The sequence below is a fragment of the Podarcis pityusensis genome, assembly GCF_964106645.2.
Source record: "Podarcis pityusensis genome assembly, chromosome: 2".
Taxonomy (NCBI): domain Eukaryota; kingdom Metazoa; phylum Chordata; class Lepidosauria; order Squamata; family Lacertidae; genus Podarcis; species Podarcis pityusensis.
The window spans coordinates 26668576-26740664 of NC_138029.1; the positions used below are offsets into that span (position 1 = coordinate 26668576).

A 72089-nucleotide genomic window follows, 5' to 3' on the forward strand; every position below is an offset into this window, starting at 1 on the left:
TTATGGAGTACCCATCACATAATTTGTAACCTGGAATCAGATGTTTGCCTAGAGGTGCATTGTGTGTCTACTTTTTCTTAAATGTGCATGCATTTGTTTTCTCAAAATAGTTTCCAAACAATCTTTAAGGGGGGGTGGAAACACCCCACAATGCTTCTCTCCATGCCCCAGTTAAAAACCACGCAATTAGAAGGATCAGCAATGGGAGGATTTGCGTTTCAAAACCAATCCCTACTCTCTTCCTGCTTCCAAATGAAAATTAGACATAGCAGCACATGTTTGACTTTAAGGAAGATGAAGGGGGGTAATGACTCCCTCCCCCTTCCCTCCGCAGGTAGGTATCTTGGTTGAGAAGCCGCAGGAAAGCCCGATAGGCTTAAAATTGAAATCAAACCAAGATTTGAAACTAACAAGCAGTTTAAAGTAAGGATTTTGGTGTCGGCCACATGTTGCAAATCAGGGGGATCATGTGAGGCTAATTATTCCAGCCCAAGGGTTTGAATGAATGCTGAAGCATTTCCACATGATAGTCAAAGAGGTGGCTAACCCTGGAAGCGACTGGGGAATGTGTCTGTACTGGGGGCGAGGGGAGAGATCATGTGCCACTACGCATAGGAATACAGGATGCAGATCAGCAAGCAGCGTGCATGCATGGACGCAGAAGGAAAAGCAGTAGCAAACGACAAGGCAGTGAGAATTAAACGATGGGCTAATCAAGGGCAGGTTTGTCACCAGGAAGCCTGAGGTAATAGTCTGGGGTGGGGGGTTTTTTCCTGCTGCAGCAGCGAATAAAAAGGACTTTCCCTATAAAAGTATGGGCCTTGGTTCACATGCCAAAGGGGTAACTCCACAGTGCATGTAAATCAAATGTAAACAAATACTGCACTCCAACTCTAGATATTATCAGAACGTGGATGAGGGTGAGTGCACCACTCCAGATTTGTGTATAGTTTACTCCTTAGCCTTTTCTTCTTCTTGGGTCATAGTAGTGGTCCATCTTTCAAGTCCAATGAGGTCTACTCATAACGCCTAGAGCTTCAAAAGTGGAAGGTATTCCTGCTCTCTGCATTCTCCTGAACAGTAGACAGACAATTTAATGTCATACAATACATCAAGGCTGTTCTGAAAGAACCTGGAAAGAATCGTAAAGGATCTTTGTACCCAGCCCATCCCCAGGGGTAGCTCAAGACATTTTTCTGCCTGAGGCAAAAGACAAGATGGCTTATCTCCCACGTTTCCCCAAACAAAAGCCAATGAGACTGACAACTGAATGCTACAACTCCACCATACCTGAATGCAGCAGAATGTAGCACACACAACTTATCAGCCCCAAGCCCCTCAGAATCTGACACATGAGGCAGCTGCCTCACTCTACCTAATGATAGGACCGGAGTCACCCCATCCATTCCCCATTGCCCAACCCAATCATTTTCCTCTACCCTGATTTTTGACAGGGTTGTTATTCTCAAGAGCAATAGCCCTGGAAGAAGAAAAGGAACAGGTTCTCTCTCCCTCTGCTTTCTCTGTGAGCAGAAACTGTGAATCAGATTTACATAGCATTCATGTTTATCTTAAGGGCTACAGGCCTCGTTGTTTAAATACATGATTTTAAAACTGATGTTTACATCCACTTACAAGCCATAGCACATATTTGCATTGACCGTTTCTGTACCCTTGGGGCTAAGCTATTGTTTTAATCAACTGCCGTATGAAGCCAACTTTCTTAAGAGTTATTCCCTATTTACCTTGATGTTTAACTGGCTAGGTACATTCTTGAGAAATTCATATAGAGAATGCCAACACTGAGCTAAACCCAGGGTTTTTTTCCCCCCATATTGGGATTGTTTTTGCATTTGCAAATAAAAATCTAAGATTTCCAAATTCTTATCTGTTCCCCCAAAATGAGATTGTAGTTGAAACAGTGAACTCATCAAGAATGGTGTTCACATTTTTGTTCATAAATTACCTAGATATAGGGAGCCATGTAAACACATATAAACACAGGAAGCTGGCTAAAAATATGAGTTCACCTAATCCAATACTAAAGGCCAAAAGTCTTCTAAGATCTTAGGCATGAGCCCAGTTCTGGTACCAGGCTACTTTGCATCCTAGGCAAGACTAACTACTTGCAGCCCCCATCCTAAATGCTAGCTTCATTTAAAAAACAAAAGTCTCATAGAAATTATAAGATTCTTCAAAATATAAAATAAAAGTAAATTATTATCATAAATTTATGATATATAACAAAAACTAATCTGTATAAAACTGTACCCCTCTGAAGTCTGCTCCCTGGATGGCTGCTTAGTTAGCCTAATAATAGCATTGCCCCTGTATGAATCTTTCCAGTACTTGCTACCTGAGATCCTTCTGGAGGTGTCAGGATTTCACTGGATCAGGATGAATGTCTACTATTTTATTCCTGCTCATTATATCTTGGCTATGAAGAGAATTCTGGACGCTCGCTGAATAAATAGCAAACCTGCCAGTCCAACCTAGCCGAATGTGTTGCTGGACTCTTAACTCTCATCAACCCCACCCATTTGACTAGGCCAATGACTAGGGAAGATGGGAGCTGCAGTCCTCTGGTGGGCCAGAGATTTTCCCATCCACTGATATCCCTTGTGGCGCTCATCTCCACTTTCAGGCCGAGGGACCCGGCGTTTGTCCGCAGACACCTTTCAGGGTCATGTGGCCAGCATGACGAAGCCACTTCTGGCACAACCAAACACCGTGACGAGTACCAGAGCACCAAAAACACCATTTACCTTCCTGCTGCAGTAGTACCTATTTAACTACTTGCGCTGATATGCTTTTGTGCTACTAGGTTGGCAGGAACTGGGACAAAACGACAGGACAGCATTTTTGAAATACTGACCTTACAATCAGCAAGCTCAAGAGGTTTGGTGGTTTAGAACACTGCTCCACCTGCACCCCACTGGGTGAGAAGTGTCATATGATGGAGAAAAGGGGATGTTTTTAAATACAGTGGTACCTCGGGATAAGTACTTATTTCGTTCCGGAGGTCCGTTCTTAACCTGAAACTATTCTTAACCTGAAGCACCACTTTAGCTAATGGGGCCTCCCGCCGCCAGAGCCCGATTTCTGTTTTTAACCTGAAGCACTATTTCTGGGTTAGCGGAGTCTGTAACCTGAAGCGTATGTAACCTGAGATACCACTGTAAAAACTTTTGACTGAATGAGTCAATAGAGAATACACTGTTGAGAAGAATCAAACAATAACTGAAGACTCGTCCACACTTCTGCATGTCCCATGCCTAGCTAGCATGGGTCTAAGCTGTTTCCAGCTTGTTCCACCAGTTTCTCAGGGAAATCTCAACCTTAGCACTAAATTGGAGCAAATGTTAATCTTCAGAATACCCAACAAACATTTGCTCTGAGTCAGTGCTAAAGAGTGGCTCTTCCTGCGGGGGGAAGCAGCACTCCAAGTGGAAATCTGAATGAGCCCTCAGCTGATTTCAATCAAATGTTCTTGTGAGTATTTGTAGAGCTTGTGGACATACCAAGAGGGAGAGGCAAAACTGTAACAAAGAATAGATTGGATAGTGGTGAAAATGAAGCAAAGTGTGATCAGGCGAATGCAGGATGTTGTTTGTTTGTTTGTTTGTTTAACCCTTAACATAATTTATGAATCAGTGTCTTAGGAGTAAGACTGTATACCAAGCTTTCCCAAAGGGAGTGTTAGCGACAAAATCATTCCACCAGCATTGCTCTGGCACTCAAAATGCCTGGCAAGGGAGAGACTGTGAGCCACATCCTTCCAACAAGGCTACAGATCGGATTATGCTGGCATAATTTCCCCTCCTTGGCATAACTCCTGAAACCTCTTCAGGGATCTCCTGTTGCGGTGACAAACACATGCACACGCCCTGGTACAGTCTGGGACTGCAAAGCTCCATCTGCTTGTTAGATCAATTTTGGTTAGCTTCAATTTGCATGTGCAACACTCTGCAGTGCCTGCCCCCGACTGCCGATGTCACAGGGTGTCTGGCACGGTGTGGGGCAACCACATGTTTATGGCATGGGTTATGATGATTAGCTGCAACAAGTGAGGGAGTCCCAACGTTTTCCATCCACAGTACTGAAGCCTGCTCAGTGGCAGCTATTTATAGTCGCCACAAGTAATTCCTATTTCAGCTGAATGACGGACCAGCTCCTCAGCAGTGTAAGTATATTTAAATAGCAAAGAAGACACTGGTGTTACGATGGCCAATTCCAGACATTAAAAGCAGCAGCAACAAAATAAGTCCCCCTTATAAATGTTGCTTAAATGTGACGGGATTTGAAGAACTTAATTTTAAGGCAACTGCATTCTTCTGGTTTCTTATGTCTGCTGTTTTCTGCAGTGGCGTAGCATAGGTTGACAGCACCCGGGGCAAGGCAAGTAATTTGCGCCCCCTAACCCCCAGATGTTGCGCCCGGTGCGGCCGGCCCCCCCTGCACCCCCCACGCTACGCCACTGGTTTTCTGAGCCTTTTTTGGATTCTCCGAAGTCACACTTTGGAAAACTTCTTTACCAATGCAGAGAGAGAGGGCTTTAGACTTTTGTACTCTTGCAAAAGATAAAGCTGGAACGTTCATTGGTCACAGCAAATTTCTCCATCTGAGGCTTTAGAAAATTCCAATGTTTGAAGTCAGATGATGAGTCAAGTCAAATGGCAAAGAGCTCATGATTAAAACCTGCTGGTGTGAACTGCTAGGATTTTTAACTTCAAGCCCCGTTGAAATGGATGGGATTTGCAGTTGTGCTGATCTGAACACAGACCACACATCTTAACAAGGCACATACAAGAAACTTTTCCTTGTGGGTTGTGCCATTATAATAATAAAGTCAGTGTTTGCGGGGAGTGTATGGTTCCATTCTGCTGCCCGATTTGGGTCTTGGCTGCTTGTCTCACAAAACGGAGTCCATATTCATTTGGGAATATTGTGCTGTAACATAACTGTCAACCATCCCTTATTTGGCGGGAAAGTCCCTTATCCCAGCGCCGTGTCCCACTGCTGTCCCTGATTGATGATGTCCCTTAAATTCCCCGGGTTTCAAAGGAAGCAGCTACTCTCCCTCCCTCCCTGCCGGCCAGGGAGCAGGGAGGCTCCAACCGTGTTGCTTGGCTGCATTGCTCACCCAATAAGGAGTCTAAAAACGACTGGGGGGTGGAGCTTGCATGCCTTGTGCCAATCAAATAGGCTGCATTGCCTGGGGATTCGCCTTTGCTCAGCGCTTCCCAGCGGAGAGGTGACGGTGGTTTTCCTTGCTGCATCCCCTTTGCCAGGTTGCTGCACTGTGGGAACCACCACTTGAGGCTTCGTTTGGCTGCTGGCTGGGCTTTCTGCCTTTGACTCGGAGGAGCTCACAAGTTGAACATACCTGTGCTCTGAAAATCCCTTATTTTGGCTGCTGATCCCTTATTTTCAAGGCTGCTGGTCCCTTATTTTCAAATCTGTAAGTTGACAACTATGTGCTGTAATGCTCTATGATCCATGCCCAGTTTTGTGCAAAGCGGGCAGGGGTTGGCAGGGAGAAGAAACAAGAGTAAAGGCCCAACTAGAACTGGTGGGGTAGGTTTGGCAATGACCAAATAGGATTGCATCACAATGCTCATCATACTGAAGGTGGTCTTCTTTAAAGGGGCAGACACACTTGTTCTTTTTATAACATTTTATTAATTTTCCAAAAATAACAGAAATAAAACAACAATACAAAATCAAAACAAAACAAAATAAATTGACTTCCCTCTAGTCCCTTCCTTGGTTCAATTATTTGTCAAGATACCACATGTCCATTGTTAAATTTAAAAACCCTTTTGAATTACCTATTATCCATTCATAATAAAATTACAAGTACTTTTTAAACCCTGCTAATGTATTAACCTGTGTCCAATTGTTCTGTATATATGCAATAAACATCTTCCATTCTTCCTTTAATTCGTTGTCGTCTCTTCATCTTAATTTCAAGGGGCAGACACATTTCTAAGCAGTGGAAATGTTTCGCTCTGCTTGAGATCCACCACAGCCCCCATCTCCTGAAAAATTACCAAAATGAGGAACCCATTCCACAGGGGCAAAATGATATTTTAATGGTGGCAGTGTTTCTGGACTGTACCACCTCAGACCACAGGTAACACAGGGGCAGGGTTTGTATGTTTGGGTATTTCCCATATAAATGTAACAATAATTCACATTAGTATGAACATTATTGGGATTATGGTCACTGGCTTGGTAAATGCAACTTGAAGCCCCCATTAAAGTTCTTAAATGAAGCTAAATATTTATGGTGGCCTTTCCTCTCTGCTAGTACAAATGAGTTTTTATTGGAGGTAGGAAGGAATCCTTAGCAACAATATAATGAATAATGGCAATCTGGTGGAGAGGTAGCACAAAAGCGCTTAATACTGTGAATTATTTTAAATAGCATTTTTATTAGATTTTTCTCTGTGCTATTGCCTCCAATTTAAATCATCCTCGGAGAAACGCGGGGAGGGGAAAGGTGATGAAAGGACCCGGGGAGCATTCTCCGCTCGGCTACAAACAGTGCACTTGTGCCCTGTGGTCAATTTTTGCATTTTGGCTAGACACCTCGTGCCCGGGCCTGTTGCAGCTTAGCCTGTTCAGAGAAGTTGGAATCCCCAGTTGTTCCACAGAAAGAATCTTTTCCACAAGAGAAGCATATCTGGGATGAAAACAGGTTTACCCACCTGTGTGAGTAGGACACAAAGCGTTTCCATCCGGGCAAATGATTAGACACAAAATATGGAACCTCCTCCACTGACATAGCTTTCGTTTTTATTTCGTTTGCTATTCTCTGGAATTAAAAGGCTTATCTAGTCCTCCCGAGGGGGGAACCCATGTAAGTAACATGTAGGGCATATATTCTGTCAACCGTGCAGTTTATTCAATTAACAGATTATGACACATCCTGGCCATTAACACATACAGTGGTACCTCGGGTTACAGACGCTTCAGGTTACAGACTCCGCTGACTCAGAAATAGAACCTCGGGTTAAGAACTTTACCTCAGGATGAGAACAGAAATCGCGCGGTGGCAGCGGGAAGCCCTATTAGCTAAAGTGGTACCTCAGGTTAAGAACAGTTTCAGGTTAAGAACGGACCTCCAGAACGAATTAAGTTCTTAACCCGAGGTACCACTGTATCTGAATCATTCTGAAGACCACTGGCTTTATAGAAACACAAACCATTTGAAAAATACGTTTTACTGAGTTCCACACTTACTAAGTTTTGGGAGAAATAGGCTTGCCATATGTCTGGAAAATTCCTGACTTGTCCTGGTTTTCGGGTGTAAAAATGGGGGGGGGGTATTTGCAAATTGGCAAAATGTCAGGGAAAGCCCAGACGTATGACATCGGAAACAGCTCAAAAAGTTTAAAATCACTATATCTGGATTAGGTTTCCCCAAAAAAAACTCAACAATCTGGGTAGGAGAACTTTGCGGGTGTCAGGAATTGTACTTTTTGAAATATGACAACCCTTGGGAAAAAGTGCTGGAATATAAAAACAAGCCCAGACCCTCCAAGTGCCCCTATTTTCCAGGGGTGTCCCTGATTTAGAGACACCATCCCAGCTTCATCAGAGAAATGTTGGAGGGTATGGAGTTATCCAGTCTCCAAGCCATCTGAAGGCAATCCCTGTATAGGGAATTTTTTTCTTAATGGTTAATGTTTTTATATATGTTGGAAGCTGCCCAGAGTGGCTGGGGCTGGGATATATATAGTAAAATTATCATTATGGAATAGGACATCTATATTTTCATCGGGGAAAATGTTGGAGGGTATGCAAGGCACTATGGCAAAAAATAAGATTTTCAGTGGTGATTATGCCCTTTGTATGGGAAATGGCAGCAGGACAGCGAAAATGGATTCTACGTGACCTAATGGTGGCCAGGATACAGTACTGATGAACTGGATGAATAGAGATACGATTTCCCTTAATCAATGGCTTAGCAACATGACAACATTGGCAACATATGAACAGACATCTTATAGACACAGACTTTCTTTGGATAAATACAATGATATTTGGAATGAGTTTACACGGAATATATTAGGTTATTGACAATTAAGTTTAGGTTTAGTCAGGGCTAGAGAACTTTTTCTAAGTCATTCTTTAACCTCAGAGCTTGGAAGTGTATGGGATGAAGATGGCTTTTCCTTATCCCTTACTCATATTGACTTTCATTCCACCTTGGTCTGCTAACACAGTACAAAACATGGCTGCATCAAGGAAGAAGGTGGAAGAAACGGGGGGGGGGGGACTGTTTGTAAAAACAGCAGCTGCCAAGTCCCTCTGGTGCTGGATTCAACTTTTCTTTAAAATGTCATTTTCTGCACCCCATTCATGAAGGGAGTGCTGAATTTCCATGGAACTCCTGCAGCACTACTGAAAAACATCTGCAGCCACGAAGGAGGCAAACACCCTCCTTTTCCTGCATTTCTCCTAAACTTCATCTCCTGCTGCCATTGTGTCAGCATCAATAATGAAAGACAAAACTGGACGGCCCCATTTCTCGCAGTGTTTCCTTGACCTAATGATGAAATGTCTTTTTACCTTGTAGATAAGCATATGAAAGACATCCTCTCCTGATGGTGAACTTTAACATTTGTTCTCCTGTTTGGGAGGGTGAGTGTTTGTGATTGTATTGAAAGACATGTTTTAACAATTGTGTTATTTCTTCTTTTTTCAGTTCCACACACACACACGCACCGCCCATCGCTTATTCAGTGAGTTACTAATATCCTGATTGGAACCAGACTTGCTAGAATTATGAGTCAAAATTGGAACGGCAACTGCTGTGCAGAGGATGTAAAGGGAATAAAATGAATGGTGCATTAACCTCCAACCACTGAATATTAATCAGCATTTCACAAAAAAGAAAATACAGAAGCTGCCACACTAAATATTTTTAGCGCTTATTGACAGTCTTGATTTCCTCCATCGCACTCTCACTCTCGCTCTCTGTCTCCCTCTCAGTTGTTTTGGCTTCCAATCTAAATTCTAAAGAAAGTACATGTGAAAACTTACTTTTTTATTGGGGAGGCAATTTATCCATTTCTTAAAAATACTGCACAGTCTTAGGGAGTTGTGTCGTGCAAATGCTTTGTACCAATCAAAACTCCATATCCCTCAACCAGAGACGTTCCAAGCCCCAAGGTAAACAGAAATCCAAACTGGAATATGGAAAAGCCCTCGGAAATAAATGAATGCACATAGTGACTTGTTCAAAAATAAACTTCCCAAGTACTTAAAAGTTTTTTTTAAAAAATGTGCTCCACATTTTGCAAATATTAATTAAATGTAGTTATGACACACTTAGTTTTTTAATGCGGATCTCTTGAAAACATCTGGAAGAAGCATAGATGGCTAAAAAACACACGTGATCAGCAACATATTCTCGATTTATTGCATTTTCACCCAATGAATGACTCCCACCACCAAATTATGGCTGTTTCACCAAAACTAGAAGACTGATATTCTTTCTTCCGCCATACATACTCTTCTGGAACAACACTTAGAACAACATATGCTGGAACAACATGCTTTCCATCTCTGGTCTAAGCAACTATGCAAAAGCCACTGGCCACTCATAAGCAGAATATGAAAGGGATTTCTTTCCCCTGCTGCATGTTCACACTGTCCAGTATTCAGAGCTATCAAGAAATGGAGGTTTTATTTAACTCAGGCACAGGCAAACTCGGCCCTCCAGATGTTTTGGGACTGCAACTCCCATCATCCCTGACCACTGGTCCTGTTAGCTAGGGATGATGGGAGTTGTACTCCCAAAACATCTGGCGGGCAGAGTTTTCCTATGCCTGATTTAGCTAGATGCATAATAGCTTTCGAAGCTTTTTTTAAAAAGCAATCTAGAAGAACATATGGCTGATTTCAGATTTCCAGGAACAAAGGAAAGGCAAGTAGGGCACATTATCTTGTGTATAATGCAATAGGCAATAAACTTTTTTTTCTAGAAATGGGTGTTTTATGGCATTTCCACTAAATGCGGATTAAATCTTACTCTGGGTACTATGCACCTCCAATCTCTATCAATAGCATATGCACTGCCTTGTGAAAGTCCTGTTCCACCTTGGGTGATGAACCGCTGAGTCAGCTCTCAAAGTTCCTCTGATTCATAGAAAGCTCTGCCTTCATTTTACCCACTTCCACAAACAGGAAAATTGCTTTTTTTTCTGATCACAGAAGAGGAGTCACAGTCTTATGCTGCCGGCTGCCACGTTGCATTGCTTGTGTGAGTAGACCACTTGCATCTCTCATTACTGGTCAAGATACTAAAGATAAAAAGGTAAAGGACCCCTGGATGGTTAAGTGCAGTCAAAGGCAACTATGGGGTTGCGGCATTCATCTCGCTTTCAGGCCAAGGGAGCTGGTATTTGTCCCCAGACAGCTTTCCGGGTCATAAGGCCAGCAAGACTAAACTGCTTCTGGCACAATGGAACACCATGACGGAAACCAGAGAACACGGAAACGCAGTTTACCTTCCCACTGCAGTGGTACCCATTTATCTACTTGCACTGGTGTGCTTTCAAACTGCTAGGTTGGCAGGAGCTGGGACAGAGCAACAGGAGCTCACCCTGTTGTGGGGATTCGGACCGCTGACCTTCTAATCGGCAAGCCCAAGAGGATCAGTGCTTTAGACCACAGCACCACCCGCGTCCCTGGTCAAGATACTAGTGAACTGCTTGAGAACGGCATGTGAGAACAAATGTAAAGCAAACAGCAAGGAAGGTAGGTTTAAACTCTTATTTAACTTTTATTGAACCATACCAATGGTGACCAATTGTTAAATTGCTATATTAAGAGGGGGTCAAATTCTTAATTTAGCAGTACTTCAAGACTGCTGCTCTTTGGGGGTGGGATTCCATCACATAACAGCAAATTCAAGGTGCACAATTATATTTGATTGGGAGCTGTTATGCAACATACCTGCTTTCCTAAAAGATCGGGCTTTTGCAATAAGGAAAGTGATAGGAAAATGCACTGCAATGTGCGCAACACTTCCCTGTTGCAACACCGTCTCACCTCCCTGCAAACAAATCAGGATGGATGTGCAATTCACAGACTGTCTTGAAGCAATGAAAGAATACAAAAGGGACTGTGGGATGTATGTTCTTGCAGCAGTATTTGATAATTTCAGAGATCTTTTTCTGCCATATGTTATTCCTTTTGTATTCTTACTATCAATTAGTGCCTTTGAATACTCAACAAAAAATGTATATTTTTGATACTTTGAGATTACATCAAAACCTGAAGTCTCTGAAACTTAAACCCCACTGGAGACCCCCACCAATGTAGTATAGTAAAGAGCATGTTCTCCTGACAGTGCAGTCCTGTGCATGTCTACTCGGGAGCAACTCCCATTGAGGTAGTGTGCAGAGGACTGCAGCTTGAGGCCCTCCTTCCTAAATTTCCATTACTGAATTTTGTAAGTGAGAATAACAGCCTAAAGAAAGAGGTCTGAAGTCGACCAGGTCTCAATATTCTACTTGAATGAAAGAAAAACAATACAATACAAAATCCTGCAGTGAAACTGTTGCTCAAAGAATTTCAGAAACATCCTTCATTTCGAAAACACACTTTGAAAATAGTCATATTTACAAAATTGGCAATATCCAGTTAGCTTTTTTTTCTACCATAACATTTTGGCACTGAGAGAGACCAGTGTTCTAAACCATAAAATTAGACATCTGGACATCTAAGGGTTTTTGTTGTCACAGCAACAAACCCCTCCCTTGCCAGCACAACTGTCATTCTCCCCAGTGTGCCGGAATTCATTTGTTTTCATTCATTCCTTATCAAGTTACTTGAATTTGAGTCAATGCTCAAAACATATTTAGAGAAGAAAAAAGTGGTAGGTTTTCAGGAAATAGCAAGTTCTTTTTAACCAAGATAGAAATCATTTGGCAAGAGATGACAAAATACTTTTAGTTTTCTTTCGGTAGTTAAAAAAACAAGAAAGAAAGAAAGAAAGAAAGAAAGAAAGAAAGAAAGAAAGGAAACTGGAGAAGGTAGGAACAGAGGAGCGGAACTTTTCAAAGAAGAAAGGGAAGAAGTCCTTTGCAAATATGGCATTATTTGCAACTGATATTTAATAAAGACAGATCTGAGAGTCTGTTTTATATATTGTGGCTGTTATTTTGTACAATGAAGTCAAAGCCAGCTACTACGCATATAGAGAGCTAGTGTGTCAGAAAGAAGCTGCCCTTCTTCTTGACATGCTAGCTTGCTATGTACATGTTGTTTTCCATGGAGGGCATCCACACAAACAATTCTTCACCTGTAGTCATGTGGCAGAGTGTTGCAAAAGCTGCACCACATGGTTTTATTATGTCAATGAGTTTGCAAAACACACACTTGCCAAACAACACTTATTTATTGCAGATCAGCCATATGATGCAGTCAATTACCATTTCAGGTCAATTATCGGATAGAAACAGCCATAGTGTCTTTATCTGAAAAACCTGGGTGTGTAACCTGGTAACTGTGGCACCTTGGAAGGTGCATTTTGGAAGCGAGTCTACAAGCTGATCTCAGGGCCCTACAACATCTAGCCTAACTTTTGTTTGGATTTTGCCTTTTTGAGCAAGTCTCCTTTGTGATTTCCTTACACCACTTACTGTCTATTTTTACTGTGCGTGCATTTTGTCATAGCTTGGACATTTTGTATTCAAAATGATAAACATGAACATGCATATTGGTTGCCAACCTGTCTCAGTGGCAAGAAGGTTATACTACCTGGAGAGAGCCAGTGTGATATAAAAGTTAGAGTGTAAGACTATGACCTGAGAGACCAGGGTTTGAATCATGAATGACCTTGGGCCAACACCATCTCTCAGCCTAACCTAACTCACAGGGTGCTTTGAGGATAAAATGGAGGGAGAACCATGTACACCCCCTTGAGCTGCTTGGAGGAAAAGGTGGAATATAATTGTAACAAATAATCATAATAAGATAAATAACTGATACAGTAACTATGCAATGAATTCAAATAACTCTGCTAACTTAGGGCAGATTCGTACAACTATGGGATAGAGATGTGCAGGAACTCCCAAGTTTCCTGGGTATTTTCCAGCTGTGTTTTCCCATGGGACCTTAATTTGTTCCAGGGCTCACCAGAGGATAACCACTGCTCCTGTTTTCAGTCCGCCTCTGAACAAGTTTAGTCTTTTACTATTGACAAAGTGTATTCCCACATCTTTGGGATTAAACGACCATTTTACACCTCAGAGGATGTTGCTTCCAGAGAGGTATTCACCTCACCTAACACCTTTTCCCTGTTAAGTCCTACTTTTCAACCACAATACCAGAACTTTGCCCCAGCTAAATACAAATATATATATAGAAGCCAGAGTGTATGTCAGACACTGCAACCCCAAATACAACCACCCTTTCAAAGGTTTTATTAAGCTATCTATCTGCAGATCACTTTGCATTCATCAAATAATGTGCAGCCTAACAAAATTAACTCCCCAAAGGCTTAAATTTAACTCTCAAAAAGCTGTACTTGCAGATCTTCAGATTTCATCCCTCCATCTCCTGCCATGGTAACTGAAAAGTGACAGCTTGCATTCTTAATTTCTTTTTTAATTGATGTGTTTGTGTATTTGTTTTTAACAGAAAGCAATGTTTTTTCATCCATTATTCCCTGGATGCTGTCCAGCATTTAACAGAAACAAACTGCGCCCTCATATACACAATAATCCTTAGGTGTGAGGCGATTGAAGTTTTCGTTCTGACCATTTTTGAATAAGAAACATATGTTTAAAATAAAAATTTGCCTGTGTGGGGAGCTGCTGTTTGTATAAACCTAGTAGGCTGCTTCACTTAAGCATCCATGGTTAATGGGAGAGGCACACTCGTGCAGAGTTCCAGACAGTGGTACCTCGCTTTACAAACTTAGTCCGTTCTGCAAGTCCATTCTTAAACCAAAGCCATTCTTATACCGAGGTGCACTTTCCCTAAGAAAGCCTCCCGCCGCTGGTGCCCTTCCACCATTCGGATTCCATTCTTAGACTGAGGTAAAGTTCACTAACTGGAACACTACTTCCGTTTTTGTGGAATTTGTATACCAAATAGTTCGTAAACAGGGCTGTTCTTAAACCGAGGTACCACTGTAGTGCTTTATATCACTTAGCTATGGGCCTGGCTAGAATTATAAACATAACTTGTTCACGTCTCTCTCTGTGTGTGAATACTGAATAAATTACATGGTAAGAACTCTTCTTGTTTACCTGCTTTTTGGCCACCACCGGGGGAGGGATCAGATTCCCTGAAGCCTGAACGGGGGGGTGTTTACCCTGCATAATCGATGATAAGACTCAGGGTGCACACACCATCTGAATGGCAATGCCCATCAACTTTGTTAGGGGTCCAGACCCCTCATATATTTTAGGGGGGGATGAAGATACCTTGACGCCTAGGAGTTGGCTCCTATGAATGTGATATACATGCCATCCCTGTGTACGCACATCAGAGCGCACAAGGAGTTCTGAACTTCAGGCAATGTTGTTTCTTTTAGGTTAAAAATGAAAAACAAGCAACATTGCTTTCGAATAAAACAAAATAAAAAAGTCCGACAAATTAAAGATTCTCATGATTCACCACTCAAGGAAAGTCTAAGAAGCGTCTGATTGGCTGTTCACTTGGAAATAGGAGGTTGTATAATATATTTGTGGCATAATAGAACGTATTAAGAGAGAAGGCTGCTTGTTGGGTGACTGGAAGTTAGAGACAGCCTCAGTAATAATTGCAATGTCGAGTGGGCTACACCAGGCAGTTAACTAGTCTGTGACTTCAGCACTGGATATTTGTTAAGTGCATTAAAAAAAAATAGGAGGGGGGAGGATGGAAAACTCGGTAATATGGTTTTAGGGTTCTAGTACACAGCTAATGAACTAATTATATGGCATGGATGAATAGACCCTGCTTTACAAAGAACAATATCCTACGTCCTGCACCATTTACAGTATTCTTAACTCTTCCCTATTTTTATAGCTGGTATTGGGAGACTGGATAGAGGGGTGTGGGGTTGGAATCTATTTTTTATTAGGGGAAAAAAGATCTGAGTGTATTAGGCACAGTGCCAGTAGCCTTAGAAACTTAAGATTTTTCCATCTCCATTACAAGTTGAAGTAAAACCTTCATATAAAATTGAAATGAAAGGGCACATTATTATCCCATTTTGTAACGTTTGCCTGGAAGTCAAACTTGGGAATACATCCTTTAATTATTTTTTTTTTCCCTCTTCGCAAAACATTCTGATACACTGAGCACTATAGACATTTTTTTTTTCTCTTGCCTTTAGCTGCTCCTGTAACTGATATTACCAAACCACAGTTAATTATTTTCTATGGCCTACGTGAAGATTTCTCCCTAAAAGTGCATGATCTAGGATATACAGCAGAGCTTTCAGTGTGTCAACACCTCAAGAATGGAGGCCTAGAACAACACCAACACTGACATTTCTCTCTACAAGCCTGACATCCATTTGTTTTTCTTACCTAACTCATGACACTGCTTACCTAGCTCAGTGCTCCTCCCATCAGCTCTCCATGTCGCCTTCAGTCATGTGCCCTCCCTGGCTATTCCCAAAATATTTCCAAGTTCAAGATCAGATTTAAGGACCAGAATGGGACAGCAAGCAGTCTGGTATATTATGCATGCAACTAAAAATTTTATTGGGAACTTCTTCCTAAAATGCCCCCACTCCAGGAAAAAAACACCTTTAAAACTCCTTACACTTAGGCAAGAAAACTCAATTTTTAGTGGCAAGGACATGTCTTTGCATAAGAGAGGAGAGAGGGAAAGAGGGGTTCCTTCAAAAAATGTAAGTTATTATGCCAAAATGTAGGTTTTCTGAATGCTGCAGTGTTAGAATTCAGTTTGAATCTAGCATTGTGGGCGATATTTAACTAATAGCTTCGCAAGTGCAAAGATTTGCAGTAGCCCAATTGGATTTTCTTGTCTCTCCTCCCATATACGCACCCCATGCCATCCCCAAATCTGCTCCAGAGGATTGGGGTGAACCCAGAACAGATTTCGGGGGCAAACAGGGAGGAGGGGAAGAAAGAGAATGTTCCACATTCTCCTTAGCACTACTTTGAATACAACCCAATGTTTGAAAATATTGTTTTGGATTTTTGCCCCAACAGTAGTCTTAACTACATCTAAGAAATGTATTGGTACCAATATTGTGTATTTATCAAACCACTCTGTTGTATTGCTGTTTTCAATTTCTTTCTGTAAAACTCTGAGCAAGTCACCTGGTTTTCCTTATTTCTCTATTTAGAAGAAGAGGTCCTATTTACCTGACATCCACAGACAGAAAAATGAATTAGTGCTAGATCGCATGTACGAATATTCTTCTGCAGAACAAATAATCTGCTGCTTGTCTGTTCTTTGAGCTAACTTCTCATTCTAGCAAAAAGAGAGGGAGAGAGATCAAAAGCCAGATGATCAGAATTTCAAAGAGCAAGTTCTTATCAGTGGATGGTGTGCACCCCCTTTTATTTAAAGTATCTACAGCCAACTTTTCCTTACAAAAAGCTCAGAGGTGCAAGTTGTTTTGTAAGTTGCTTTATAAAAAGTTCAACAAAAACAAAACACAGTTTACTAACTTACTGTATTGGTTACTCAAAACAGTAGATTCAAGAACAAAACTAAACCTACAGCAGCAAATTACAAACAATAAATTCCAGCCACCTATGACAAAAAAAAAAGCTTCTTTAAAAACACTATTGTTGCCACAAAGTCATTGTATCCCTAGGGACTTATAAAATTCATCACCATGGATGAGCTTTATCAGAAGAACAGGAAAAGTGTGCTCCTGTTATTCTCTCGATCTCACAACAACTTTTGATGCTATTGACCATGGGATCCTTCCGAGGCAACTTAGGGCTTATTCACACTCACCGTTTGCCTTGTTCTTCCCAGCCAGAGGTTCACGCTTTAACACTCCATGTCTGAGCATCTTTTCCTGCAAAAGCCCACTCTTTACAGCTGAATCGGACCAAACATTATTTCAGGTTTTCTGCGGGTTGCTGTTTGCTCTGATAGAGCTTGAAAGAGCAGGGAAAGCTCTGGAGAGAGAAAAAAGTGTGTGTGTGCTTGGACATTGAGCTTTAAATCACAGACCAGGGTAGATGCGTAGCCCATGGTACCCCAATTCCAGTGGTGCCTCGCAAGACGAAATTAATTCGTTCCGCGAGTTTTTTCGTCTAGCGAATTTTTCGTCTTGCGAAGCACGGTTTCCCCTAGGAATGCATTGAAGTTCAATTAATGCGTTCCTATGGTCAAAAAAAGTCCAAACAAAGCCAAATTTGGTACAACAATAGTTTATTAACTGCTCTTTAAAGTCACACATACTTTAAAGAGCATTTCAAAAACTGAAGGAACAATAAATTAAGTTTCTAAACATGACAGAAAAACATTTAAAAATCAACAAAGTGTACTGTACTTACATTTTCTAAGACTCTGGGGGACCACTCGAAGAAGGTTCCTCTTCCACTCTTTGCTTCTTGCTGAGGAACCTGTCCATGGTCTGCTGCTTCATCCACCTTTTCAGCAGCTCCCTGAGAGGCAACATGACCGTCGTATCAAAAATGTTCGCTTGGTCATGTGCCACGTGCTTGTTCGGGTGGTGCCGCTCTGCAAAAGCCTGCACCTCCTTCCACTTCTGGCAAATGTCCCTCAGTTCTTTGGAGGACAGCCGTTCCTCAGTTGCTTCCTCCTCTTCCAGCGAGGCCTGCTCCTGCGCAACCTCTGCCTGCAGTTCAGCCAGCTCCTGGGTGGTCAGCTTGTGGTCGTGCTCCTCCACCAGCTCGCTGACGTCCTCCTCTGTGACCTCCAGGCCCATGGTCCTCCCCAAGGCAACAATGTCCTGCACCACTGTTGACTCTGGTGCATCAGAGTCACTTGGTGCCACACAGTCCGGCCACAGGCTGCGCCAAGCGCAATTCAAATTTCTCTGGCTGATCCCATTCCAGGCCGTGGTGATCATCTTCAAGCAGGTGACGATGTTGAAGTGGTCCTTCCAGAATTCCCGCAGGGTGATGGTGGTGCAATCAGTCACCTCGAAGCATCGCCTGAAAAGCTCCTTGGTGTAGAGTTTTTTGAAATTGGCGATGACCTGCTGATCCATCGGCTGGAGCAGTGGCGTGGTGTTAGGTGGCAGGAACATGATGTTGATGAAGCTGAACTCCTCCAACAAGTCCACCTCAAGGCCTTTAGGATGAGCAGGAGCATTGTCCATCAGAAGCAAAGCCTTCAGCGGCAGGTCGTTGTCCAGCAGGTACTGTTTGACAGCAGGGCCAAAAGCAAGATTGACCCAGTCCACAAACAGCACACGTGTGACCCAAGCCTTGCTGTTGGATCGCCACATGACACTCAGCCGCTCCTTGTCGACCTTGTGCTTCTTGAAGGCCCGTAGGTTCTCCGAGTGGTACGCCAGCAGGGGCTTGATCTTCAGGTCACCGCTTGCATTGGCACAGAAGAGCAGGGTCAGATGGTCCTTCATGGGCTTGTGGCCAGGCAACTTGGCCTCCTCCTGTGTGATGAAAGTCCTTTTGGGCATCCTCTTCCAAAACAGCCCGGTCTCGTCGCAGTTGAAGACCTGCGGTGGAACGTAGCCCTCCATCTTCACAACCTCCAGGAACTCCAAGGCAAAGTCTTCAGCCGCAGGAACATCAGAACTGGCAGCCTCTCCATGCCTGACCACGCTGTGGATTCCAGATCTTGCCTTGAACCGGTCAAACCAGCCTCTGCTTGCCTTGAAGACTTCTGGCTCGCCTGAGGTTCCTGGTTGTTCCCGGATGAGGTCTGCGTGCAAGGTCTTGGCCTTCTCACAATTCATGGCCTCAGTCACTGTGTCCCCTGCACGCTGCTTCTCTTCTAACCAGATGAGCAGCAACTTCTCGACCTCCTCCAGAACAGCTGGGCAGTTCTTCACGATCCTGGTGACTCCCTTGGCTGCATCAGTCGCAAGGATCTTCTCCCTCATCTTCAGGATGGTCCCGATGGTCGATGGGTTCCTGCCGTACTCCCTGGCGAGGTCCGTCACACGCATTCCACCGTCGTGCTTCCAGATGATCTCCTTCTTCATTTCCAGCGTCACCTTCTCCTTCTTCCTCTCGCCGGCCTCCGCAGCAGCAGCAGTCTTCTTGGGTCCCATGGCAGCACAGCTCTTACCTTCGTAAACTCAGAAAAAGAAAAAAAAATCAGCAATTCAAACCCAGAACCAAGTCCTTGAATTCCAAACACCCAACCCAAAATCCAAACACCCCAAAAAAAGTTTTAAAAGTTTAACTTATGAAATGGCTGCAAATCCCCAAAGTCTTCAAAATCCTCAAATGGCTGCAAAAGAAGTTTTGGGAAAGCTTTAAAAATCACCAAAGTCTTCAAAAACCTCAACTGTTCCCCCAGCCCCTCCCCAACTGTTGCAAACCCCTCCCCAACTGTTGCAAACCCCTCCCCAACTGTTCCCCCAGCCACCCAGCACACAGAAATTCAAACCCAGAATTTTTTTCCAAAAAAAACAACATGGCCCAATGGTCACAGAAAACCATAAAAATTCAAAAAAAACCACACAAGCTCCCAGATTCTTGCAAACCCCTCCCCAGCTGTTCCCCCAGCCACCCAGCACACAAAAATTCAAAACCCAGAAATTTTTTTCAAAAAACAACAACATGGCTCAATGGTCACAGAAAAGCATAAAAATTCAAAAAAAAACAAAACAGACAAGCTCCCAGATTCTTGCAAACCCCTCCTCAACTGTTCCCCCAGCCACCCAGCACACAGAAATTCAAAACCCAGAATTTTTTTTCAAAAAAAACCAACATGGCCCAATGGTCACAGAAAAGCATAAAAATTCAAAAATAAACCACACAAGCTCCCAGATTCTTGCAAACCCCTCCTCAACTGTTCCCCCAGCCACCCAGCACACAGAAATTCAAAACCCAGAATTTTTTTCCAAAAAAAAAAAAAAAACATGGCCCAATGGTCACAGAAAATCATAAAAATGCAGAAAAAAACCACACAAGCTCCCAGATTCTTGCAAACCTCTCCCCAACACCAAGTCCTTGAATTCTAAACACCCCAACCCAAAATCCAAAAACCCCAAAAAAAGTTTTAAAAGTTTAACTTACCAAACAGCTGCAAAAGAAGTTTTGGAAAAGCTTCAAAGATTCAGCAAACTCTTTAAAAAGCTCAAAAAGGCCACCACACCGCGTGCAATGTGTTGCTCCTCGAAGTCAAGTCGCAACTGCACCTCTTCAAGCAATGCACCCTGGGTATTAACGGTTTTACGAAAAAGGAAACAAACTTGCAAGATGTTTTCGTCTTGCGAAGCAAGCCCATAGGGAAATTCGTCTTGCGAAGCAACTCGAAAACGAAAAAATCTTTCGTCTTGCGAGTTTTTCGTCTTGCGAGGCGTTCGTCTTGCGGGGCACCACTGTATTAGAAAAAGTGGGAAGCTGAAATAACTTCCCTAAAAGAAGTGTTTAAATTATACCTCAGTACTTACAGATACTGTAAGTGGCGGGTGGCGCTGTGGTCTAAACCACAGAGCCTAGGGCTCACCGATCAGAAGGACAGAGGTTTGAATCCCCACAATGGGGTGAGCTGCCATTGTTCGGGCCCAGCTCCTGCCCACCTAGAAGTTTGAAAGCACACCAGTGCAAGTAGATAAATAGGTACCACTATGGCGGGAAGGTAAACGGCATTTACTGGTTCACCAGAAGCGGCTTAGTCATGCTGGCCACATGACCCGGAAGCTGTCTGCGGACAAACGCTGGCTCCCTCAACCAGTAAAGCGAGATAAGCACCGCAACCCCAGAGTCGTCCGCGACTGGACCTAACGGTCAGGGGTTCCTTTACCTTTACTTACAGATAAGTGGGCAGAAAGCTGGAAGTTGCCACACACCACTGTGATTACAACCATTTCCTTGTTTTGTTGGATAAACAAGCTATATTTCACCAGGTGATGCTATCAGGAATGTTCATTAAAGTTTGTAGCTCCAGGGTTTGTTTCACCTCTTTTTGTTGTTGCTGCAAATTTCACATTTATTTTTAACAGTAAAGGGAAAGGCATCTTTCAGCTATGTCAATAGACTGAAACGAAAGCCCTGTTCCTGTTGGATTTGATTTCCCTTCTGCCCTGCTACAGGTAAAGTTACAGATTTCTAATATCATACATTTCAGGGGAAGAAGGAGAAAAAATTGCAGGGGGCTCATTCTCTCTCTCTCTCTCTCTCTCTCTCTCTCTCTCTCTCTCTCTCTTGATACATCCTTCCTTCCGCCCCTCTCAATCAATTAGTAGGCAAAGACTTCCGAAAAGCTTTTTCCTTCCTAACCTTTCACAGGCTTTTGCAGTAATGACCCTGGAGAGATCAACCTGGACCTTTGAATGGGGTTGGTTACCCTCCCAGGGCACCGTAAGGTGACCTTCCCTGATTCCCCCTCTTCCTTTTCTACCTCCTCCTGCAGTTCTTACATTCTCAGGAAGGAGGGAGAAAGGGAGAGCTAATGTTCTCTAGATCCCACTAGATAATGTTTCCTCTCTGGTGTCGTTTGAAACTGAGGATACGTGCAGAGAGAGCCCAGGCTCATTGCTTTAATAAATAACAGCTAGTGTACCTGAAGTCATGATGAGGAAGCACTTTCTGTTTCTAATTTCCATCCTCTGTATTGCTAACCTAGACCTGCTCTCTGTGATGCTTCTGAATCCTGAGTTCATACTTTGGAGTTACACAGCTGCTCAATAATTTTTAGCACTTTAAATTTAGTCTTCTTTTCTTTTCTTTTCACCTTTCTTAGAGAACTCCAATAGATACAGATGCTGAGATTTTGTGATACTGGTGTACATTTCCAGTATTGTGCTGGAAATGGGGCTGTTATGGCTTGGATTATTTTTTTTAAAAGTCAGATCTTTCATATGGTTATTCAGATATTCAAGTTTATTAATGTATTAAAATGGAATAAGTCTGTTGTGGACAGGAGCCAAATGAGCTCATATCACTGGTGCTCTACACTTAAAAGGAAACAGCTTTCGCATTATCTAGACCAGTGATTAAATTGCAATTGCAGAATCGCTGCTTCCAGACCACACTTCAAACTATGATAAACTGGCAAACCAGAGTGAATAGGAAACAAGGGAGGTGAGTAAGAGGAAAGTGAAGTGAACAGAGACCAAGGGTGCCAACTTGAATAAAACATTGGGAGACTCAGGTAAGCCCCACCCCACATGATTGATCACAAGACATAGCGCAAGCACACTCTTTGAATGGCAATGCCCCTTAACTTGCAGGGAGCAGCCCCTAGGAGTTGACTCCTGTAGCAGAGACTGTATTTTCCTATAACCTCAAAGAATCTGATGACCTTAAGCACCCATCAAACTAATGCTGTCTACATTTAAAATGACCATGTACGTTGTTCAGAAACTTCCACAGCTACAGAATGCAATTGCTTGCCCTTGGACAGAAAGAGAAAGATGAGACTAGTTAATTCCAGGGCCCAAACACAATGGGCCACATACAACTAAATAATTGTGCTAACTTGAGGATTAGCACTAGCACAGCCAGGCTTTCCCCACTCTCCTCCTGTGGTCTGCGTCCCTTGCCAACTCCCTGGGGCTCTGGGTGCCCGAGCACCCACTAAATTCCCCATGAAGGGGCCAGGCACCCATACATTTTGGTGCCAGGGCAATGCTCACTGCATGGCACCCACAGTCGTGGGCTCAAGCTGGCACTCCTGCTTGCCATCCCCAAATCTTCTCTAAGAACAGATTTTGGGAGTGTATGGGTGTGGGGGGGGGGACGAATGTTCCATTTTACAAGGGAAAGGACAATTTACTAAGTTGAATGCAACCCTAAGTAATATGGAATCCACAAGTCTTGAGCCCTAAGACTTAGAGACATAAGGCTTGGTGACTCCAATCTTTTGACATATGTCACTCACTGACAGGAGACCCACCTCAAACCTCAGCCATCTCAGGAAAATGCTCTGAGAATTCCCACCATTCTGGACCATTGCTTGTAGTTTCTGGTATACTGCTTAGCTGATTTTTTATTTGTCTCCGATATATATTGCAATTTTGGCATACAATTTTTTTTATAGTTTCTTAACTGCAAGTTCAGGATACTGAATTACACATATTTCTTTAATATGGTTATAAGCTGCCGGGAACATTCACCATGAGAACATAAAGCTCTTTTTTTACTGCGTGGGATAAATCATTTTTTTAGTATCTCAACAGTCTCGTCTTTTAGCCAGCTTCAAAGATGATAGCTCATTGTGCCTGAAATCAGCACATTAGTGCTCCAGGAAATGTTTCTTGCATGCCACCTCCATCCCTACCCATCCAAGCTGGGAGCATCCTTCTGCTGCTCTGAGAAACTTAAAACAGGCTAAGGAGAGTTCTTGTCCATTTTTATGTATCTCACCTTTCTGCAGCCATCTGCTCCCCAAGCAGACTGCTGAGAAATTATGCATGTCACACCGTCAAAGGGGCAAACATTCAAATCACAGCTGGGCATTAATAAATACATGATGTATGTATCCATTTCAGAAGTCCCATTTGGTCCAAGGCGAGAGGAAAAAAGAACAGGCCAGTGTTACAAACTTAAGATCATATTGAAGTATCTATTTTCTACAGAGATACCATTTAGGTTTCCAAGCCTGTTTCCTTATCAAAGAAGCTATCGAGTGCCCTTCAAGGCTACTAGAAAAGTCAAAGCACAAGTCCAGGACCTACCCAATGTGCCCTCTTCCTTACCCAGAATCTAATAAAGATGATTAAATTTCATGTCTTTTCCTCCCATTGAAATCACCGCTCACTGCTCCAATAATAGAGCTCAGGAAATAAGGCATGACAACTTCCCTCATGAAATTTTAGAAGGCAGAGCAGGGGTCCGAAGGACAGGCCTGCAGCTGCAAGACTGGGCTGCTCTAATTAAGATTTCACCCTGCTGAGTAAAACCTAATCTAAGTAGAACAGAAAAAGGGAACTTTGGTTTGGTTCAAGCTGTCGCCTACCTGCTTTCTCCAGCTTTCACCCTAGCCCCATCTCAAATGCTGAGCTGCTTTCTCTCTCTACTGGAATAGGGGAAGAGTTCATCTCACAACGAATTCCACGTGCTGCTATGAACATAAGCACTACCCTCTTGAGTCAGGCATACCAGTGAACCCCCTAGCGCAATACAGTGGTACCTCAGGTTAAGTACTTAATTCGTTCTGGAGGTCAGTTCTTAACCTGAAACTGTTCTTAACTTGAAGCACCACTTTAGCTAATGGGGCCTCCCACTGCCGCCGCACTGCCAGAGCACGATTTCTGTTCTCATCCTGAAGCAAAGTTCTTAACCCAAGGTACTATTTCTGGGTTAGCGGAGTCTGTAACCTGAAGCGTATGTAACCTAAAGCATATGTAACCCAAGGTACCACTGTATCCTTTATCCAACAGGATCAGGACTTTTCAGCAGAAATACAGAGAAAATCAATGAAATCATAAGTTAATTCTTATATTCACTGCCATCCTTACATAATCCCATTGACTGGGTTTTCAGGAAACGTATTAGGTGATATTAATAATAATAATAATAATAATAATAATTTCATATCTATACTGCTTTATATTTTAAAGAAAACAATGTCAAAGTGGTTTAAAACACATTCAAACATCAAATAAAACCATCCACAATAAAACAAACTCGAGCTTCACGTAAAATATTCCAGATCCTTCTGCAAGTATTTTGCTTTCCCCAGACAGTCATACCTTGGAAGTCCAACGGAATCCATTCCGGAAGTCCATTTGACTTCCATAACGTTCAGGAACCAAGGTGCGGCTTCCAATTGGCTGCAGGAAGCTTCCAATTAGAAGCTGCGGAAGCCACGAAAGACATTCAGGTTCCAAAGAACATTTGCAGACCAGAACAATCACTTCCGGGTTTGCGGCGTTCAGGAGCCAAAACGTTCGACTCGCAAGGTAGTACTGTATTTATTTATTTACCTACTTAATTTATATAGCTGCCCCACAGCAGAAGAAATCTAGGAAGCCAGTGTGGTGTAGTGGTTAGAGCCCTGGACCAGGACCTGGGAGATCAGGGTTCAAATCCCCACTCAGGAATTAAGCCCACCAGGTGACTCTTGGCTGGTCACAGCCCCCTGATAGTGGACTACGCCTGACAGTGTGCTGAAGTTTCTCAGTTACAGCAATGAAATGCAATTCACTAAATGGGTAGCCAGCTTGCAGCCCTGGTACCTCAAGTGGTATAGGCTGCATGATTTGGCAGACCTAAACAGAAGCAGCAGAGCCTATGACATATAGCCTGTCTACATTCCTCTTTGGATCTCCAGGTTGCTTGGGATTACCATACAGGACATCACATCTGGCACTAAAAATGGCAGCCCTAGGTAAAAGCCATCTCTCCATAATGCTTAGGCACCCCTTACCCATCTCATGATGCTATCACAGCATGCCTTTTCTCACAATCACTGGCTCCTGTAGTGAGGAATGATATGGTTATATATGCCTAAATCCCGCAATCCAAGTCGTTTTCCTTCCCTCTCTCTTTGAGTCAAATTTCCTATTAAATTTTAAAATCTTGACATATATATATTCCAGATTCCAAATTTGTTACACATTTCTCTTTAAACTTTGACTCCCTGCCTTTCCCTCTATGCTGTTCTTAATCCCATCCCATTTACATACTGCATTCTAATAAACATTTCACCTAAGACATATTCTTCCATTTCATATATTATCAATCTTCTAGCACTGCTCATATTTCAAATCCTGCTCATGATTTCATCTGATTATGAATTTGTTTTCAGATATCCCCCAAAGGGTTTGCATTCTTCCATTCTTCTTTCATTAGTGTGTTCTCTTATTTCCTGTTCTGCGCATACAAGATTCTGTTGCATACAAAAATAAGTTAGGTATCTTTGGGGGGGGGCACAATCCAAGGCACTTTCCATCTGGCTCCCAGGAAGTCTCCCACTCAGGTACTGACCACACCTAGACCTGCTTAGCTTTAGCAAGTTGGTGGTCTCATGTGCCTTCGGCTGATACCTTGATGGCTGCCATTTTCAGCATAAAGGTGAAATGACAACAGAGTGTGGTGGGACAGGACAGCATTTTTACTGCAGAGTGCACAGTAAAAATCTGGCAGTCTAAGAAGGCTGGCCACCTCTGAACTAATATCATCTGTTTAGGATACTCTGCTCTGATTCAGAGTAATGCTTTATCTACATTCGCATATCACATTCTTAGTTCTGTTTCAGGAGTGTGAAAGAGGGAGGAATGTGAATGAGAGACCTAAAAGCAGTGCTCCTTCTTCCCACCTACACTTTGCTCAAATAAATTACAAAATATTGACAATTCCGTCCCTCACTCGTATAAGAATCTTTTGCTCCATGAGACCCAAGAGAGACGGTTTTCAGGCCAGTTCACTTTTTGTCCTTTCCCTCTTTTGACATTATCGTTACTTTAATTAGGTTGTCAGTCAAAAATGTCGGGAGAAGATTCACACACATTGACGGGGGAGGGGTGGGATGTCATCACAAACTCATTATTTCCTGGGAAGCACAGCTTAGTGCAGCTGCAGAAGCCTATCTCTGGCTGTTTGCATGGTTTTTGAAGGAGCTGGAACAGTGTAAAGCTCAAGAGAACCAGGGGAAGGGGGATGAGCCCATACTGACAGCACCATTCAGTTCTATGGCTTAATCACAAACAAATATCTGCAACCACAGAGCAATTGTTGTGTGCAGCTAGGCTTGCCCTTCCTCCAAAATCAAGCCAGTCTAGAAGTTGTTCCCCACTTTGCATTCTATCCTCATGCCAAGCCTGTGAGGTATTCGAAGCTGTGGGAGAGGGAGAGAGAGAGGCTGGCTCAAGGTCACCGGTGGAACTTCCTAAATGCTCGGGTATTTAAACCTAGGTCTCTACACTCCAACTACTGAATCACATTGATCCTCTGCTGTATAACAGCTTACTTGCTCTCCCCATCCCCAGAAAGCAGCACAGTGCATTGTTCATTTACTCCCAGACTTGCTACCATTCCAATTGCTGTTGACATTAAAAAATGCTTTGCTATAACTTGGCCAGAGCATTAAACACTTTCAGTCCTTTTTATTGTAGCCTAGGGCATCTGTCGATTAAACCCAACACTGTGGTCTAAACCACTGAGCCTAGGGCTTGCCGATCGGAAGGTTGGCGGTTCGAATCACTGCGACGGGGTGAGCTCCTGTTGTTCGGTCCCAGCTCCTGCTTACCTAGCAGTTCGAAAGCACGTCAAAGTGCAAGTAGATAAATAGGTACCGCTCCAGTGGGAAGGTAAACAGTGTTTCCATGCGCTGCTCTGGTTTCACCAGAAGTGGCTTAGTCATGCTGGCCACATGACCCAGAAAAATTGTCTGCAGACAAACGTCGGCTCCCTCAGCCAGTAAAGCAAGATGAGTGCCACAACCCCAGAGTTGTTTGCGACTGGACTTAACCGTCAGGGGTCCTTTACCTTTACCATTACTAGCAATGTGACACACCTTCCTCAACTGTCTTTTAGTGAAGCCCAAACGCACAGTCCTATTGTCACACAGGGTGGTGGAATAAGCACGCCATAGGAAACATTGTTAGGATTATTTACCAACAGTCTGTGGCAGCAATCTTTCAAATATCACCACAACCATTCACATACTGTCTCACACACTCTCTAAGGAAGCCCAACTGGCATATAAGCCGAGCACAGACCACTCTGTGCCGTTAATGAAGCCCTTGTCGTTGCAATAGTTTTTACCCATTCTTGATTCCTTCAGACACCAGCTTTTAGAAAACAAGTTGCAATCATCAATCGTTGAATGGTCCATTGTTCCTTATTTGGCATTTTTTTTGCCTCTGCAAACTACAGTATGCTAGCATATGAAAGCAACTGGGGTGAGATGTTTTCCTCTTATGAAGAACCTAAATAGTACAATGACAATCTAGGAACCTCAGAATTTGCAGCTTGCTAAATTCAGTTATAATTCAGGTATACAGAGGGGCATTGCTTACAATGCCATTTTATTTTATTTTTCTCAATTGGGATAATATACTTCTCCCCTTCCGCAATTAAAAAGGGAGAGAGGGACCACTTTGTAGCAAAACTATTATCTTCATCTCTATGAAATAATTTTATGCATGTGATTAAAAAGCAATTGAAAATTATTTAGCAACGCCCTGTTCTCTGATAGTATCTCCTTTTGACACATAGCAAAGTTGCACCAGGTGGAAAGAATATTGCAGTCTAGTGTAGCAAAGAACAGCAGCACCCAGGAAATATCGGAGTCTCTCACAAGCAAGGGAAGACCCTTCTGTTAAGACGTGATACTTCCCATGGGGCATAAAAAGAGATTTAAACCACCAGCTGACAAAAATAATTGACTGTTTGTGGCCAATATTGCTGGCTTTGGCTGAGCTCCACCCCTGCCAGGAACACTGCTGTACAGGTGGCAGTCCCTAGTAAATCTCTGGAGACCAGAGGCACTGCCCTAGAATACGTTTCCTCATGCAGGGAACCTTATGCAACAGCTCAAGCACGTCAACTTAACGAGGAAGGGATGATGTAGTTTATAGGGAAAGTATAGGATTATAGACATAGAGTAAAATTAGGGAGAGAAAACAATAGCAAATCATCTCACTGTTCATCAGTTGTTGCCGCACATTTGGGCAACGATTGTTGTGAAATCCCATCCTTATATATCCAAGGAGCAGAGAAAACTCAGTTTGGTACTGTGGACAGCGTTGGGGCAAGAGGCGGAAATATAGATACCATACAAAGGTTAACTCATGGTATCGCAGTGTCAACACACGTTTGTTGGAACAAATGCAGAACTAGTTACATTTTTTAAATACCCAAGAGACATTGAATCACAATTCCTTAGTCAATAGATAGGTTTGCACTGAGTGTGGGGGGGGGCTCCCTGCCTCTTTCGGTCTCTATGATTCTACACATACATATACAATTTTATATATTCGGTGGACAAAATACACACCTGTCAACATACCCATAATGCCTGAAGCATATTTGTGAGTTTCTAACCAGTCAGGGAAATAAGCCAGGAGTGCTAACATTCATTCATTCAGTTTTCAAATAATTGTTTCCTTAGGTGAAGACCTATTTCAGACGCTGGGCTCACAATATTGCTTTCAGCACAAAGTAATCTGGACATGAAGACAAGAGTGTCGTCTTCTGTTCATTGTCAAGCTTTTAATTATTTCTCCTTACCTTCTGTTTCATGAACTTCTTTGTATTTTCTGATGCAGTTCTGAAGAAAAGAAATGTGTTTCAGATATCCGGGTTAAGTAGGCAATGCATTGGTTTGTCTTAAGCATACAGAGTCCTTCAACGAAAAGGTCCTGAGGTTGAACATCCAGAATTTCCTGTATGTATCTTGAAACATGACGTATTGGGCTCACTCCCTTACAGGTCTTGTCCAGTCTTTGGGATAGGAAGATGCCATTTCAACTGGTTTCTTCTTCTTCTTTCACAACCAAACTTTGTCATGGCCCCAGTGCAGCTAGTGGAGTCTCCAGCATATACTCCCAGGAGCCAGCAAGGCCTTCACAACAGCGAGTAGATCAATAACGTATTTCCCAGGCATCAGATTGCCAACTTTGACAAAAAGGAGGGGGGTGCAGATGCTCAAATGATGGAACTGAAAATAAAAACAAAACCCCATTGCAAACAGAGAACTAGCACAATCCCTACCAAGTTAAAGAACTATATTGATAAGCTGATTTATAACCTGGAGGAAAAAGAGAGAGCCAAGCTTAACAGACCTGAGTGTGCTAGTCCTACAGGTAGAGAGGCCTAAGGGGCAAATGGAACCAGGTTGGGGGTTAATGCCAGCAGCAATTGCGGTCAGCCGGCTGTTGCCTCTGTCCTTCTAGCAGCAGGGAAGTGAGGCAGGAGAGTACCACCATCTGATCTTTTATAGCTCTTTGTTTATTAGCTGTGTGCCCCTATTTCATAAGGCAGTGCTTGCTAAGAGAGCACATGAAGGAAGGAATGATGAAGATGACTATTAGCTCTAGTCCAAGGACACCTTTTCTTAAGCCTCTTTCATAGCAGCAGGCATGGAGGAACAGCCTAGCAATTGTTCTCTCAAATGTCACCTTTCTGTATAGGCCACTGTGCCGGCGAAACCATGCTCTTGTTGGAAGGCACTATTTTTTTTCATTTTTTTTCTTTACCCGTTAAAAAAAAATAACTTTGCTATTCTGCACATATCTCCAAAGACTGACAAGGGATGCTTTTCTTCTTTTCCCAGCTGCCCTCTTCATCCTCTTTCCCCCTCCCTCTTTTCTTTTTCTACCCCCCTTCTTCACACAGTTTGAACAATTTGTCTCTGTTCTATCACATTCCTGCGCAGTCCATTCTTTAGGTGCCCTGCGTAAGATTTACACTTGGTGGAAGAACGGTGAGCAGGGAGGGAGGTGGGAGGAGTGGAAGGTAATACAAGGACTACATTTAGATAGAGCAGGAAAGTGAACCGAACGTAGTCCAAGATTGTTGTGCCATCAATTTAATACCTGAGCGAGGAAAACAAAGAGCCTTCAGAGAATTTGTGACCCTTCCCCCATCCCGAAGGGAACTGAGGGAAATATTTTTTTATTTTTTTTAAGGGTTGAAAGGAAAGGCACATAACATAATTAAAGCCTTCCAAGTCATTTCTTGAGGGGACAATATGTGATGATAGAGAACTACACAGGTTAATTGTACCGCTGGTATTCGCCTTATTATTAAAATGCTTTGGCATAAGGAAAATATCCTGCACCAGCGTTCCAAAACCCCTTCGATGCAGATGCTTCTGCTGAGGGTGGTTCAGGCAGATGTTGCGAGTGGGTGTTGTCGTAGATATAAAAAACAATGCCCTTAATAAAACCTAATACAGTGGTACCTCAGGTTACATACGCTTCAGGTTACATATGCTTCAGGTTACAGACTCTGCTAACCCAGAAATAGTACTTCGGGTTAAGAACTTTGCTTCAGGATGAGAACAGAAATCGTGCTCCGGCAGTGTGGCGGCGTGTTCAGGTTAAGAACAGTTTCAGGTTAAGAACGGACCTCCGGAACGAATTAAGTACTTAACCTGAGGTACCACTGTATAGAGAATTGTTGACAGTGCTATTTTTCTAGAAAAAGAGGTGTGAGAACTCACCATGAATACCTCCCTTGTTCTCTCAGAATTGCAATGGTGCCCACCTGAGAGGTGCCAGAACTGAGTTTCAGCAAGTTCTGGCTGCAAAAAATAAATAAATCCTGATCATAGAACTGTAGATTTGGAAGGGACGGGGGGGGGTCATCTAATCTAGTGGTTCCCAGCCAGGAGCCCTGGGATATTCCATGGGGGCCACAGTTGAAAATTGCATAAATGGGGCTGCCACAGCACGAGGCTAGGGGGCCACAGAAGGAAATGAGAAGTGATGGGGGGAGAACTTTTTTTTTATTAAAAAAATCCTGATTGGCCGGCTATCCGCTTGGCCAAGCACAAGTGGGTAAGGGGGCAGCCCACTAGGGCCTAGTGCTGCTTTTTGCCACATGCATTTTCTTGAGGCGTCCTGCTTCGTTTCCAGTGGGGAAGGGAGTGTTTTGGCTAGTAGAGCCCATGACAGAACCCCCAGGTCAGGTAAGTGCAATGGTGGGGTGGCAATGGGTAGGGCTGGGCGAGCCAGAGCTGCTTGTTGCTGCCGCCAATGCTGGGCTCGTTGGCAGCCTGGGCCTGACTCCTGAAGGTGCAGGGTGCAATCCACCCCAGCACATAGCGGATTGGGGCCTTCAGATGTTGCTGAGGGGGGCAGGCTCATTGGCAGCGGCAGCCTGGCTCTGCAAGGCGCGGGGTGAAATCCACCTCCGGAGTCATCTGGTGCTGCTGACTTGCATCTAGTAAATAACTGTCTACTCAGAAGAAAGCCACACTGAGTCCAGTGGGCTTTACTCCCAGGTAAGGGTGTGTGGGGCTATAGTGTTTTATCTAGGCAGCCAGGGCTCCTCCAGATGACAAGATCTTTTTGCACCAGGTCAGTGAGGACCGCTCGCTTTTTAGAATTGTCCCATATATACAGAACTCCCTTTGCACCTTTTGGGCTCTCTGTAGGTTTTGCCCTCTGCGTCAAATAATTGGGGTCAAATAAGCGTTGTTTCCTTTCTATAACACATCGAAGATGGATCTCCCTCAGGAGGTGCTGGACTCTCCTTCCTTGGAAGTTTCTAAGCAGAAACTGGATGGCCACCTGTCATGGATGCTTTAGCTGAGTTTCCGACATTGCAGGGGGTTGCACTAGAAAGATGATTCTATGTTTTTCTGCTTCAACAAAATTTCATTATATTCCTTTCATTTTATGTAATTGTATTTTGTATAAATAAATAAAAATTATATATAACACATGTTCTATTTACAAACAAAACATTTAAATAGCTAGCTTTCTACTAGTAGGACGGTGGGGGCATAGCCAGGATTTTTGTTAGGAGGGCAGACTTGGGCGGGGGGGAGAGAGAGATCCGAAGATTTGTATTGATTTTTACTTATCTGGTGGGCAGCTATGCCCATGGAGGGGGCCACAGTCAGAAAAAGGTTGGGGAAACACTGATCTAATTCAACGAAGCCAACTAAAGCATCCATGACAGATGGCCATCCAATCGTTGCTTAAAAACTTGGAGGAAGGAGAGTCCACAGCCTCCCGAGGGAGTTCATTCCATTGTCAAACAACTCTTGCCATCAGAAGGTTCTTCCTGATGTTTCGTTGGAATCTCCTTTCTTGTAACTTGAAGCCATTGGTTTGAGTCCTATCTCCTCTCAGTCTCATCTTTACCACACAAAACATACCAATCTTCCTCAACCGTTCTTCATAAGGCTTGGTTTTCCAGACCCTTGATCACCTTGATCTCCGAGAACGTTATTTGTTAACAAAACTCCCTATGAAAGAATTCGTGACTTAGACTGTTTTTTAAAAAAATTAATTAATACGCTACAGTGGTACCTCAGGTTAAGAACTTAATTCAGGTTCTTAACCTGAAACTGTTCTTAACCTGAGGTACCACTTTAGCTAATGGGGCCTCCCACTGTCACCACACCACTGCAGCGCGGTTTCTGTTCTCATCCTGAAGCAAAGTTCTTAACCCAAGGTACTACTTCAGGGTTAGCGGAGTCTGTAACCTGAAGTGTCTGTAACTTGAGGTACCACTGTAAAGGTAAAGGTACCCCTGCCCGTACGGGCCAGTCGTGACCGACTCTAGGGTTGCGCGCTCATCTCGCTCAAGAGGCCGGGAGCCGGCGCCGTCCGAATACATTTCCAGGTCACGTGGCCAGCGTGACGAAGCTGCAACTGGCGAGCCAGCACCAGTGCCGCACACGGAAACGCCGTTTACCTTCCCGCTATGAAGCGGTACCTATTTATCTACTTGCACTTTGATGTGCTTTCAAACTGCTAGGTGGGCAGGAGCTGGGACCGAACGACGGGAGCTCACCCCGCCGCGGGGATTCGAACAGCCGACCTTACGATCAGCAAGTCCTAGGCACTGAGGTTTTACCCACAGCGCCACCCGCGTCCCTGTACTTGATTGCAATTCTGTACCTACTTACCTGGGGGGTATGTTCCATTGAACTTTTAAAGGGCTAAAACAGGAAAGATTGGAACTTTAGAGACTAACTAATTTATTATGCTGTAAGCATTCATGAACTATGTGACCCCAGCTGCCCATTGGAAGATATTTTTTTTTCAAAAAACCTTCTAACTGATGCCACACCTCAAGCAGCTACTTCTGGCATGGGTTTACTCTAATACAGATTTGAGCCATTTCATTAAACTCTTAAATGTTTCCTTAAACGCTTCAGTTGCAAGAAATGTAAATAATTAAAACAAAAAGAGCAACGGTTGAGTGTGAAGTTGCTTTAAAATTCTGTTCCAACCCCCTTCCCCCGTTGGTATCATTTCAAGGTAATATCTAAAAAAAAATAAGTTGCTGCCTTTGTAGTTTCACAATTATATGCAGTAAGATAAGCCAGTGCTGTTAAGCAATTACAGTTTGACCACTTTCCATTCCTGTCTCACCTCTTCTCAGTATTTTTTTTTTTTCTGGGTTGCTGTTCAAATACATTGCTCTCTACTCTTGATTAACCTCATTTAAACCAAAAGCATAAACTCCAGGTACTCTGTTTATTCCAAGCAATAAAGCCAGGATATTATTCTCTCCGATGACAAACGTGGATTAATTTTCAGCAGAGTTCCTTCGGCAAACTTTTAATACCGTGAATAGCTCTGCTATCAGATGACAGATAAAAGGACTGTCATATCTAAAGCTCATTTCAATTTTTGGCCCAATATAACACCAGCTTTCAAGGTGATGCAATTATGTTCCGTTGCCTTTTTAATTGTTATTCCTACTAGCTGGTGCATAAAATTCAATTAGTTCAACGCTATTCGATGTGAGTTTAAAAGGGGGAGGGATACACTTGATGCTGCATCTATCGTGTATATCATCCATAAATTTACACGCAAGCCTCTAACTCAGCAATCAAAACTATAAGTTGTCAGTGTAAATAACTCCAGAGTAAATTATACCAAGGTAATTCACACCCTCTTCCACACTTGGTTCAGGAGAGGGGCTACTGCCAGCTTAGCCACTCTGAGCCTGGCAGAAGGAAAACAAGCCTTTAAAATAGAGTTTCACTTACACCCTCCTTTTTGTCAGTGTTAACTTCAGCTGGGTTGTTAGAGAACGTGATCAAACTGAACAGAGTTTGGAACGGGGTAAGCAGGGCTGGTTTTAGGTTTGATGAGGCCCTAAGCTACTGAAGGTAATGGGGCCCTTTATATGTCCAGCTGTCCTTTGTCAACAACAAAGTTTTGTGTGCAGTTTTTTTGATTTGAATACATGCTTTATGGTGATTTATGGACCTAACAGGTATCTAAACCCATTTGCACATAACAAATAGGAGCCTACACAAACCAAAACATTGTTGCTGTATGTAGGTTTTATTTTATTTGTTTTTTATCTTATGCAGTGGTACCTCAGGTTAAGTACTTAATTCGTTCCAGAGGTCCGTACTTAACCTGAAACTGTTCTTAACCTGAAGCACCACTTTAGCTAATGGGGCCTCCTGCTGCTGCTGCGCCGCAGGAGCACGATTTCTGTTCTCATCCTGAAGCAAAGTTCTTAACCTGAAGCACTATTTCTGGGTTAGTGGAGTCTGTAACCCGAAGCATATGTGACCTGAAGCGTATGTAACCTGAAGCGTATGTAACTTGAGGAACCACTGTATTTTGGAAATGTACATCCAGGTGTTATTTTTCCTTTTTTAAAAAATTGGGGCCTCAAGAGAGTGGGGCCCTAAGCTATAGCTTGTTTAGGTAAATCCAGCACGTAAATCCAGCACAGGGGTAAGTCTCCTCCCCACCACCACGCCCCTGTCATGCCCCTTTGGGGGACTAATCCTGACCCAGCTCAGCCAGCTTTGGCTGAGCCAGAACTGACTACTTCTGCCAGTGCATCTCTGGCTGAGCGGGGGTGAGAGACTTCAGCAGGCTGAGTCAGAGATCTTCCTATGCCAAATTCCACCCATCCCAGTGGAGCTGGGCTTTGGATTGTTCCCTAAAATCGTGTGATTTTATCATGCTTTTCATTTCATTTCATTTATTATTTCTTTATTGAATTTGTTGATCTTCCTCATAATGTTTCTCTCTCTCTCTCTCTCTGGGCATTGGTTTCTCAGCAATTTAAAACAAAAATCTCATAGAGCAAAACAGATAACAGCTGCAGTCTCAGTACTAGGGAGCTCAAGCCAACTTGGCCTGCAGATGAAGGGTTATGGTTTGGCAGCAGAGCGCATCCTTAGCAGGTCCATTCTCCAGCACCTCCAGGGAAGACTAGGAGAAACCCTGGAGAGCCACTGCCACTGCCACAGTACTAAGCCATAACCTCCAATGTTTCTCTGATGAAAATAGGGACATCCTATTCCATAATAATGGAATGGGACGCGGGTGGCGCTGTGGTCTAAACCACAGGGACTAGGACTTGCCGATCAGAAGGTTGGCGGTTCGAATCCCCGCGATGGGGTGAGCTCCCATTGTTCAGTCCCTGCTCCTGCCAACCTAGCAGTTCGAAAGCACATCAAAGTGCAAGTAGATAAATAGGTACCGTTCTGGCGGGAAGGTAAACGGCGTTTCCATGCGCTGCTCTGGTTCGCCAGAAGTGGCTTAGTCATGCTGGCCACATGACCGGGAAGCTGTACGCCAGCTCCCTCGGCCAATAAAGCGAGATGAGCGTCACAACCCCAGAGTCGTCCGCGACTGGACCTAACGGTCAGGGTTCCCTTTACCTTTATTCCATAATAATAATAATAATTTTATTATTTACACCCTGCCCCAGCCACTCTGGGTGGTTTTCAACATATTAAAAACATAATAAAAAATTAAACATTCTTTTTTTAAAAAAAAAAAACACCCTTCCCTATACAGTGGTACCTCCAGTTACGAACTTAATCTGTTCTGGAGGTCCGTTCGTAACCGGAAACCGCTTGTAACATGAGGCGTGCTTTCACTAATGGTACCCCCTGTTGCTGCCGCACCGCCAGAGCGTGACTTCCGCTCGCATCCTGGGGCAAAGTTGGCAACAAAGGATATCTACTTCCAGGTTAGCGGAGCACATAACCCGAAGCATTTGTAAGGGGGATGGTACATAACACAAGGTGTCACTGTATAGAGCTCCAACATTTCTCCAGTGAAAATAGGGGCGTTATTGGGAAAAGCGGGACATTCTGGGATCAGATCAGAAACCGGGATAGCTTCTGTAAATCCAGGACTGTCCCTGGAAAATAGGGCCACTTGGAGGGTCTGCGAACTGATATGTTATACAGCTGCTTCCTATGGGAAACTTAATGGGCATCAGCCAGCGAGACAGATAGGGAATGGCCCTGGCCCTATAGTAATAGGAACCCCAGTGCAGTTCCCAGTTCTGTCCCTGCATCTTTAAGAGCTAGGTGGACAGGAACAAAATTCAAAGCAGGTGGTGGTATGAAACATTCTGCTAAACTACTGTAGCCTTCCAGAGGTGTCACAATTGTGATAAGTGCTGTTTAAACTTTACCCATAGCTAAACATCAAGTGTCAACAGTAGCTCATGCCCAAACTCTCCGCACAGGAGTAGGCAAACATCTAATCAAGAGAGGACATCAAAGCTGTGATGCAAAGGAGATGGGAATGCTTTAACTCTCTAGTTCCCATGCTGTCTGGGCGCCTTTGAATAATTCACCTCCAGCTACCTGAGACAGGTATTTTATACCTAAAGCATCCCCATTCAGTGGTTTCTTGAGTGCTTATAATCCATTCAGAATCTTTCAAAATGCTACCAAATTTGCCAATTCTATGGCACGGCATTCCCCCACCCCATAACAGAAGCATTGGGCTTCTGCCTGTTGGGACTACTAGGGCAGAAGGTGAGGTGGCTACCAGTAGGTGGACGCGGGTGGTGCTGTGGTCTAAAGTGCTGATCCTCTTGGGCTTGCCAATTAGAAGGTCAGCAGTTCAAATCCCCACGACGGGGTGAGCTCCCGTTGCTCTGTCCCAGCTCCTGCCAACCTAGCAGTTCGAAAGCACACCAGTGCAAGTAGATAAACAGGTACCGCTGTGGCGGGAAGGTAAACGGCGTTTCCATGCGCTCTAGCTTCCGTCACAGCCTGAAAGCAAGATAAGCACCGCAACCCCATGGTCGCCTTTGACTGGCCTTAACTGTCCAGGGGTCCTTTACCTTTACCTTGCCTTACCAGTAGGTGGAGCTAGGGCCAGTAACAGTCAGATCCAACTAAAATTCTAGCTTTGCCTCCATCCTCTCCTCTACTGAATTGTACCCTGACATTGCAGGTGTCATCAATAAGACTAAGGCCTCACCCACACTTAACCTTGCTTTGCATTTCTAGGCACAGGTCTGGGCTTTCCAGATCCATGTCTGACAGCATTTGTGTTATGTTGTTATGTTGTTGTTATGTTATGTTATGTTATGTTATGTTATGTTATGTTATGTTATGTTATGTTATGTTATTTTTGCCACAGCACTTTCCCCACAAAATAACCCTGCTCTTTACCACTGAATCAAAGCAAATGACAATGCATGGAAAACCCAAATTGTATACCCTCCAACATTTCTCCGATGAAAATAGGGACGTCCCATTCCATAATGATAATTTTACTGTTTATACCCCACACATCTTACAGGATTATCCCAGCCACTCTGGGCAGCTTCCAATTGCCTTCAGACAGCTCGGGGATCGGATAACTCTAAATATGGCAGGGCAAAAGAAGAAGAAAAGGGCACACTGACTGGGAAAGCACGGGGACAAAAGGCCAGTGTGGGTGAACCCTAAGAAGGAGGAAGCTGACAGTCTGTACCATGCACCTAGGATGGTTGCAAAGAGGAAGGCAGGCAAAGCGGAACGAGGTTGGTGGGTCAATGCCCCATTCACTCTAGTAGGCCGACCTCCAAAGCATTGCTTGCAAGTTATGTGCTTAACGTAAGTTATGTGCATCAAGTTATGTGCATCAAACGTATTTCAGCTGTAGTGTGGACAGGGTCATCTTTAGCATATGTGCCACTGGGGTGCAAAGATCCACCCAGTTTAGCCCCCAAATTAACTTTTATTATGCCTTATGTCACTATTATCATTTGATAAATAGTGCTCACACCTGCGCAGCTCCAAAAGGAGTCTTTTTGTGTGTGTTTTGTTTTAAACCAGCTTTTCTAAAGATGACAAAGAACACATTGGGAGTCAGTGTAAAGACTCCATACGTGCGCTTACGGTCATAGGGAGGTGTCTGAAAGATGAGACGGGCGGACATTGTGCGCATAAATGGGAGAGCCATCTCAGGCAGCCTTTCATTGTGGAAGCAACCTTATTTCTCAAGGAGCTGGGAGGGCCCTGGTGAGCGCACATATACGAGTTCCGGCGCCTATGCGCACTCCCGTCGCTAAATAGGCGCATTCTCTTTCTGTCTGTCTCTCCCTCTTTCCTGTCACTCCCCCTCCTCCCAGCTTTGGTGAGCGAGACTTTCCAGAGAGCTCTCCCTGCAGCGGCATTAGCAGGCAGGTGGCGCAAGATTAGGCGGTTTTAGTGGCAGGCGCCTGGCGCCCCCCCAGAATTCAGTGACCGGGTGCCCCGCACCCCTTGCATCCCTTGGTAAAGATGGCCCTGAGTGTGGATACAGTGCCCTTATATTTGTCCTCTAAAGTTCCTGCAGCAAGTGAAGTGGGAGAATCTCATCCGCTGCATGGTCATCCCAACTCTCGTTTAAGTGCTATGCAGCTCCTAAATATCTGAAACAGAAAAGCTGGGATTTGTTTCCAGGGTTCCCTAGACAGAGAAAAACAGATAGGCACATTTGTTTTATGATTTTTTGTTCTTGTTGTTGTTTTAAAAAAACACAACTTATGTTTCGCACTACTATTGAGACTGATGCCAATTCAGTGTGTAATCTTACAACCTGCAATGGCAGCCACTGCAGGTCACTTGAGAAGTTGAATGCCCATGTTGATCTGAGCGGCTCTCAGCCAGCACTGCCACAGGCAGGATTCAGCTTCCAACGTACTGAATCTTGAGCCCAGCATTAGACCACACCATCAGCCCACCTCAGCCTGGGAGCCCATGTGTAAATAGGTCCCTTTTTTCCAACTATAAAAAACAGTTAGTGGGTTTTGTCTGCTTTAAACAGCTGAGTGTTCATTAGGTGTCTGTCCGTTAATTCCAGAGTCCATTAGATCCAAACCCATCACCCTAGAATTAGTTCACATAAAAATCCTGTCAGCAAACAAACCCAGATCATTTGGAATTATCTCAAGAAAAGTTGAAAAACACCATCTGCCAGATGTTTTTTAAAAATCATCATCATCATTTCCCCCTCCCCCACATTAAATATACATGCATTTGAAGTTCACAGTGTCTTCTATTAATCAATACCAAATAATCCCAAAATAAACTGTGCAGTAAACATTCTAATGAGAACATATGGCAGAGCAGACTGATAGTGTTCTGCCTTTCACGTGCAAAGGTAATATTTATGAACACACAGCAGGGCTGTTGTTTTTAAGAAGCCAGTAAATCTTTATATACTGAAATACAGGCTTTCAGACCTTCATTTTTGTGTATTAGAAGTATTAACATAGTTCTGTCATATCTAGGTAGACTTGCGACTAGCACAGCAATAATGCCTTGAGGAATTAAAGGTAAAGGTAAAGGGACCCCTGACCATTAGGTCCAGTTGCGGATGACTCTGGGGTTGCGCCGCTCATCTCGCTTTATTGGCCGAGGGAGCCGGCATACAGCTTCCGGGTCATGTGGCCAGCATGGCTAAGCCGCTTCTGGCGAACCAGAGCAGTGCACGGAAACACTGTTTACCTTCCCGCCGGAGCGGTACCTATTTATCTACTTGCACTTTGACGTCCTTTCGAACTACTAGGTTGGCAGGAGCAGGGACCGAGCAACCGGAGCTCACCCTGTTGCAGGGATTTGAACAGCTGACCTTCTGATCGGCAAGCCCTAGGCTCAGTGGTTTAACCCACAGCGCCACCCGCGTCCCTATCTTTAGGAATTAGGGTGCACCAAATATTTTCCACTGTTTTTTATTAGTGCCATTTTATTTCTCCTTTCGCAATGTCCTTGACCTTGTTTGAAGCACCATTTAATCTGATTGCCTGTGATGGCATGTGGCATTGTTCACAGATATTCATAATGTTATCAGATCAGATGTAGTGTTGTGATGTCATCAGCACTCTATCACTCTGTCAGGGCAAATGTGGCTAAGAGCAAAGAAGGAAAATGGTGCCCTGGAGCCAAAGTCAGGGGAAGAACACAGGGCAATGGGATGATATTTCATTCTTAGCATCCAAACCATTCAAAATGGGAGATGCTCTTCACTATTCAAGAAAACAAACACAAAAGGAAACATTTGACTCAGTACCAAAAGATTGTAAAGGGCTGCGCACCTCATAGACCCATAGCTGTCAACTTTCCCCCGTTTTTAAAGGGAAATTCCCTTATTCCAAATAGGATTCCTCGCAAGAAAAGGGAAAAGTTGACAGCTATGCATAGACCATAGATACTCTCTTCAAGTTATTTCCTTTGCTCAGTCGCCAATGGGGACAGCTGAAAAATATCAAATAGAAAAAGCAGCCATCTTGTCAAACCTCATCCACCTTAAAGCTCCTACACACCGCAGTCATAAATCACCTCTGTGAGGTCCCTGAGGAATGCTGCTCATTCTTCACAAGGACTTTAACCACTCAATGCAAACAACGAGGCAAGCATTCCTGGGAGACCATGCGCAGGGAGGCAGAGGAGAGAGGCCAGGCCTAATCAATCTGGCAGACTTTCCCACACTTTCTGCTATCCGTTTTTATCTGTGTTGTAACCCAACATGTCAAGGACTTTTGGATGGTGCCAAAGGTGGCTTTCTGACCCAATATGCTCTGACACTGACACTTTCACAGGGTTCAGCCTCCCGCACCTGAGAAGCAGTTTTAAAGGTGGTAAATCTGCACACGGGGGGGGGGGGAGTTACTAATATATCCCCTGTAGATCCGCATACCTATGGCAGCTGCTGAAACTGCTTCAGATTATTCTACCTGGCAAGCAAGGAAATCAATCCTGATGCACCTGCTCCAGAAACCTGCCTGCCTGCCCCTAAGCGCTAGTGCCAAAACCAATAGCAATCAGGGGTAAGACTGGATAGGAAGGAAGTGAGCTCAGTCTGAGAAGACAGCTTGTCAGAGGTAAGGGTTGAGAGATGAGCCATCTCTGTGAAGGGGGAGTTGCAGAGAAGTTTCCTGGTGATAGATCTCATCTCATAACTCAAAAATGTGTGAGCACATTCTCTGGAAAAGGCAGAGGAGCGAAATGCTACGGAGATTATTTTTTTGAGTTGACGTCTCCAAATTGTACATACAAAGCAATGCTAAAGCCAGTGTTGTGGGGAAAGGTTGAAAGGCAAGGAAGATTAGCATGACATCAGCCACACTCTGGAGTGAATGACTGGCCATTTCTGAGGTGGGAAAAGGAATTCGCATGAGAAACAGGGTGCATGAATGTTTTATTGGGGGGGGGGGGGAACCAAACCTGAAAGTTGTACTATGTTTTGTGGGATGTGATACATAAGTAGCAGTCAAGTACAACATTCCTTGTTTTCCTAGAGTGGACATGCAGGGGAATGTTTGGTCCAGCCAGTTGAAAACTTCCTGTTTCCTCCTGGCTGGGACATACTTCCTTTTGCATGTGACTAGAGGTGGGCGTGACCTTATCTGTCCAGGTAACAGAAGGGCAAGTCAAGCAGCACACCTCCTCTCTTTGATTTCCTCCATTGTTAGAGCAGCAACTTTTAGCTAGAGATGCTCTGTTGACTTCCAGCCAACAGAGGACACTGGGACTATCTCCATATGGGATAGATCCACATGTATATACTTTGTAACTAAGTCTGCCTTCAGGGATCCAACTGTGAACTGATGATGTGAGTAAACTTCTTTTATATACAGTGGTACCTCGGGTTAAGAACTTAATTCGTTCTGGAGGTCCGTTCTTAACCGGAAACTGTTCTTAACCTGAAGCACCACTTTAGCTTATGTGGCCTCCCTCTGCCGCCACATTGCCAGAGCATGATTTCTGTTCTCATCCTGTAGAAAAGCTCCTAACCCGAGGTACTATTTCTCGGTTAGCGGAATCTGTAACCTGAAGCGTCTGTAACCTGAAGCATATGTAACCCGAGGTACCACCGTACTTTACACAAGATTGTGGCGTGTTTATTCTTTTAAGAGGGATATAAGGGAACTCACTAGGAATCTAATACTGAGAGGCTTAAACAAGCCTGCAACCAGCTTTCTGCTGTACATTCAAAAGGGGAATGTGAAACTCTACTAAGTAAAGGAACTTGCTAGCACAAGTTAGGAAGGATATTAATAAACAATATATCCTCTCCTGCCTCCCTGAACATTCCCACATGTTCTACCAAACCATTATTAGGACACAAGATTATCAGTGTTGATCGGTTTGAGGGTTGGTGATTATCTGATCTCAGGACCAGCCCCAAATATTTTACTGTCATGGGAGAAGGACAAAGGAGCACCCACCCACTTACTTTTTATGTACAGAAACTAGTGGGCACCTCACTATCACCTCCTAACATCTGCCAACCAAGGCAGATGGCTTACTCTGCCTAATGGCTGGGCCACTGGTCCTGTCCTGCCATGGACTGGTCCTGCCTTATATCCAAGAGGCCCTCAAACACCTTTTGAAGTCTATGAGCTCATCCACACTTCCACTTGTGCCATACCTAAAAAGCACGGGGCCAAGAAGTTTTCCGCTCGACCCTCACTTTCTAGACTGAGTGGTATTCTCTTTGCCCCACGCCTTTCCCAGGGAAACCCCACTCTTTATCGATAGACCAGAACCAATGACAATCCAGGGGAAATCTTACTTGCTGTTTGCTGTTAAGATCCTTTTCTTAACATTGTGACAGTCCAGATTGGTGCTTACCCTTGCAGCCTGAAGGTTAAAGGGCAGAGCTATGGCGCTGTGGGTTAAACCACAGAGCCTAGGACTTGCCGATCAGAAGGTCGGCGGTTCGAATCCCCACGATGGGGTGAGCTCCCGTTGCTCGGTCCCAGCTCCTGCCAACCTAGCAGTTCAAAAGCACGTCAAAGTGCAAGTAGATAAATAGGTACCGCTCCAGCGGGAATGTAAATGGCATTTCCATGCACTGCTCTGGTTCGCCGGAAGCAGCTTAGTCATGCTGGCCACATGACCCGGAAGCTGTACGCCGGCTCCCTCGGCCAGTAAAGCGAGATGAGCGCCGCAACCCCGGAGTCGGCCACGACTGGACCTAATGGTCAGGGATCCCTTTACCGATGAGTAAGGAAGTCCCTGGTTCAAATTTCATTTCTGCCATGAACTCACTAGACAACTTGCAGTCTCTCAACCCCAACACCGATTTGCAATATGGGGGATAATAATGCCTGCTTACCTTACAGGGCTTTTTTGGTACATAATGCCTAAATATTCGGCAACAGCCCACTTTGCTACCGTCTCGCTTCAGTATCATTCAGACCCTCAAGAGTTTGGTGCAAGTCTGAAGTTTGTTGCCTCTTTTCCACGAAAACCTTGGCTGAGGCTTACACGCTTCTTTACTCAGAAAACATGCCCTTTGCCACATCAATCCCAAATGTAGCAGCTTCGAAAAGCAAACAACAATCTCCAGGTTTGACACACTAGAGAGGAATCCAATCTTGATAGGAGAAGATGACCTATTACATCCTCTGCCGAGAATGAAAGTGATGTTTTCCTTTCTCATCTGAAGCTATGCTTAAAAAAAAAAAAAATTGCTTTGTAAAACTCTCTTCCTCCTGCATTGCAAACAGGAGTTTGGAGAAATGTGCCACCCCTCCAATCCTCCTAAAAGTGAATTATCTTCACCAACGTGCTAAAGGTGAATGGGGTCACTTCATATGAAACCACACCAACATGGGGCATTTTTTCTAAGGCTGGAATGTAGTGTATATATAAGTGTGTCTGATCTCTGCAACCAACCTGTATGTGCCATGAGTTAGTCCTGTCTGGGTGATCCAGCGCTCTCTCTGTGTGTGTTAGGGCTGGGCAGTATATCAATATATCGTCCAAAGCCGGTTTGAAGTCCATATCATGATAACAGTCTCATAATTTTGACCTGGCAATTATCGTGAATCATGATGTGTGTATGTGTGTGTGCCATGCAAAAATCACAATGTGGGAAAAGCCGTGAAGCCAGCCGATGCTTCTACATAGCTCCATCCTTATTTCAGACATCGTGATATATTGGTGATATATATATTGTGATGTTTAGCTGGTGAGATATCACGATGTTGAAAACCAGGTATCGCCCCAGCCTGTGTGTGTGTGTGTGTCCTGCTCTGCTGTTAATCATAAGCCATCCTGGAAGTTGTGACACTGAAGGAGTAGGAGATCAAGTGTTTCAAACCAACAAGGGAGGGAGGGTGGCAGAGGAGCCATTCCTGACTCCTTGCATCTCTGATGCAGACCCAGAACCTGCTTGCAGGCTTCCCATAGACATCTAATTGGACGGTGTGAGAATGGTATGCTGAACCAGGGCCTTTGAATTGATAATGCCAGGTTCTATTCACATTCTTGTGATGAGCTTTTGGTCAATTTGTTCCCTGGATGTCCAAGTGCAACAGATTATCTACTAGAACGCCAAGTCCCTAACAGTGACTTGTCTTTCAAGAAGACATCCTTTCACTTTCTTTATTTTGCAACTGATTACGCAGGAAATTCAAGCTTGAACAGCTTCCCCATTGACAGATATAGAAGCACAAGGCCGGCAGCATCTCAGAAGAGTGGAAGTCCTGACAGTATCAGGACTTAAGAACTTAATTAATTGGGGTGGTAATATTGCACAGAGTGTTCTGAATCTCTTGACAGATCTTTCACTGTTCCTTATCTGCAGCCTAAGGATAATACTTATCCTTCTTGCTTGCTGGAATGCAAAAGAAAATGCATAAATCTTACATAATTTGGGCAGAGTTTTTCTCTGCAAGGAGTGGGAACAGGCAAGAAAGTTACATCTTATTCCCATCAGCGTATTTGGACCATCTAGTATAAATCCACCATTAATACACTGTTATTGTGTCAATGGTGTGCTGCAAATGATTTGTTGCAAAAAACACTCCCCAAAAAGAGAAAGAAAAATCTGAAGGTGTCCATACTTTAAAAGCAACCTATTCATTGATGGAGAGTTGTCACTGAAATTTTGGCTGAAGCAAAGTTTACACCATCTTCAAGGGTCTCCCCTCAAGCAGAACCTCTGGGGATTTTTAAGGGGAACCCCAAGAGTTTCACATTGGTGGAATTTCTTGGTGCATACAGTTCTAATGCAGATTTATATCATCCATATGCTATTTTTTTACAATTGTACTTTGGGGTGGGGGGCGGATAAGAGACATAGCATTTCCCATTAAATATGTCATCAGTAACTCCCAAATGCGTGGGTGCCCTTTGTTGGCCATACCACTCGTAGTACAGTGGTACCTCAGGTTAAGTACTTAATTCATTCCGGAGGTCCCTTCTTAACCTGAAACTGTTCTTAACCTGAAGCACCACTTTAGCTAATGGGGCCTCCTGCTGCCGCTGTGCCGCCGGAGCACTATTTCTGTTCTCATCCTGAAGCAAAGTCTTAACCTGAGGTAATATTTCTGGATTAGTGCAGTCTGTAACCTGAAGCATATGTAACCTGAAGCATATGTAACCCGAGGTATCACTGTATTAAGGAAGTTTCTCCATCTCCACCTTTAGAAGTGTGAGATAGCACAGAGAACTCCCCACTTTCCATGTGAGTCCTGATTCATATTCACCATCTTACATGGCATCTTACAGCAGGGGTAGGAAACTTGCCCTCGGATTAATTTCACATGTGTAGGGGGGGGGCCTGGAGGGAGAAATGGAGGGGGAACAGGAGACAGCAAAAATGGATGGAGGTTTGGAAGGAGTGCATGGGGGGAGCAGGAGAAACACAGCAGTTGTGATCTTTGCTCTGGGGTCCCACACATTCTCATTCACGCTAAGCCATATTTTGGCTTAGCATTATGTGCGAACAGGGTCAGTAAATCGGGTGGTAGTTGCTTCCAAAGCATGCTTTCGTGACTTGAATAGCGAAATGGCTAAGTAACATTTGGCAGGATAGAATACACCCCTTATTACTAAAACCTTTAAAATACTAATCAGCAGGCTCTTAGTTCATTCAAGCAGAATTATTTTCAGTGAAGGTTGAAGCGGTTTATTTATTTCTCCATTGGAGTCCTTTAAAATTATTAGGATGCTGTTTATAAAATGGACCAAGAGAGGGAAGCAAAGGAAGGGAATGAAGGGACCAGAATTGGGTCTTTTCCAATGCCAATAAACCTATTTCTCTCCCTTATAGGAAAAAGGTTCCTGTGCAAATGTTAGCTTACATAGCCAGTCTCTGTACCGGCAGCCACCGCTGAGGCAAGGCCTCTTCACTTAACAGCACATTTGTCAGTAACAATGACTCCTTCCTTCTGTGGTTGGCAACACAGAATATGCAAAGGTAAGGATGAATGAAACAGATTGAAGTTATTGGCATCCCGTCTCTAGATGTCCTGCTCAAGCAGCTGGGAATGGAATCTGGGCTCCAGAGCATGGGGTTACACCGTTTTGTCAGTTTACCTCCAATGTTTGTCCCAATTTTTTACGGCGCAGCTAGAAATCAAGTTGAGAAGTCTCCCATGCCCTTCTCCAAGTGTTGAGGTCTGTCACGCAGATGCCAACCCTGGTATCTCCCTCCCCTTAAGATACAAGGAACTGTATCATAGGATAGTGTTTCGACTCCCTGATCTTCCTCATCCCTTTGCATTTCTGGGCAAAGCTGCTAAGCATAAAGGAGGTCTTATCCAGGCTTCTTTTGTGCCTCGCTTCTAGGCACAAGTTCACGTTTGTCGTGTCCAACTCTGGCCACTCCCCCCCCCCCAGCACTTTCCCCCCTTTGCTCCACTGAACTGGAGCAAACAGCAATCCATGGGGAACTCAAATTCCTGTACAGTGGTACCTCTGGTTACGTACTTAATTCGTTCTGGAGGTCCCTTCTTAACCTGAAACTGTTCTTAACCTGAAGCACCACTTTAGCTAATGGGGCCTCCTGCTGCCGCTGTGCCATCGCTGCACGATTTCTGTTCTCATCCTGAAGCAAAGTTCTTAACCTGAGGTAATATTTCTGGGTTAGCGGAGTCTGTAACCTGAAGCGTATGTAACCTGAAGCGTATGTAACCTGAAGTACCACTGTTTACAGTCGTATCTTGGAAGCCGAATGCCTGAGGAGTTGAACAGTTTGACTCCCGAATGCCGCAAACCCGGAAGTGAGTGTTCTGGTTTGCGAACGTTCTTTGGAACCCGAATGTCCAACGCGGCTTCCTCAGCTTTTAATTGGCTGCAAGAACTTCCTGCAGCCAATCAGAAGCTGTGCCTTGGTTTCCGAACATTTTGGGAGTCGAACAGACTTCTGGAACGGATTCCGTTCGACTTCCAAGGTACGACTGTATTCTGATTTTGCTTTGAATTTTCACAGGGAAACCACCAGGATAAAAAGGAAAGGAACACACACAGGCACAGCATGGATCTGTGCCTAGAAATTGTGGGGCAAAAGTTAAGTGTGGGCGAGCCCTGACTCAGCAGCAATTCAACAAGGTGTGTATATTACAAAGAGAGCAGAAGGGATGGAGCCGTTCTAGATTTTAGGCCAAGACCCCTTTGTGGTTGGGGGTGGGATGTCAGTTTACTGCAGATTGCTGAAAATCCCGGCCAACATTTTTTCTAAAAACCTAACTGCAGCTGTCACAAAGACTCAGATTGAACTCTTCCTCAAGAAAAAAAACAATGTACAGGGTGAAATAAAAGGTTCTGAACATTTCCAGGCAAAATCCTCAAGTGGCAACACTTCAACACAGGCCCCTCCTAAGTCAAGTGAACAGTGACGGCATGGAACATATCAAGCTATTTTTCTGTGTGTTTGGAATTCACCTCCTGATCGCATATCCTATCCTGGAAGAATCAGCGCTAGACAGTTCATGCAGTGCTTTAAGTTGCTTTTAGCCCTTCTAATACCAGACATTGAAGTTGTTTTGATTCCAAACAATGAAATGCATTGCTTCAATAAACAGCTAGTACTATATAGACCTGTGGTGCCAATTCAAAGCACATTGTAATAAATCCATGTTTGCATTTTAAGGATAATAGCAAGCTGAATTATTCCTATTTAAAAGACAATGGCAATCCTTTTCCCGACTATTCTTGGCACAGGTGTACATACACTATTTAGAAGCCAGTGTGGCATAGCAATTCGAGTGTTAGATCAGGGCTTGGAAGACACAGGTTCAAATCCTCACTCAGCCAGAAATCTGAATGAATGACCTTGAGCCAGTCACACATAGTCAGTGCCGGATTTACGTATAAGCTAAACAAGCTATGACTTGGGGCCCCACTCTCTTGGGGGCCCCAAAAAAAGGTAAAGGAAAAAAACCTGGATGTACATTTCCAAAATATAATAAATAATAATAATAATAATAAATTTTATTTATATCCCGCCCTCCCCAGCCGAAGCCGGGCTCAGGGCGGCTAACAACAATAAAACAGTATAAAAGAATAGCATAAACAACACTCTAAAATCATTCATTATAAAATATATAATATTATATATATATATATATATATATATATATATATATATAATATAAAAAAACAAATAAAATAAAACCTACATACAACAACAGTGTTTTGTGTTGTGTAGGCTCCTATGATGTAAGTAATGGGCCCCGCCTGCTAGTCTGCTCCTTAAAATATCATTTGCTCATTTCTATATATAGCGTGCCTACATTCTGCATGTGCAAATGGCTTTAGATACCTATTAGGTCCTTAAATTACTATATAGCATATATTCAACACACAAAAAACAGCGGCAATTTGTTGTTCACAAACGACAACTGGACATATAAAGGGCCCCATTACCTTCAGTAGCTTAGGGCCTCCTCAAACCTAAATCCGGCCCTGCACGCAGTGCGGGGGGTGACAAAATGCTGTGTGACACTCACCACGGGGCCTGCAGCACGCCTCAGCCATGCGTCTCTCCTGGGAGTGACATGGTGGCTTGGGTGCCTGCAGGCTCCGCGCTCCCTGAAACGGCAGTGTGGGGCTTGCATCTGCCCACTGCCTCTCCCTCAGCTGCCCTACAGCTGAGGGGGAGGCGACAGAGAGGCTCCACGCAGTGCGCCCCGCCCCCGGCTGCAGGACGCATGTGCCACACCGGGCACCCAAGCATCTAGCTACACCACTGGTCATATGTTTTCTCAGTTTAACAACAGGGTTGTTATGAGGATTATATAGCACAAGAGAGAACCATTCATAACAGGACAGAATATAGATATACAGTGGTACCTCGGGTTAAGAACTTAATTCGTTCTGGAGGTCCATTCTTAACCTGAAATTGTTCTTAACCTGAGGTACAACTTTAGAAAATGGGGCCTCTTACTGCCGCCACGCCGCCGCCACGCAATTTCTGTTCTCATTCTGAAGCAAAGTTCTTAACCTGAGGTACTATTTCTGGGTAAGCGGAGTCCGTAACCTGAAGCTGTAACCTGAGGTACCACTGTAATAGGTTAAAAATTTATTAACTGAATTATTTTATTCCATGCCCTTCAGCTGCAACCTGGTGCCTTCAGCCAGTGAAGATTACAAAACAGTAGTGCAATGACAATACAATAAAAACAGAGGCAACATTAATAGACAACACAGCTTAAAAGATTTTTGTACTGCCTTTTGACAATAATCTTACAATATGAAAAACAATTTAAAAAAAGATATTTTTTTAAAAAAATGAGTTCAAACAATTGAAGTTGAGATATAAGAAATACTGCCATATTTATTTTAAAATGAAGGGGAAAAGAAATAGCACCATGGAAAATAGCATCTAAAGCAAGAGTAATGAAAAGCAGGAGGAGGAAAGGAAACAAAAAGCAAGAGAACAGCCACTCAGCCAAGGATGTTGAAACCACAAACACACGAATGCAGAGGTAGGAGACATTTTTCATCCCAAGGGCTGCATTCCCTGCAGGACAACCTTCCAGAGCGACACAGATGCTCATTTTACCTTTGTTCAATCCATTTGTCTCTACGCAATCTCATGCATCCTCTATCATCCATCCAGATAAGCAAAAAACATGATCAGAATTCAAGGACACATTCCAGCCAAGCAAAAGCACTTGAGCAGAGTGCATCTAAAAAAAAATAAAAAATAGCACTATTTCTACTGATCCATAATTGGGAACTGTTTCTTGTTACTAAAGTATGGTAAATCCTACTGTCCATTTGCCACAAAGTAGGACTTACTTCTGAGTAAACATACATAGGATTGCACTGTTAAAAGGAAAAGCCGGTTGAGAAGAAGTCTTAATAAACCAAGATTCTCCTTGAACTACCTAACATTTCTCCTCGGGTTTGATATAAGAAGGAAGGGCATGGAGAATTGGTACAGCATGATAGCCGAGACTGGATTTGGAGTGGCCAGTCCCTTTTCCTAATGAGCCTATAAAGCACAGTGTTTTAATTCTAGCACAAATTGAGATTTTAATGGCTTTCAACCCAGCTGTTGGCTCTTGGTCACACTTAAGCGTCTCTAGCCATGTTTTGAGTTCTCATGCACCCACACAAAACTTGTTATAAGTTGGCTTCTTTTGCATCATCGCATCAGTGTGTATTGTAGATATATGTCATGCTCCCTTGTGCGAATTTCCATTTTTCCCACCATTAGAGAAGAGCATCAGGTTCTCCCAGAGGTGCCAACTTGAATAAAATGGAGGGTGGGGGAGTAAGCTCCACCCTGCATAATTGATCACATGATGTGGTACACACAACTATTTGAATGGCAATGCAAATCAACTTGGGGGGAGGGCTTAAATAATAATAATTAATAATAATAATAATAATAATAATAATAATAATAATATATTTATACCCCACCCATCTGGCTGGGTTTCTCCCCAGACTCTGGCATGGGGAGACTCCTGACTCTGGGTGACTCCCGACATAATATTAAAAACACGATAAAACATCAAACATTAAAAACTTCCCTAAACAGGGCTGCTTTCAAACGCCTTCTAAAAGTCAAATAGTTGTTTATTGCCTTGACATCTGATGGGAGGGCATTCCACAGGGTGGGCGCCACTACCAAGTAGGCCCTCTGCCTGATTCCCTGTAACTTCACTTCTCGCAGTGAGGGAACCGCCAGAAGGCCCTCGGATCTGGACCTCAGCATCCGGACTGAACGATGGGATGGAGACGTTCCTTCAGGTATACTGGGCCGAGGCTATTTAGGGCTTTAAAGGTCAGCACCAACACCCTGACTTGTGCTCTGAAATGTACTAGGGTGGCTGAAGGGACCTTTGCCTTTAGGAGTTGGCTCCTATGGGTTTTCCAGTAGTGCAAAATGGCACTGACTTTAGCTGGACTTGGTCTGTCTAAGGAGGATGTGTCCAGAAACATTTACAAAGTCTACTATGCAATAGCTCCTGCTGTGTTTCATATACAAAGTGGTGTTAGTGAATTGGGTTACCCACCACAGGCTATATATGTACATACTGGAGATTCTGATTGGATTCCCCAATCACATTTGCAAATGAGCTCTCATTTCCTGCTTGCCAGGTTATTTTGTCTCTTTAAATCATTGTCTTAGACTGATGATGCAAAACACTGAGTGGTCCTTGCCGCCAATGTTCAATGTCATCAGACTCAAGGAATGGATAATTAATATTGAAAGGTGTGATTGCAGCCAAGTGGGATGGCTAATCAGCTACTGATTTCTCTCTAATGTCCTAGATTATTTAGAAATCTAATCTCTGTGGGGAGGTAGAGAAAGAGTCTGGGATGGTGGGATCGTAGTAGAAGCATGCTATCCCATTTCAAATATAAACATGGAGCAATTATGCCAGCAAGCTGGTCTCCTCATTATTCATTAGACCACGTTCTCAAGCTATGACAAGCTTTTCCTTGAGAGCTGGCTTGACACTGCCAAGAACAGAGGCAAACAAAATGGCATTTCAGAAAGCCAACGAGAGCCTGAGACAAACACCATGTCACGAACTATGAAGCTGTTCTAGCCATTGGAACCACATTACTTTGGCAATGAAGGCAAACCAAACAACACCAATGCCTTAAGAAGGGAAAGGAACAGCCAGCTCAGACCCTCCAAGTGTCCCTATTTTCCAGGGACAGTCCTGGATTTACAAAAGCTGTCCTGGTTTCTGATTTAATCCCAGAATGTCCTGTTTTTCCTTAGCTTAAAGGTAAAGGGACCCCTGAACATTAGGTCCAGTCGTGACCGACTCTGGGGTTGCGGCGCTCATCTCGCTTTATTGGCCGAGGGAGCCGGCATACAGCTTCCGGGTCATGTGGCCAGCATGACTAAGCTGCTTCTGGCGAACCAGAAGAAATACAGTTTACCTTCACGCCGGAGCGGTACCTATTTACCTACTTGCACTTTGACGTGCTTTCAAACTGCTAGGTTGGCAGGAGCAGGGACAGAAAAACGGGAGCTCACCCCATCGCGGGGATTCAAACCGCCGACCTTCTGATCGGCAAGTCCTAGGCTCTGTGGTTTAACCCACAGTGCCACCCACGTCCCTCTTTCCTTAGCTTAGGACAGCCCTATTTTTTCATCAGAGAAGTGTTGGAGGGTATGGAATTATGCGACCACCAAGCCAAGGAGATAAGTAACTATACAACCTTTAGAAGACATCTGTATAGGGAAGATTTGTTTTAATGTTTAATGTTTTATTATGTTTTTGTATATTCTGTGCTGGATGGACCAAGGACTCAATATAAGACTTTCTGTGTCCTATATCCATCCTTTAGGTTCTGGGGTGTTGCAAGATTTCCCACATTAAAAGATTATTCATTTCACTATCAATGTAGGTCTGTCATCAGAAGGTCCCATTGCGCATATAGAAGTGGGGGAATCAGAAGATTTAGGGTAGTTTTCTGGAGCTGTTTGCAAAACAATCCATATGGCTCAGAAGACGAAAAAACTCGCAAGATGAAAAAACTCACAGAACGAATTAATTTCATCTTGCGAGGCACCACTGTAGAAGCATCCTTAGGTAAAGGACCCCTGGATGGTTAAGTCCAGTCGAAGGCGAAGGCTACTATGGGGAGTGGCGCTCATCTCGTTTTTCCGGCTGAGGGAGCTGGCATTTGTCCACAGACAGATTTCCAGATTATGTGGCCAGCACGACTAAACCACTTCTGGCACAATGGGACACTGCGACAGAAGCCAGAAAACATGGAAACACTGTTTATGGAGGCTGTCAGTTTTCACTGGGACCATAGCATGCAGAGAGGGCTTGTATAACCCTCCCCACCAGAGCTGCAATCCCCACAAAAATTGTCCACGTTTGGCTACACACACAGAGGGGGGGGGAGGGGGGCTCCCATTGACACCAATGGGAGTTTCCCTCCCCAAGCATGCTAGCCATTTGGAGGAGCAATTTCCATTGGGATCCTGGCTTACACTCTGCAAACTGTGGCCCAGGTAGAAATCAGAGTGCCCTGCACTTGCAGCAGAATAAGGAAAAGCCACCGACATAGCTGCTTGCTATGTTATGAAAGTAACATCTAGGTTAGTCCTTGAAAGAGGCAGGTCACCTTTGTCTTACCAACATAAGGAAATGCCACTTCTGTGTTGGTGACACTCGTGTGTATCATCTAGAAACAAGGTATGCGTAGATTTTTATTTTATTTTTAATAATCATGGGGAGAATTCAATGTCACACTAAGACAAACATTTTCTCTGTGCAAGCGTATCAGTTTTCCAGACACAATGATTTCCTCCCCAGCTTTGTGCTGTTCTGGGGGTTCTCTGGGAGGGAAACCCTGTTGTGCAGGGCTTCCACTGGCTAAGTTTGTTAGGTGAATCCTGCCCATGAATTGTAATATTTTAATAATTTAAGTTATGATCTAATTAAATGATTTTAAAATTATAATTAATTGATGGGAGGGTTGCTTTAATCTGGTGACAATCATAATAAAAAAAAATATGTTCGCCATGGGTGCATTCGAAAAGGGGCTGCCTAGGTTGTACAGTGAGCAATTTTGTGATTGGGGGAAAAGAGGTCAATACAGTGGTACCTCGGAATGCGAACAGGATCCGTTCCAGAGCCCCGTTTGCATCCTGAATGGAACGCAAGATGCGATGGTGCGTCTGCGCATGCGCAGGTCACGTTTTGCCACTTCCGTGCATGCGCGTGACGTCATTTTGAGCATCTGCGCACGCACGAGTTGCAAAACCTGGAAGTAACACGCTCTGTTACTTCCAAGTTGCCGCAGAGCGCAACTCGAACACGCTCAACCCTAAGAGCATTCAACTCGAGGTATGACTGTACATATGTCAAACCCAATCTTCAAGGGAGTTACGTTGTTGAAACTGCTTCTTCTTACACTGCTGGCAACAGAATCTGCAATAAACAGTTGCGCGGGGCTATGCAACTTCCCAGCCACTGAGAAGCATTGATGACTCAAAGTGAAATAGCCACATTATCTGCCTGACCCACACGGCTGCTCCTTATGACTGTTGCCAGAGCAACGTGGGAAGCAGCTGCAGTTGCAGCAGTTCCCACAGGTAATGTCAGAATCACCTCACAGCTATGAATGCCTAGAGACATCCAGGTTGCTAATGATGGTTAATCAAGAACCCAGGCTGTTCATTAGTTATCTTGCAGCCCTGCTCACACCCACCCCGATTCGTGCTCATGATCAAAGAATGATACAGTGTCATGGATTTCTTTCCGATGCCCATTTGTGTGGGAAAGCGATTCCAATCTGCCACAGGAGAGTTGAAGATGAGTAATGATTTCGGATAAATTAATTTGGAATTAAACAGTCGGATGGAGCCTGAGCATAGCTCTCTGGTAGCGAGACCTTTGGCCAATCCTTGCTGTGAAAGGAAATAAATGCTTAAGTCAAGTCAACTGCTGAGCTATGGCTGCATGCTAAGAGGGGGCAGAGCATCAAACTACTGCTGCAAGGACCTTACTGTGGCCAGTGGCATAGCAAGGTTAGGTGGTACCCGGTGTGGAAAATTTCTTGTCACACACACACACACACACACACACACCCCACACACATTGAAATCTAGTTGGACTCCCAAGAGACTGTGATCTACTCACAGTATAAAAAGACTGGCTGTGTTCTACCCATTGTCATTGCCAGGAGTTGTTGAGGGAAGGATTTAGGGAAGGACTGACCAAAGTCGTTGAGCTTTTTGGGGGGTTGCAGGGTTAGGGTCCTGAGTTAAGAGAGCTTCTGCTTCTCTCCTTCCCGCCACCCTCCGCTTATTTGATCGCCTGCCTCCTTCCAGAGCAGTAGACTCGTAATCTGGTGAACCGGGTTCGTGTCTCCGCTCCTCCACATGCAGCTGCTGGGTGACCTTGGGCTAGTCACACTTCTTTGAAGTCTCTCAGCCCCACTCACCTCACAGAGTGTTTGTTGTGGGGGAGGAAGGGAAAGGAGAATGTTAGCCACTTTGAGACTCCTTCAGGTATTGATAAAGCGGGATATCAAATCCAAACTCCTCCTCCTCCTCCTCCTCCTCCTCCTCCTCCTCCTCCTCCTCCTCCTCTTCTTCTTCTTCTTCTTCCCATCCTCTCCCTGCCTGCCTACATGCTTCCTCCACCAGCCCATGAGCGCAGGGCTGGCAAAACAAAGCGGCAAAAAGCAGTCAACTACCCCGCCTTCCCCCAACAGCTCGGGGTAGGCGGGAGCCACGGGTGGGCAGTGCACCGAATGTCACCCCCCTCGGTGATTACACCCAAGGAAGTCCACCCCCACCACCCCACCTTGCTCCTCCCCTGACTGTGGCTCTTGCCTTGCTATTTCTGATGCTTCGGGTGATGACTGCACTCGGATGGCCATAGCCTTGTGTTCCTATCAAAGCCTTAGAAATGTTCCCGATGCAGCGCACGCATCATGTCACAAGGCACAACAGGGCCCCACGGGGCCCGGCACACCTTCTGAAGGGTGCGATGAGCCCTGTCGGACCCTTCTGCAGCTGCGACAAGCCTTGTTGGACTTTAGTGCATCATTTGATGTCACACGTGTGACGCGTTGCATCGCCCGGCCAGGCAACCCCAGTGAAAATGTTGTGGACACCTTGGCATCCAGGAGCCCCAAGAGATGGTGCCAATGTGACATAGTAAGAAACAAAAACAAAATCACCCCCTTCCCAGTTTAAAAGGCCACAGATCATTTAATTAGTCAATTAAATTAGACCTAGGGGAAAAGGAAGGGACACGGGTGGCGCTGTGGGTTAAACCACAGAGCCTAGGACTTGCCGATCAGAAGGTCAAAAGTTCAAATCCCTGCGACGGGGTGAGCTCCCGTTGCTCTGTCCCTGCTCCTGCCAACCTAGCAGTTCGAAAGCACATCAAAGTGCAAGTAGATAAATAGGTACCGCTCCAGCGGGAAGGTAAACGGCGTTTCCGTGTGCTGCTCTGGTTCGCCAGAAGCAGCTTAGTCATGCTGGCCACATGACCCAGAAGCTGTACGCCGGCTCCCTCGGCCAATAAAGCGAGATGAGCGTCGTAACCCCAGAGTCGGTCACGACTGGACCTAATGGTCAGGGGTCCCTTTACCTTTAGGGGGAAAGGAATGTTTTTGCTTGGCACCTAAAGATATGTAATGAAGTCACCAGGCAAGCATTCCTGAGGGAGAGCATTTCATAAGTGGGGAACCGACAGCAGAAAAGGGCTGCTTTCACATTGCTGTCCTCTGGACCTCTCACGAAGGAGGCACACGAAGAAGGGCCTCTGATGATGATTGCAGGGTCTGAATCTGTTCATATGGGGAGAGGCGGACCCACAAAACAGCCCAGGTGCTTTCAGAAAGATTAAGGGTGGGTTCTGTGAAACTGAAGCCAGGGTTGCTGTTCCAACTCTTCAAGTTGCCTGGGGCAAGCAGTGATTATTCTGCCTCTGTGCTCCATCTCTAAAAAAATATAAACTACTTTACTGAAGAGATATGTTGACAAATGAGATCAGGGTTGTAAAATACTCAACAAGTGTGTTACAATTGTGCATCTGAAAATGATGATCCACATTGTTTTGCCCGAGATGATGACCAGATTCTACCGGAACTCCAGCACCTCTTTTCTCTCTACCAGGCAGCTAATGACTCAGAAGCAGTATTTCCACTTAGGAAAACACCTGCATTCCCTTTTGTCTGCACGAACAGAACATGATAGTCATGCTCTAAAAGCCCTGGGAATTGTTCCTCTCTGCAGATCTGTCTGGGGTGCCTCCCACCTGCTCTGCTGGGATGGCCAACATTCCTTCAGAAGCACGGGAGGAGGAGGGTGTTGGCCCAGGTTGCTCAATGAGGATTAAAAGCCAACGTCTTTTGCCCCAAACAAAGATGCTTTATTTGTCTTGGATCTCTTAAGGATTACTGTGTGTTTTCCTCTTAATTAACAAAAGCAATCCCTGTGCCATATCCTCTTAATTTTCTGTTCAGCCCTGTCTTCTTCCAGCTCCCAATTTGATCCACCCAGCTACCACCACCATCTGTTTCCTAGAGAAGTCACTCAAGATGGATAACTTCATTTTTCCTTCATGATGGCAGGAACGTGCTTGACAAATCTCATCATATCCTCTTGCTTGTCTGCTCTCTCTCCCTCTCCCTCTCCCTCTCCCTCTCCCTCTCTCTCTCTCTCCCTCCGAATCTGCCTCTTTCTCTCTTGCGACATAAGAATCATATTCCGGGAGGCTGCATCCTCTGCAACGTCTGTTTATTTTGGCTGTGAGGCCTAATGCCTCTGGGCTGGATGTTAGTCAACCTGACCTTTCCTGTTTTCTGAGTCAATGATCTTAGATCACTAAGTCAGGCACAAGATGCCTGAAATTAACCAGCATCTGGGGAATGACAGTGAAGAATCTGGTTGGGCACTAGATAAGGCCAGCTCCTCTTCATCGAAACAGGACTTTGTGCTTTTGTACCCTCTTGTACTCCTATTCTTAAAATGCAGACCCTCCAAGTGTCCCTATTTTCCAGGGACAGCCCTGGATTTACAGAAGCCATCCCGGTTTCTGATTTGATCCTGGAATGTCCCGCTTTTCCTAAGGACATTCCTATTTTCATCAGAGAAATGTTGGAGGATAAGGAGTTATGAGACCCCTGAGCCAGTCAACTTACTGTCAGGCCTCCTTAGCCCCCTCAAGATGGGGGGGGGCTGAGCCCCACCCCAGCAGACATTGGGGACTGTCAAGGTATCAACCCCATGGAATTGGCGCCCTTGCAAGAGGTGGAGACATGAGCAAGCACATGTGCACTTGAACCCCTTCCCTTCACACACATACCCACACAGTCAAATACATGGCATATTTGTGCAACTTCTTCTGATGAAGCATATGCATATCTTGGATCCTGAATGCCTTGCGAGTCAAACATTTTGGCTCCCGAATGCCACAACCCCAGAAGTGAGTGTTCCAGTTTGCGAACGTTCTTTGGAACCCGAATGTCTGACATGGGTTCCACGGCTTTGATTGGATGTAGGAGCTTCCTGCAGCCAATCGGAAGCCGCGCCCTGGTTTCCAAACGTTTTGGAAGTCGAACGGACTTCTGGAACGGATCCTGTTTGACTTCTAAGGTACCGCTGCATTTCAACCTCTGACACAGGATTGATACAGATTCTGCAACAGGTTACACAATTCACCTCCTGGGACTCTCTCCACTGTCCGGGCAACTTTCCCCTCGGCAGTCCTCGATTGTAAGGATGGGCCTTTTGCTCCTAACTATAGAACCACCAGTTGCTGGAGCCATGATCAAAGATGCTGTTTTCGGGCCCTGTCAGAGCAACATTGGACACTGCCAGGCAATCTCCAAGGATAAGCCATTGTCAAGGAATGTCATCACAAGCCTGTCATAGGGAGAAAGTATCCAAATTCTTCCTTTGTTGCTAACCTGTGCTCCAGGCTTCCTCCCCTCCCCTCACCCATCTCTCTCTTCTAAAAAATCAAGGTAATACAATAGGTCCTTTCAGGCTGTGCCAAACTCCTTCTCAAGCCCTCTCAGATAAGCTCTGGCAGGAAAGGTGACTGCCATCAATATTTTGGTGAATGTTAACTACCTGGGGACAGCTTTGAGAGGGGATAATCGCAGCTAGTTTTGAAGCATGTTTTGAAACACTGCATTTAAGAACTCTTCCACCACAGTCTTCCTGTCAAACAATCCTTTGCAAAAAGGGGGAAAGGGAGCAACCCTTTTCCAAATAGCAAGAGAAAAGCCGAAAGCTCTCCTCCATCAAGGTATGTTTTCACCTTTCCCAGGTACATTTTCCGCTTTCGTTTCATACATCATTTCAGAGAAATGCTATTTATGGTGGTGGAGGGTTTTTCTTTTCCTTTAGTCCATATCTATGGGGAAGTTTAAAAGGGGTTTTCAGCACATGTTTGGGAAATTGAACAGTCCTACCGTGCCACTTTTCAGCTAGAGAAAATGTGCAGTGAACTTGGGCCGGTGTCACGTCAGAGATAAAAGTATTGCGCTGTGAACTGTGAAGACCTGATTCAGAGCCACAAGTTCACTAGATGGCCCTGGGCAAACAGCTATTCTATGTTCTTCAGCCACCCACCTGTAACAGAGACATAAAAATAGTGGCCTACCCTATATAGTTGTTTACAGATTACTGAGATAAGGTGTGTAAACTGTTTTGAATGTTCTAATGCTGCAATACTATTCCCATTTACCTGGAAGTAAACCTCACTGGACTTATTTGCTTCCAAGTAAATGTTTGTAGTAATGCACTATATAAATGTAACTATCACCATCATCGTGATTCATCTGGTATGGGAGCATGTAGCAACTCCCATGGCTGTGTTAATATTGTTTTCATATTGTAATAATATTGCAGTGAGGAGTGATTTTTTTTAACGGTAAGTGTACATGATACACATACATAATAATGAGTAATAATCCTCCATGATCCCAATTTCATTCTTGTCAAATTACTGTTTATTTAAACTTCACTACGCAGATTCACGTTAATATAATCCCATGTTGCCAAAGCCCAGTGATCCTAGTGTTCTGGATGACTCCCAAGCCATTTGGATAACTGTGTACTCTCCTGCAAAGGATTTGTAAAAAGCAAAGTCCTTTCAATACAAGATGCAATGAAATCCTTTGATGTACTGCTCGGATTGGTAGTTGCCGCTGCTGCTGCTGCTGCTGCTGCTGCTGCTGCTGCTGCTGCTGCTGCTGTTTTGGATGTTTTCTTTGAGTGAAAGTCCTCTCCCTAGCAAAATGCAAAACAGCTAGAGGGGGAGACGTGAGCAGACACGAGCATGCTCTCGTACGCTTTCCATTCACACACACTCGTGTACAAATACAATTATCTAATTCTACTCATGTACAGATACAGTTATGCTCCTTCTCCTAAGTACGTCTCTATGGGTCTCTGTAATTGTAAAGGCTGCCAAAGTGGAGAGAAGGTTAGAAAACACCATGATTCAGACTTAAAGTGATTTTGGGTTAGAATGGTGTTTCCGGTGGATACTTCTTCCAGGTTTTCGGATCAGTGGCATGGGTTTGCCTTTGTTTCTTCTAAAATACTGAGTGTGCAGTTCCGTATTTGGGGAAGGGTCACAGCTTAGTGGCAGAGCATCTGCTATACACAGGTTAAATCAATGGCATCTCTAGGTAGGGCTGGGAATGTCCTTGGTCTGCAGTCCTGAAGAGCACTGCTGGTTAGTATGCACAATACTGAGCTAGATGGACCAAGGATCCATATAGCAGCTTCTTATGTTCCTGTGTCCTTCTTCTCCCCTAGTTAGCTTGTGTATATGGGTGGGTACCATACCAAACGAGGGACGCGGGTGGCGCTGTGGTTTAAACCACTGTGCCGCTTGGACTTGCCGATCAGAAGGTCGGCGGTTTGAGGCCCTGCAACAAGGTGAGCTCCCGTTGCTCGGTCCCAGCTCCTGCCAACCTAGCAGTTTGAAAGCACGCAGTGTGAGTAGATAAATAGGTACCACTCTGGTGGGAAGGTAAACGGTGTTTCCGCACGCTGCTCTGGCTTCGCCAGAAGTGGCTTAGTCATGCTGGCCACATGACCCGGAAAAACTGCCTGCGGAAGCGGACAAATGCTGACTCCCTCAGCCTGTAAAGTGAGATGAGCCCCGCAAACCCCAGAGTCGTTCGTGACTGGACTCAAATGTCAGTTTACCTTTACCATACCAAACCATTCTGGAGGAGGGAGACTTATGGGCCCTTCCCGTATTGCCACAACAACCTATGACAGTGACCATTTGCATGAGCCTCAAGAAGCATGAGGGACAACAAGTCACTTTTATGTTCTTTGGGAATCCCACAGTATATGTGGATTCTGCCCACATAGAAGGACTGGATCGAGTCAAGGGGTACGCACAAAGACATCCATTCCACATTAGCAAGTAAATGCTAGTTCTGGTACTTTCCATGTATAGGTAAGTTCCTGGTGGCCACTGGAAACTCCACATACCTGATCCAAGAATTATCAGTGTGGTGCAGTATTTAGGGTGTCAAACTACGATCAGCAAGGCCCAAGTTCAAATAATCACTCAGCAGGTGAACTTCAGTCCATCACCCTCTCATCCTTCAGCTGCTTCAGCTGCTCAGATTTGCTGTATGTAGGGATGGGGTAGAAATTCAATTCTGTTTGTGTTTAAAGGCAAAGTTACCAAGTTCCCTCTTTGCAAAACAATATCCAAAAACACATCCATCTTTTGAAATTTGCACTTATCTGAATTTTGCAATAAAGTTGTCTAGCCAAGCAATGTGTACAAAAAAAAGAGCATACACCTGGGTAAAGCGTGCGTATAAATGCATACATTGGTGAGAATAACATACAGAAATGCATTACATTGTGGGAAACTGCTTTGTTAAAAAAAATCTAATCCTTTGGGGAAACTGCATGCAAAACTGCATCTATTGGGGGAAATTTGCACTAAGGTGCTGGTGAATTTTTCCTCACAAAAATAAAATCACAAGCTGATGTGGAAAACTGAAGTTAAGACTGGAAAATGAGAAATTGAAAGAAGTTGAAATTGTCATGTTTGTCCATCCCTAGTTATAAGAAAAAAGTGGATGGGGTTGGGGAAAAACCAAGCATGCTCCCCTGAACTCCTTGGTGGAAGAGTGGGATTAAGAGGCAATGTAGGAATAACTGCTGAGATATATGAAAAAAACGATCACTTTCATGTGAGCCAACTTGTTGCTGACTGGAGTACAATATGTTGAAGCTGGTGTTGTTTTGGATAAGAGACCTATAAGCGTCTCATTTATTGACACCTCCAGGAATCAGTGTCTTAAACTACATACGTACTAACTTTACTTTGTCTACTTCACTTTTCTTCCTCCTATAAGTCACTCATTCATTCAGGGAAGCCCAACAATCTTTATACATATCTGTGCATATGCACACAAAATACCCTAATTTTTGTGCAATGGCGGAGGTCAACCAATGGGTATACAGACCATTATTACATCTAAATAAATGTGTGTGTGTGAAATGTGTGTGCAACACACACTCCTAAGCACAGATCCCCGTCTGTGTGTGCATGCACATATATAGCCACATGCATGAGAATCCCTGTTTATTATGCAGTAGAGCAAAACTGAGATTTTTAAAATAAATTCCCCCAGTGTAAATAAACTCCCCACCTTGAGCAAACTTCAAGCAATCGCAGAGCAGATTTCTCTATTTTTCAAATAAATCATTGCTTTAAATGAGCATGGGCCTGGCAGTTAGAATTTCCAAATGATTCAATATTTGGGGCAGTGTTGGAAACAACTCAAACAAACAATTTTACAAGTTCCAGAAGTGAATACTTCCCTGATCCCCCTTCCCTCTCCTCTCTCGCTCTCTTTTTTAATTTGAAGAGCTGGGAGGGGAGGGAAACGAGGGGCTGTGCTCTTTGGCCCATAGGAAATCAATGACCCAAGGACATCTGCAAACTATTAGGACACAGACTTCAGGTAGCTCATAGGAACACGTGCTGTCCACATTACACCCTGCAAGTATATTTCCACAACTTTACTTCTCCAAATAAACAATCTGGCTTGTCCTGCATTAGCAAGGAGCTACACAAACAGGTAGAGAGAATGGTTGTTCTATTCTCTCCTCCAATTCTGATGGATTTCTCGTAAGCCATCGCTTGGCCATGTAATTTGAACTATTCATTGGCAGTAATTTAAAACTAGCCTGGTTCCTAAATAGAATACGGCTAGCTTTAACTTACTGTCATTTATTTATCTGTATGAAACATCATGTATAATTTTCACAGCATGTTAGCTTTGACGTACATGTCATAATTAAATAGCCGCTTGCCAAAATACGGATTTTTAAATGAGAAAAATCCAACAGGAGCAGCAATAATAATGAAAATAAAAAGAATAGATTATGAATATGGAGATAAGTAAAATCAAATTGTTTACAACATTCTGACACAATTTAACATTTTTAAAGCTAGCAAGTTCTTGTCCTGTATAAAATTGTATTGTATTGAGAGACTCAGATCACTGTATGTATGTTTTCATGCATGAATGTCGCTGAAAAATACTGCGATCTGTACAGTACATTCACAAAGGAACACATGCTAAAAGCCAATAAAGGGGCTTATCCTAAAACTGTAAAGTGAATTGAACTAGTAAAAAAGTTAAAGCAACAGAAAACTTAAAGAATTAGGGAACAGGAATTATAGCTTCAATGTTACCATTATGTCCTTGCTGTATGTGACTAATTTACTAAAAAATACTAATGACTTTATATTGGCTGAAAGCATTAATGGTTTAGGCTGCAATCCTGCATACAGTTAGAATGATTAAATATCACTGGAGTCAATGACCCGAAACCAACAAAAGTTAGTAGTACCTACAGCACATTGAAATTTGTGGCATTAAGGTTGTTACAGCTAGCTTGCTCCTACTGACTGCAACAGAACTTAAGGCATGATTAAACTTCCTTGGGATGGATCGAGGCCAAAAAGATTTAAATAGCCTAACTGTGCAGCCTTAGACTATAAACATTCAGAATGAAATAAATGCTAATATTTAGCGGACTGCATGTCTGGGAAGAGTCAATCCTACTGATAGCTATCAATGATTTATATCTTTTTATTCAGGCAGGGGTGCAATCTACTGGGTCCTGGAAAACACCCAAAAAGAGGAAGTACTCCGATGTCTTTGGTGCTCTCAAACCAGAGTGTATCAGATCTTCCAGAAATTGTAGGAAGCTCCCATGGAATCAAAATTCTGTGTTTTCTGAAGTAGAGCAACCAGGTTTGCACACCTTGTAAATGAGGATCCCTCTGAAACAATTTGGGGTCTTCATGTGCGCATATAGCCTCATGTGCAAAAAAAAACAACAAACAAACACTAGTTTGTCACATGGCAGGACTTCTAATGCTATAGAAGTAGTAGTATTGGTAGGCACAATCTTAACCACATCTGAGCAGTTTTATATTCTGCAGACCTCATTAAAATACATGGGAACAAAATGTGTCTAATAATGGCTGGCTGGTTCTCAATAGCAACAGCCATATGTTTGTTTGTCAAAGAGACTCTCCTATTTTGTTAGCTACCATCTTGGATGCGATGAATCCAGAAACTGCCATCAGAATTATTTGAGTATTGTGTATATTTAGATATTGTAAAGGGTTATTTTGATTGGCTGTGTGATTAAAAGCATGATCATGGAATCGTAGAGTTGGAAGGGACCCTGAGAATCATCTACTGCAACCCCCTGCAATACAGAAATAGGCAGCTGTCCCATGCAGGGATCAAACCTGCAACCTTGGCGTTATCAACACCACGCTCTAACCAACTGATCTATCCAGGCTGATCATTTGCATTTTTAATGGCGATGGTGATGCCCCAGCCCTGCCTCTCTTGACAGCCCCAAGGCAAGCAACAACAAAGGCACACCATTAAAAGCAAATCAAAAGCATAGTACAAAAGCTAGTCGGCATTAAATTATACAAACATACATGTACAGATGCAATTGATGCCTCTCTTAAGAAAGGCAGGTCAATGCTCTTTAGTAAGTGATTCCGGGAGATTATTTCCTCTCTAGCAAAACTCTCTTCCAACAACAGAAATCATGTGAGATGGATAATGAGCAGATATTATTAGATCAGTGCCTCTTCAGAATCCCTTTATGGTCTGCAAAAAGCAGTCTCAGGGTGGGGTTTGTTTTAAACTTTAAATCTTGGTCGAGAACTCCTCTAGTGGGTTGAAGGAGGAGAAGGATCCAGCTGTCCACACCAGCAGGATCAAGTGGGTCTGATATTTCAGCAGGGTTTCAAAGGAGAAAATGGGCACTTTTATGGATAAATCTGCAAAAGTTCTCATTTGGGAAAACAGTCCAGTTTTTCCACTTAAGCTTTCTTTGAGCAACTCTTGGAATGTGAATACACAGGGAGAAATAAATATTACATCCGAGAGGAATCTGTTATGATAAACAATGCAATTTTATTGATTCAGAAATCAATTCTGAGCAAAGAACTGATTATACTTATTCCATTTAGTCATTTAAGTGTTTTATGGCACAAGCTCTGCTAGCCCATGCTGGGACTATTTCCATTAGCTTCCACCCCCCCCCCCCCAAAAAAAATCACTTTGCCATTGTTGTTTATATATAAAAATTATACACACAAAAAACACAAATTGAAAATGGCTGACAGGTTTTTGTAAGCATGAAAGAAGCAGAAAATCAGATAAACCAATAGCCAGAGTTATGAAAATTTAACCTGAAGCTTTATATCATAATTATTCAAAATTATTTGATTCCGTGTGTGCCTCTCTGCCACATGGAAAAACAAAAACTCTATGAAAAACATACTCTTATCTGAACTTCTGATTATTTTACTGCTTTAGACATTGACTAAGCCATTCAGATAACCAAAACCCCTTCTAGAGTTTGACAGCAAGGCAAAATAGCTCTTCAAAAGTTCTGAATTTGGAGCGCCTTGTGGAAACAAGTGACATGATACAATCAATCTGATGTTATGACTTTGAGTTAACATCTTGGTGTTGTGGGATTTCTGATCTACTTTGAAGTAGGGAAGTGGATAATCCCTCGCTTGCTCTCCTTTTACTATTCTGCAGAGCATGCATGCATCAAACTGACCTCCCCAATTACAAATTAATAGCATGATTCACAATGCAAGCAAGCCTACACATGTCTACTCGGAAACAAGTCCCTGTTTACTTCAAAGCGGCTTACTCCCAGGTAGGTAAGTACAGGGCTGCAGACTTGCCCTCTACCTAGATGTGTTGCTTTCAATGCAACAGTTTATCCTACTTTCTAATAAGCTGTGTGACTTTTTAAAAGAAGTTTTATTTTCTTTAAATGTATCAATATGATCCTTTTCTGGATACAAGAATGAACCCTGACACGCTGATTGTGATGTTGGGAATGGAGGGAAAGCATATTGTTTGACTAAATTACTAAATGTAACATATATAACCAATTACAGCATTTGAACTTTAATTTAAACATAAAAGCAGGAATGTTGTTATTGTTGTTTTCGCCATCCTCTACTTCCTCAAGAATTACAGCACTTTTATATCCCATTGCTTGCAGGAAAAAAGTGTTTAAGCACTTGCTAAATTATCTCCGACTGAAACCAGCAGGATTTTAAAAAGACCTTCATTTCAGCTGAATTGGGTCATTACATGTAGGAGGCAATTTAGACTAATGGACTTTTAAAGTTTTCTTTTGACAAATAGTATATATTGGAGAATGACTTGATTTAAGAGGACCCTTCTTGCACCAGAGTTCTAAGTTATGTTATTTACTTATTTTATAATTGTACGTTGCATCTTTAGAAAACTTTCAAGGCAGCTTAGAGATAGTATCCTTTAATTCTTTAATACACGCAAAGCAAAAACAAAAACAAGGCATCATATTCATCCACACATTAGCACCAAAATGTAAATTAACCCTCCTCATCAACACCCCTTGCTGTATTCTTGGTGGAGGTGAAACAAAGGGGATAATGAGACTTTCAAGCACTTGCAAAGCAAATCCACAACCAGACTGGTAGAATTTAGACTTATTAAGTGGCTAAGCTTTGCTCCCCTTAACAAGACATTGCCAGTCTTTCATAAAGAGAAACACTTCTACAGCTACAACCTTTAGTCACTAAAGCTGCCACACTATAATAATGCTTTATTTAGTACAGTAAAGTATATAGTATAAGACATATTATATATAGTATCTCTCCTACTACAGGACAGCCACACTGATATTCTTCAGCCTTTACAGATATATATATTTAAAAAATCTGACTTTACTTTTCACTTTCAGAGAAGGGGTTGCAAGCCACCTTTCAGAGATGGTCAGATGAAATCTATCACTTTTCATTTGTATTAGTTAAGTGAGAGAGCAGGTTAAGTATCGTCGAAATATACAGCATCCAACACATCAGTTTATCAGAATTAGAACAACCAAAACAGAAATATTATATCCTCCATGAAAGCATTTTTGTTTAATTCTAAAAACTAAATGAATGCCAATTGGATATATATCTAGCATATTTTATTCCAGCTCCTCCCCTGGAACGTAGGGGGGGGGGTTAGGAAGACATAAAATATTATTCGGAGAAATGAGATGAGTAACCCTTCTTAAAAAGCAAGAGAAAGGCTTCAAGGGGAACTTTTTTAAAAAGGAAAGGTCCCTAAAATATACTTTATTTAACTTTGGATATTTGCATGCCTAGGAAATACTGGGGAGCGGGGTGTATAAAACGGCATCTAATCTTATCGGTGATCTCTGCGTTTGTGGAATGCATTAGTTTAAGAGCAATTTGCATAAAGCAAAACCCAGGGTCCTTTTTTTCCATTAGCCTCTGGTTCTGTGCGTGCATGTGTTTAAAAAACAGGCTTCTCGTGCGCCTCCAGAACATAGCGGGATGTGTTGGCGCACCGTGACCAACTCCGCTGCGTTTTATTCCTCCAAATAAGTGTCCATTCTTAGGCAGTTTCGGGCCGGGAGAGCATCATCTCGGCTGCCTACCCTTCCTTTCCCCCTCAACCCTGCAGATACAAAACAGTCTGCATCTCCCCCCCCCCCACCGGCTTTCTCCCGCCCCCCCCCCACCGCCCCGGCGCCGCTGCCGCCGCCACCCACTTTCGTCTGCTCAAAGCTTCCGTCACCAGCATCTGTGGGTGACATCACACTTTGCCAACTGCGGCTCTGGTGCCTGAGATTTCAGCGCGTTGAATGCTCCTGCGGGCTGAGGGGAGGAAAAGGAGGATCCGTTACAAAGGGGCTTTAGAAATCCCTAAAGTTTGCAGGGGGAAAGGAGGGGAGGGGAGGGGAAGAGGAGGCGGAGGAGGAGATATTTTGCGCGCGCCTTTAGGTTGCGAGATTCTGCCCCTCGCAGAGATGCGCCTAGAGCGCTAAAGTCGAGCCGCTGGAGCGCCCGGGGGAAAGCGGACCGCTCGAAGGTTGCCGTTGTTTTGCGAGACAGCCATCTCTCTGGAATTCATTTCCTCGCTCAGTGGGTTGAAAAACAGAGATTGCACCCCACCACACACACACACACACGAGAATCCCACACTGACCTGAATTAGCACAACAGGGAAGCCCTCGAAATTAACGCTATAAACGCTGTCTGGCCCCCTTTTGGAGGAAAAAGCACGCTCCTTTTGAAAAATAAAACGCCTCTTAAAAGCGACTCTTATTAGTACATCGTTTCAAGGTCTGCTGGGGTGTTTTTAGGTTTTGGGTTTTGAAAAGAGGGGAGGTCTAACGTGAAACGAGGAAGGTGGTTGAGATTCCTGTCTGTGTATGGATAGGAAGAATCGATGACCAGCGAGTTTAAGACGGATCTCTGGATCTCGGATTATCATTAATTTGTATCATGGTTATTATGCTAATGTATTTATCTTAGCATATTTCGCTTCCTTGAAAAAAAATATCGAGGGAAGAATATTGAAGAGCTTCTATTCTTGAATGAAAACTTGTTTAAATAGGCTGTAGTTTTCATGATTATTTTTTTCAACCGAACAAAACTATTGTTCTTTTGGTTTAGTTCTGCCAATCGCCCATCAAGCATCCCCAGACCGACCGTATGTCTACTCAGTTTTCAACCGAGTCCGCATATTTCTTTTCTTTTCGAGCAAGGGGGGGCGGGTGAATAGTAATCTTTCGCTGCGATTTTGCTGAAATATTCTGCTTTTTAGCACAGAAAATCAATGCAACAAAGCCACCTTCTCGACGAAAGAAAAAGACCTTGTCCCAAAGTCATGTATATATTTTGTAATAAATAAATAAATTAAAAGCCTTTTCCGGTTGCTGCTCAAAATTTGAATCTAGGTTTAAAAGGGGGGGAAGGAAAGGAAAAACTCATGGTACATATTGTGCAAAACGAAATCATTTGTTTCTCTCTCCAGGGGAGTGAAAAGTTACTCTAAGCGTTGCAAGGGATAAGAAGATTACAGTGTACTCTGGAAAACGTGAGCTTTCCCCCTTCGAGTTATTTTTGTCAAAGGTTTCCCCCCTCCCAAACCATGTTTTCAAAGCCCATTTATCTTTCAACTCTTCCAGTGTTAACTACGCAGTTTTGGGGGAGATAACTGTTTTATTGTGAAGACAGCAAAAGGGAAATGGATCTCACAATTATACCCTTAATTTTCTTCTGTTTCTGCATCGTCCTAATGCCGTATTAAAGGCATACTTTACAAGATAAAAGGCGCAGATTCTCGCAGACCAGGGGTGCCCTGGCAGAATAGCTGGGCAGCACAAGAGCCGTGGGCGAGGGGGGGGGGAGCTGGAAGGGAAGGGAAGAAACGAGGGTTTTCCACCAGGAAAAAATGCCATTCAGGAAGGGGCAGCATTTGGCTTCCTCGCCACCAGGCCTGTGACAACGGCAGGAAGGTGCCTACCTCGGTGGTGGAAGGAAAAGAAGATTTGGGTCCCTTAAGTGGGATCCAAGCTAGATTGACTCCTCGAGTCCTCGCAGGATTTTACCCTTCCCTGATCGCAGGACACAAGTCCAAAAGCAGCCGAGGCAGAAACCCGTGGTGTGTTTCGGGTTTGTTTGCTTAAAAAAATAATAACAATGCGCCTTCTTTAATCTGGAAAAGACGCGTCCTCCCAAACTGACGGCGGGGGCGCCGTGGCTGGCAAGCGACGTCGGGCAACTCTCCGCCTGATCCTTTCCACGACAGTCCTTTCGACCATCTAGGGCACCCCCCTGTGCGACTCCCCCCCCCCGCCCTTAAAAGAAGCCCTGCCTAGGTTGTCTAGGGGCTCAGCCCTCTTCTCCGTGTGCAACTAAGTGCAAACACATGCGCCCACCTTGCCTCGAGGCAGCAATGCAATTGCCCCTCGATCAAATCCTCTCTTGGGGAGGGGGATGCATAGAGTCCTTTCACCCCGGACCTCAAAACACATATCTGCAGCCCGATCCTACCCATGTATCCTGAGAGTGGAAACACATGAGGGGAAACTAGGATGTGGAAAAAAATATTTAAGTTATCGCTTGAATCCAACAAGGAGAAGAGGCAGCAACTGGAGGGTGGCTCCCTTTTTCCTTCCCTTGGTACCACTTAAACTGGGAGGTAAGACACACTGAGATAAGTTTCAGCCATAGTGGAACACGTCGTGTACGTGTGAATCGCTGCAGTAGATCCTAGACATGCTGGCTTAGAAGTTGGCTTGTGCGTAATGGGGTTTATTGTGCTTGGAGCAATAGGGGTTTATTACACATACGTTCGCAATTGGAAATTGTACACAGGGTTGCATCTTTTAATCCCCCTCCCCTTTATGACTTAGTTTTTCTAGGTTGGAGGGGGCAGGAAAAGTCGGTATAGTCAGGGGTCTTCGAGAGCAATCAGTATTTTTTGAAGGAGGGGGGGCACAAATGCAATAGGCAAAGAAAGGGATTGTCATGGGGAAATTTTGCGGGTGCGGAGATAAAGAAGAGACGTGTAAGGTGACGATCTGCGCCCGCCCACCCCCGTTATCCCAAGCAGTTTGCTTGTTTTAAAATGAACTGTCTCTGAAACTTTTGATATCTTTATCAGTTTCCTTGACTCCGAAGCCGTTTCACCCGGAGAGGCTGGCTACATATTTACAATTGGATGGTGTAAGGGTGGCAAGGGGGAGTCGAGCCCTGATATATCAAATCGCTAGAGACTAATCTGTGCGAGTGTGTGCGCGTGCTCTTCAGGAGGTGCGGTGCTCTGTGTGTGTGTTTTTGTGTGTGTGTGCGTGTGCGTGTGCCACCTTGAAGGAGCGTCTAGCAGCCTTGAAAACGTCGGGGTTACTTTTCTGAGCCTATGGTGCCCCCTCTGGATGGAAAGGAGAAGGACACTTGATCTGCAGCTAAGGTGATTTGTTTATATATGTAAGTCACTGTAAAAGTTCCAAGAAAATTTTGAAAGGAGAGTGGAAAAAGTGCACGGAA

At 43.9% G+C, this 72089-nt stretch overlaps 1 long non-coding RNA gene across 3 annotated transcripts; it reads left to right on the top strand.

Moving 5' to 3' along the window:
- Positions 1-29298: 29298 nt before the first annotated feature.
- On the top strand, positions 29299-48828 carry LOC308471197. Of its 3 annotated transcripts, none has more exons than XR_013982778.1 (4): positions 29299-29635; positions 47009-47155; positions 48170-48288; positions 48433-48828. It is a non-coding gene; the product is annotated as an uncharacterized lncRNA (long non-coding RNA). The 3 variants fall into 3 exon arrangements; XR_013982779.1 differs by having other exon boundaries at positions 29299-29448; positions 48516-48828; XR_013982780.1 differs by having other exon boundaries at positions 29300-29635; positions 48516-48828.
- The last annotated feature ends 23261 nt before the right edge of the window (positions 48829-72089 follow it).